The sequence below is a fragment of the Corvus kubaryi genome, unplaced genomic scaffold, assembly GCF_017639235.1.
Source record: "Corvus kubaryi isolate FWS band 111438036 unplaced genomic scaffold, C.kubaryi_AGA036_p1.0 split1-131, whole genome shotgun sequence".
Taxonomy (NCBI): domain Eukaryota; kingdom Metazoa; phylum Chordata; class Aves; order Passeriformes; family Corvidae; genus Corvus; species Corvus kubaryi.
The window spans coordinates 19853020-19913967 of record NW_024582073.1 but is presented as its reverse complement, the minus strand read 5'-3'; the positions used below and the strand labels follow the sequence as shown (position 1 = coordinate 19913967).

The 60948-nt window shown below is 44.4% G+C and overlaps 2 protein-coding genes across 6 annotated transcripts in view; one reads left to right on the top strand and one right to left on the bottom strand.

Annotated features, from left to right (window-relative positions):
• Positions 1–977: 977 nt before the first annotated feature.
• On the top strand, positions 978–51608 carry CRMP1 (collapsin response mediator protein 1). 2 transcript variants are annotated; one of them, XM_042053476.1, is made up of 14 exons: positions 978–1792; positions 18239–18327; positions 23347–23531; positions 25074–25238; positions 30211–30272; positions 31911–31991; positions 35199–35267; positions 37276–37396; positions 38475–38631; positions 42872–43013; positions 44621–44791; positions 46031–46210; positions 48732–48897; positions 50570–51608. In XM_042053476.1, exons 1-14 carry the CDS (start codon positions 1421–1423, stop codon positions 50659–50661), a joined length of 2052 nt encoding a protein of 683 aa, XP_041909410.1. In that variant the 5' UTR covers positions 978–1420; the 3' UTR covers positions 50662–51608. The 2 variants fall into 2 exon arrangements, with proteins under 2 accessions (XP_041909410.1, XP_041909411.1); XM_042053477.1 differs by lacking the exon at positions 978–1792 and adding an exon at positions 4265–4523.
• Positions 51609–57366: 5758 nt separating this feature from the next.
• The window catches only part of EVC (EvC ciliary complex subunit 1), a 50481-nt gene continuing 46899 nt past the window's right edge, over positions 57367–60948 (bottom strand). For 3 of the 4 annotated variants that reach the window (XM_042053471.1, XM_042053472.1, XM_042053474.1), the window contains 3 exons: positions 60614–60707; positions 59319–59427; positions 57367–58304 (listed from right to left, as the gene is read on the bottom strand). In XM_042053471.1, coding sequence (XP_041909405.1) covers positions 58223–58304; positions 59319–59427; positions 60614–60707 — 285 coding nt within the window. In that variant the 3' untranslated portion in view covers positions 57367–58222. The remainder of the gene's footprint in view (positions 58305–59318; positions 59428–60613; positions 60708–60948) is intronic. The other variant, XM_042053473.1, reaches the window with a different exon arrangement.

Below are 60948 nucleotides of genomic sequence, written 5' to 3'. Positions count from 1 at the left end.
TTCCTGATCCTAGTTTTGGGAACTTGGATCCCTCACAGTGAAACGAAGCCCTGCATGGTTTGCCTCTTTTTGCCGAGGCCAAGCCAGGCAAACACGGGCCCGAGCGGCCGGCCCGGGAGCCTCCCGGGGTGCTGAAGGGACAGCTCCGGGGGGCGAGCCGCGCTCCAGCCGCTCCGAGGGAGCTCCGCGGGGACACGCCCGGCTCCCCGCCTTCCGCGGGGCTCGGTGGGCCGGCTCGGCGGACACTCAGGGCGTGGGCCGCACACCCAGGCCCGCGGAGCCGGCTCCCCTTCCCCGCTGGCGGCGGCGCGATCACTTCCGTGTCAGGGCCGGCGCCCGCTGCCTGTATCCCGCTGCCTGTAGCCCCCCTGCCTGCACCCCGCTGCCCCCGCGGCGTGCGAAGGGGTCGGGCGCCCTGTCCGCGCCGCCGCAGCGGGGGAGCGGCAGCCGGGGGCGGCGGGGCGGAGCAGAGCCGCCACCACCCCCGCAGGCACCAGCTGCTGCGGCAGGGGCAGCGCCAGCCCCCTGCCCGGGGGCTGGGGATGGCTCTGCTGCCTCCCACATTCTGGCCACCCCTCGCTCTTCTCCCCGCCGCTCCCCCTGCGGCCGCAGACCGGCCCCGAGCGACGCTGGCCCGTCCCCCGCCCGTACCGGGGGCTGCCGCGACCGCGCCCCCCGCCCCGCCCGGGCACCGCCGCAGCCTCTCCCGCGGAGGGGGCGGGGGCAATATGAGTGAGCAAAGTGGGAGAAACTCCCTCCGGCTCGCCCGGGGGGGCTGGGGAGGTTCGGAGCTTTTCTTTTTTTTTTTCTCTCTTTTTCTTTTCGTTTCCCTTTTTTTTCCCCATCCCGAAGCCACGCAGCAGCAGGTGACCGGCGCCCGCCCGCCCGCAGAGCAGGACTCTGTTGGCACCGGCCGTGTGTGCATGCGGCGGGCTCCCTCCCTGCCTCCTCCCCCTGCCTCCCGCCCCCCGGATCATTCTATACCGGGGGAGCTGTTCACTGCGGTCCCCGCTCGGGGAATCGCTGCTGCTCTTCTCATTCGTCAGGGGCTTTCCAATCACCTGCCTCTGCCACCCTCTCCGCTCCGCTCTTTGTACTTTATTTTCACGTGCTCTTTACTAACACGGCTATTTTTAAATCCCGCTCGGATTTATTTCTCTCTCTTTCTTTCTTTCTCTCTTATTTTCCTTTTTTTTCTTTTTTTTTTTTTTTCTTCGGGGGGGTGGGTGGGGGGAGGGAGGTTAACGTTTGCAGTTCCCTAAGGGAAAGATCCCACCAGCCAACCCAGCTCCGCCACTGCTGCATCCATCCATTCAATTTTATGGTCACTAACAGCCTATCCCGATAGTGGAAGGTGCAGAGAAGTGGGAGGCAGGGAGACAGTGAGAGAGAGAGAGAGAGAGAGATCCGGACAGCGAGAATGGCCGAGAGAAAGAGGAACTGGAATAAAGAAGATGACCTGCCTGTGTATCTAGCTAGGCCGGGCACGACAGCCCAGACACCGCGACAGAAATACGGGGGAATGTTCGCCTCCGTGGAGGGGGCCTATGAGAACAAAACCATCGACTTCGACGCCTACAGCGTGGGGAAGAAGGGGTCCCGGACGCCGCGGAGCGGCAGCCGGCACGACATGCTGGACGGAGGGGACAACTACAGCGAGACCGCCAGCGACATCAGCGAGATCTCTGGCTCCGTCATCAGCTCCCCGGGAGACCGGGAAGACAAGACCCCGGGCGTGGAGATCAAATACCCCGTGGGGAAGGAGCTGCTGCAGGGCCAGGACAATGGACAGGTGAGCGGGGCCCGGGCAGGGGGGAAGGAGCCGCCGCCCCCGCTCGCTGGGCGAGCCCAGCCGAGATTGCTGAGCCGAGCCGAGATTGCTGAGCCGAGCCGAGCCGAGCCGAGCCGAGCTTGCTGCGCCGTGCTGTGCTGTGCCACGCCGAGCCGTGCAGTGCCGCAGAGCCCCGCTCGCCCGCGCAGGGGGCTGGGGGCCGCCTTCGCGGGGGAGGTTCAGCACGGCAGGTCGGGGAGGCGCGGCCCCCTCCTCCCGGGCACGCTGATGCTCTGGGAAGAGCCCGGCTGGCCCCTAAACTACCTCACTTGGCAGAGCTTAGCGGGGGCGGGAGGGGGCGATCCCAGAAATCGTTTTCCTTCGTAAGTGATGGCGATGAGTTTTCTCCGTTTCCTTTCCTGCCCGTGCCGGTGGGCCGGAGGGCAGCTCGGGTCCCACAGCGCCTCTCCGCCGCCCCGCGGAACAAAGCCGGGCCCGCGGCACTCCCGGGCTCGCCGGGGAAACTCCGCGGAGCTTGTCCCGGGCACAGCCCCAGGATCTGCCCCGGCCCGCTGCCCTGACTCTACCCCTGCTCCCAGCGGCTCCCTGTGCGCCTGCATTGTCTCCCCGGCAGGGAGCGCGGAAGGCGGGAGGATCAGCCGAAACCTCTGCCCCGGGTTCCCCTTCCCTGGGGTTGCAGCCTGGACACATATTGTAGGCTCAAGGAAGAAGTGAGCCGGTGGGGCTGGCCAGCCCCTGACGGCTGTGCATCTCCATCTTAGCCCTGTCGGTGGCATGCAGGCTGGAGGCAGACCCGGGGAGCTGGCTCTCCTGGGAACCCGGGCTGTCATTGATTTCCCCTTAGAAAGAAATGCGGCCCTGCAGTGATGCCTCTGCATGGATACACCCTGTCCCTTAGTACCCAGCCTGGAGCCTCTGTGGCTTGTCTGAACTCTGCTCTTTCCACAGGCTGAACTGAGAGTTTCCACTCTCTTCTCCCCCCTCTTCAATTTGAGCATGAATGGGGTGCTGGTTTGCTCTGGTGTGGGGATTGGGTGCAGGTGCTGCACGGCCTCCCGTGCAGCCCAGTGGGTGTCTGCTGTGGTGGGACATTGGAGTGAGCAGGCAGGGCTTGGTGGGACACTGTGCCTGGGATGCTGCTGCTTTCTCTGCAATGACCTCAGGGTTGCCTTCAGAGGCTGCCAGCTGCAGTGCAGTCTTCTCTTTTCTAGCTCACCTGAACTGAGTTTTTTGGTCAGGACCCTGGGGCAGTGGGAGGGCACAGCACACCCCATCTTCTAGCACGACCATGGTGCTGCCTCCCCATCTTCCCTGCTTCCTAGTTCAGCCTGGGACTCAGGGTAGTGAGCACACTGCACACTATCTCTCTGAACACCACTGTGCTTACTAAGTTGACCAAAGCAAGGTGGGGAGGAGGTTAGGGATAAAGATTTTGCCACTGGCTTAGGAAGGTGCACTGTAAGCAGCAGACGTGTGACCCCTGTGCAGTTGCATCTAGAGTTTTTTACAAGCTTCAAACAATGATTTTGGGGAAGATGTGTCAGGGATGTGGCCTGGGTGCTTCATGTTTTGTATCTATGTGTATTTCACAGGGGTGGGTGTGCTAAGAGCCCCAGAGTGTGTGTCCTTGGGGGGATTAACTTGGGCACAGCTTTGCAGTGCCTTTTACCCTTCCTGCAGTTCACAGAGTGTTAATCAAGTACCTTGGGTGGAGGGAGGCACACTGTCAGAGATTACACGGAAGGGTTTCAGCTAGCCACTTTACCTCTCCAGCAGCTGCTGGTACAGCATCTGCCTGGCCTGGCCTGGTTGTGTTATCCCCTGTGACCTCCCTGGGCACAGGACAGAGCAGGTGTGAGACAATGGGGCCATGACAGGGAGGGCAGAACAGGACAGTGCTGTTCGGGTCACAGCTGTTGGTGAGGACGGAGCAGGCAGTGCCATCAGGGACAGAGCCATGGGGACAGAGCCATGGGGAAAGAGCAGGAAGTGCCATGGAGACAAAGCAAGGCAATGCCATCAGGATCAGTGCTATGGGGACAGCGCAGGGCAGTGCCATGGGGACAGCACAGAGCATTGCCATCAGGCTCCATGCCGTGGGGACAGCGCAGGCAGTGCCACTGCCATGTGTAGCACAGCAGGACCCACCGCCGGGGATTATATCCCCCGTCCCCACCCTGCGGCAAGCGATGCGTGGGATCCTGCCGGTGACCTCAGCGTGCGAGCGGGGCGGCGGCGGAGCTGGCGGGGCGGCGTTTCTCAGCGCCGGTACGGGAGGGAGGGAGGCTCCGGCTGGATTGATGGGCTGTGAAGGGGGGCCAGGCAGAGGGGTGGGGGACAGGAGGGAAGGAAACGCTTCCTGGGTTGCGCTGAGCGAATCCTGCTCCGACCTGCAGCCGGGAGGGCGCTGCTGCCGCCGCCGGCAGAGGCAGCGCTCGCCGACCCCCCCGGGAGCCGCGTCCCTGTTTGATTGCAGCCGGAAAAAAAAAGGTGCCGGGTTTGCCGGGCTCGCCTTCCTCTGGGCGACGGAACTTCGCCCCCATTCCACCGCTCTGCCGGGTCGCCCCCGCCCCGCCCCATCACCCGACCGGGCTTCGCATTATTATTCCTCTCAGCACCGCCGGTGTTGTTCCGCTGGGCTCGGCTCGCTCCTCGGGTTCGTTGCGTGCTCCCGGCGCTAGGGAGAGCCGACATGTCTTACCAGGGCAAGAAGAGCATCCCCCACATAACGGTAAGCGGGCCCGGGCGCAGCGAGCGCTGCCCGCGCTCCTTTGTTCGCGGGGCGGGGAAGGGCGTGCGGCGGCAGCGCCGCGGCCGCGCAGTGCCCGGGGCCGGCGGGCAGCCCCCAGGCTGCGGGGCCGGGGCTCCCTGGGGCGGCCGGGTGCGGGCGCCGCCGCCCGTCCTCCTCCCGCTGGAGCTCTGGGCGCGGATTGATTTAATGTAATTTTATTTTAAAATTTCATTATTATATTTTTATTTTATTTTTTATTGTGTTCTGCCTCCCCTTCCTCGCGCGCCGCCCAGCCGGGGCTCAGCGCTGTGTGCTCGCTTCAGGCCGGGGCGGGGAGGGGAGGGAGGGCCGGCGGGGGCTCGTCCCGGCGCTGCCGGGGCCGGGGCTGGGGGTACCGCCCTCCCGAGGAGCCGGGCCCGGGGAGGCTCGGCCGCCGGGCGAGACAGAACAAAAGAGGGAGGGGACCACCGCAGCACAACGTGCCCCTGCCGCCGCCCCCCGCAGCGGGCTGGGGCAGCGCAGCCCCTGCGGGGCAGGGGCGGTGGGCCCGGGGGAGGCACAGGGTGCGGAGAAACGGGCGGTGGGCGAGCGTGGGCGTGGGGAGAAACGTGGAAAATCAAAGAGCGCCATGATGCCAGCACCAACACCTCTGCGCGCTATTAATACATCAGGCGTGGTGGGGATCAGAAGTCAAAGAGTTAATTATAACCATCTTCTTCCTATCGGTGCCTGTCTCCCGCTAGATGCTTTTGTACCCGAGCAGAGCTACAATAGAGTATGCTTTCCAAGCCAGAAAGAAAGGACCTGGGTCTTTTGATACAGTATATGTTTTCCCTTAATACACAGGATCTGGGGATACAGGGGCTGGGATAAAGAACAGGCAGAGCTGGCGGGTAGGGGTGTGGTGGGAGAAATCGCACCCGGACCTTGCTCACACGGCAGAGGTTTTTCCCAGGACCGGTGCTGGTCTCCAGGTTGCTGCCTGCTTTTCTCTTGGGGGGCTGGATCAGTGCGTGATGGGTCACTGCTCCTGTGGCACCTGGGGCAGAGATGACTGGGGAAGCGGGGTGAGTTCCAAGATTGCTTGGGTTCGTGGAGCTTTCCCTGGAAAGATGGCACAGTGTGTCTCGGGGCAAGTTTCGGTAGCTGAAGAAGCGGGCTGCCTGGTGGGTGTGGCACCTTCCTCAGCAAACCTGGTGCTTAACGGCGTTAGTGGAGCCGGCGTTACAAAGCTTGTAAGCTCCTCGAGGTTTTCTCCATATTCAAGAAAACATCCTTCAGTCGAAGTATTTGATCAGGAGGGAAACAACCTCCTTCTAAAAGCTGGGTTTTATGATACCAGAGTGCTGCATTTATGCAGGTTTCCGCTATCAACAGGCAGCAGTGCCTGGTGGCCAAGGCTGAACCTGCGTGCTGCAGTGGCTTTTTGGGTGATGGCTCTTCTTGCCTTGTTCCTCAGTGCGTTGTGTGAGTTGCAGTTACTCAGGGCATATCTGGACTGGCAGAGTCCCTGGTTACCCTCTGAGTGAGTGTCAGGTGCTTTGTGCATGGCTCAATCTTCATTTGAAGCTGCAGTGTAACAGGTTCCCACCCATAGCTAGTTCTTTGCTCTCCAGTTTGGAGTAGAATGAGAAACTGGAAGAATTATGAGTCTTTGCCTTAGAATCAACAGTTTCTTTTAATTACATCACTTCTCACAAATTTTCTTCTCTGTTCTGGGGAGAGGATTGCTGGGAAAAAGAAAGCCCAAACCTCAGCCTTTTCTCTTTGAAATGGGATGTGCTGAAGCTTCTACAAATGAATATTCATTAACATTACTGTTGAGTTTTGTGACCAAATCAAAGGCATAAATTAACTTTAGTGAAGTTGGCAGGGATCAGGGCTGGACTGTTGTTTTTTTTTTTAACACTTCTGGCCGTTCTTCTCCAGCAAAAGCAAATCAGGCACTTTGTGTAAGACCTGGTATGCACTGCTTGTGCTACAAGAACTCACAGGATCTATCTGTGTGTGGTAAATTAGATGTTTCATCCTGCCACTAAGGCAATACATTGTAGCTTCAAGTCTTCCGGGCTCTATGGAAATGTGATAGCTCTGTAGAAGTATGCAACAACAGTGATGATGAAATCATATAAAAATGTCATTTGTTATTGTTCTTAACATTTCCCCCCACTCACACGCCTGCTTTTTGGAGCTACACCAGCTCCTGGATTCATTGGAGAAGTGAGAAACTGATTTCTGACAGTGTCCTGGGTGCTGATACTTAGCTGTGGATTTTCCAGTACCAAGCCTGTGTTCCTTGCATGTGGCCAGGAGCTGTCCTGAGTGCACAAAAATAACACCCAGCCACAGCATCCAGCCACAGGTGCTGCCAGCAGTCAGTACCTGGCCAAAACTTTCCTCTGGGATGAGGTCTGCAGCATCAGGAACGGTGAAGGAAGAGGTGGTAGCTGGTTTCTGATCAGTGTGGAAGCAGATACCACTCTTGGGAAGACAACCCTGTGCTATCCTTTCTGGGTTACTGCTCTTGGTGCACATGGGCATAACTTCCTCCCTGTGCTTAGTCTGACTGTGCCTGCCCTCCTGACTCCTTCAGACAGCAGGGCCTGACTGATACCCCCTGCACCTCTTTCCCCCGAAGCAGCTTTATTCCTGCTTTCCTTTCTCCCACTGTTTGTGGCAAAGGCACTGTTGCAGACGGCCCCCTTTGGCACTGAGCATCTCCCTACTCTCATTTACCAATCTGCGCATGTTTTTTTTATTTCATCTGCCTTTTTTTTTTTCTTTCCATTTCAGCTTGTGAAAATTCATGCTTCTTGCATTTTATCTCATTTGTGACTCTCCTGCTGCCCATTATGCATCTCATGCAGCATCCAGGCTTGCTGTTGTTAGTGGAGTACCAGCACTGCACCAGTGTAAGGTGCCATTCAGTTGTGAGTCAGATTGGAGAAAGTGGGCCCCTTTTGTAACTACTGTGGGAGGGGAAGGACCTCTGTATTTGAAGCACCTGACCAGTCTGGTGGTGTAAAATAGAAATGCATTGAACAAGTGAGTGTAAGCACTTCAGTCATGTCCTCTGCACTGTGTTGAAGTCCTTGGTGGGTAGGTCTCAATCCACTGGTTCAGGAGTGTTAGCTGGGGATGGAACAGCGTGTACATAATGTAAGGATGGCCAAGAGAGCAAGAGCACATTTCTCAGCCTGTGTAGTATGGACAGCCACCACATCCATTGCCGAGGTGTTTTTCTGCATGAGGTGGCAATCTTTTGTGCTTCGGTTGTGCAGGATGTTCTCATGCAGACCAGATTTTCCAGGATACACCCCCCAGCCCATTGCTTTTAACGTAACTCTTACACTCCTCTTGTGCAGCATATTACAGGGAATCAGTGGAGAAAGAAATATGTGTTACAAAATTATTTTGGCTTCTGTGTTTTGGTAGTGGTCAGCAGTTTTCAAGCAAGGCCTGAGCTTAGATGAACTCAAAATTGCAGTTTAAAAAAGGCATGTGGCATGTAAAGTGCCTGTGACAGGACGTGTTTGTTCCAGCAGCAACTGCACCCATTAAAACATAATCTGTGTGAGCTCAGTGAAGAGGAGGTGTGAACACAATTCTACTGAGCAAAAGCAGAATAGCTAGTCACCAAAGCAAATGCAAGGAGGCATTTGGGAGAGGAAAATGGTGCCCGAATTCCTTGGAAAAAAAAGGGAATCATCTTTGTGGGAATGGTCCAAAGGTTGGCATATGAATGGGGGAAAGGCACTGCTGGTCCTGAGTAGACAGACTGTAAGGCACAGGGAGACAGAGCTCAAAAATGTGGTGTTACAGAGGAAGGATCTCACTACTGAGCATAACAAGAAAAGAGAAGATCTGGCACAACATGAGAAAAAAAAGCAGATGCAGAAAAATGGAGAGACTGAAGAAATGCAGAGGAGTGGGCACAGAGAATAATTTTAGTTGTTACCTTTAGAATTAATATGAAGAGAGATGAGAAGTATGTAGGCTTCAATTGAAGATAACAGGATACTTTGAGGGAGAAAAAATACATTCATGTTTATCTCCACTGGTGTGACACACTGGTTCAAGATGGAAACTTTCTGTTTGTCTGAACAAAGTGCTGGCATAATGTGTGGTGTTCTGGTGTGAAAGCTGCCAGCCAATTCGTTTTGGGCACCAGGGGGGACACGTCCTAAAGGTGCAAGACATGATGAGTCCCTGGAATGGTGGGCCAAAGTCCTTGTCTAGGTTTGGATCTATTCCATATCTCCCCTGACCGTGCTTTTTTACCACCCACCTTTGTTTAACAATGTGAAGCTACACCTGGATTGCTCTGTCACTTGCCAAAAGTGTTTGAAAAGCCTGCTGGGTGCTAGGCATGGGAACGCTGCCTCATGTTATTACTCTGTTCTGGTGCAAGATTTTGGCCGATTTAGACAGCGCTTTTTGTCCTGCTTTAAAACACCAAAGCCTCGGACTTCTGTATGCCTATGTACTCTTGAACATTTGCTTAAGCCTCAAAATTACATGCTCCCATGTGTGTCTTTTTAACAGACTTGCTCCCTCTCAGTTTACTCATCTGTCAATGAACATATGTGTAGTGAATTCACATTGTGTAGTGGACTGAACTTCAGCCTGGCAGCTCTGGAGATGCTTGAGCTGCTTCAGTATAAGTTTTTGGATTTCCAACCACCATCTCCATGATTCTGTGACACATCTTTTCCTTTCTTTTTTCTATAGGAAAAGAAGTGGCCACAGTGTTCAAGCCAGTTCCATATGGTGACTTAAATTACATTCAGAGTAGGTCCCTCTGGGGACATTTCTATGGAGACTGAAACCTTTGGCAGAGGGACAGAAAGAAGGTTTTGGGGCAGTGATTCCTTTAACTGCCACAGCAAGTTCATCAGTCAGTGCCCACAGCAGGGCATCAGCGTTTTCATCACCATAGCTGGTGCCACCCCAGGGAACTGAGCTGTGCTTTGCTGGAAGCTGGGCAGGTTTGGAAAGGGGACAGTGGCTGTCTGGGAAGACATCTGGTGCAGTGAGGTGGTTATCTGAATCTTCCTACAAGTGCTGAGAGCAACCACTGCCAATGAACCACTTTTCTGATGAGAGATCAGGATCTGTTGTCTGCTTTGCTGCCATTTCTTTTAGAATCAAGAATTATTTAAGTGGTAAAAGCATGAAACTTCTATTTTCCTTTGCAGGACGCAGGAGAACCCACTGGCTTGTGAAGCACTTGGGAGGTAGTTCAGATAAACTTGAGTTTTGTACATATGAGAGAGATAAATGCTTTTGTATGTGTGAGAAAGAAGGAATAGAGATGAGCAGCAGAATAATTTGCAGTGTTCTAATCTTGCTACATGTAAAGATGACAGCCTTGTCCCCTGAAGCAGAGATGCTTTGGGATTTTGTTTGCTTGTCACAAGACAAAAGTTTTCATCTGTAGTACATGTCCTAATGAGTCTTAAGGTGTCAGCTATTGTTTATGAATAATTGTCCCTGCTGACTTCAGTGAAGTCTACTCAGTGTAAAATCTCCTGTGTGTAATAGTGAGGACCCAAGTAGGTGCAGGTGGCTGGCTAAAGGAGTAGGCAGTGCTCAGAGCTGTGGAAATGGAGCCAGGGCTGATACCGTGGGAGGTGAGGCAGCAAGCATCACCACTTGCTCTCACTGGCAGAAAAAAGCAGGTATGTGAGGCAACATGACAGCACAAAGTGTCTGAGTGCAAACAATGTGCATTGTATCCACTGCATTTAGTTGGTCATGAATTATCATTGCTAACATAATATTAAAGGCATTTTCTACTATTCTGTTTCCCTTACATCCACCTCCTCTGTCAGAGAAGGGATTCCATATGGTCTTAGTTGGATTTTGACTGTGATTGGTGCCAAGACAAATATGTCCCAGTAACCTGATGCAGGTTTCTGACTAGAACTTAGATAAAACACATCTTCAGTTCAGTGGCACAGAGAAGCCAGCCGTGCTGTAAATGACTATTATTTTCTTCCCAAGTTTAAGCTTTCCTGTGAATGGCTTCCTGGGATTTTGAGATCTTCTCTAATTGATGTAACCTGTGTGTAACCTGAGGGATGGGTATAGCAACATACGATGCAATGGTTTCAACCCTCTAGCCCCTACTTAGGTGAAACCCCTGCTGATGTCAATGAATATTGTCATCAATAAGATGTTTGTTGTGCTTCCCTTCTAAAAGCAAAGCAAAGATGACATTTACAGTGAAGAAATCCCCATGGAGTAGGTAGCTGTAGGAGCAGCCCTTTTAGAGTGGGTGATTAAGCAATGAAACTGCCAGCTGAATGGGAAGCCAGGTCTCAAAAGGGGAAACAAAAGAACATCAGATCTTTTAAATGAATAAAGATGAATGAATACATTGGCTATGGACCAAGATACAGCATTACTACAATCAACATAATCCTTCCTAAATTAATTGCCATATACTTGAGTGCATCTGTTAAGACAAGAACCTTAAAAGCTGGATTCTCCATTAGTGGCCATCGGAAATGATACCTCAAGGATGGAGTATTTTACAAGGAATTCCCAGAGTTGATTCAGGGTTCACCCTAACTAAAAGCCACTTCCTATGGAGGGTAATCTAGACCTGAAATTCAAAAGGAGGGATACTGCTGATTAAAAGCAGATCTTCTGTAAGCAGACAGTACTTCATGAAATCCCATTTACAGCTCTTTGATCCTTATGAAAGGATTTTAAGCAAACATTCCTCTTGGGAAGGATATCTTTCTTCTTTTGCCATTAAGTTTAAAATTGTTCCTTATTTGTAAGTACTTTGCTAAAAGCGAGGTAATTTAACTGTGTTGTATCACAGCTGGGTCTGAATCTGACCAGCTCTGACAAAAGACAGCCAAATATATCCACATACACAAAAAAAGTAAATCTCTTGTATATTGCGGGAAATTAAGTCTGCAAGAAGGAATTATTGGAAGCACAGAGGAGCTCTGAATGTCTCCTTCCGCTGTTTGCCAGTGAGTCTTCAGCCTTTGAGAAACAGCTTCCTTGCAAATAGCCTTCTTTTGGAGACTTAGATAATCAAGGAGAACAGAAATATCAGCCTGTATTTCTTGTACCTTCCCTCTAAACTGAATTCTGTGTCTTTTGTGAGTCTCAGTGGACTTTTTAAAGCCTTAGTAATAAAGAATTCTGCCTCTCAAATGCTAAAACAGTAATGTCTTGGCTGCAAGTATGATAACATATCTTAATGCCTTTTTGTGTGTCTTGCATTTGATCTGATGTCTTTTAAACCACATGCCTTTATAGAGAGCTTAAATGCAGGTGGATTTGGAATGTAAACTCTTTTCAAATGGCTATTTAGCATAAAATCCTTAGTCATCTTCAGGGCTCTCGACTAATCTGGGTTTTAGAGAAAACAGCCATTGTTGCTTTGGAGATGTAAGGACAATGTTATATTCTAGTAAGTCCTTACAATTACACTGAGGGTGAAATCACTGCTGAGTGTTTTCTCATCCTCTAGGCCTGGAAAATCTGGGTTTGAGTGCTGCAAAGACTTTTTTGGTTGGCAAAAGCTGCAATGCAGCAATTGTAAGGTCCAAACCAAGAATGAAGCAGCACTTAGATCTGTATGCTGGGTATGTTATTGGAACTTAATTGTATATAAATTGTAAAGCAAACTGTAAGTAGTTAAAAATATATGGTTTACTTGGTTTAGAGATGAAGATGTAATAGGTAGACATTCCATTTGTGGAAGAAAAGCAAGAACGTAATAGCGTATATTGGAATTGCAGTCTTTACAGATGCTGCTACTTGATGAAAACACTACTATTGGAATCTCTTGGAATCTTTTAATATGGCTAGAATACATAATGGAAAATTCTTTTTTTTTTTTTTTTCAACTCCATCTTGTATCACAGAGGTGTGGTTTTCTCTGACAGGCTCCTGCAGGTGCAATGCATAGGTGTCGATACTGTAGAGAAGTGTGTGGTTTGTATAACTTGTGCTGCATTGTATTTTGACATGCTGCACCAATTTGGAGTAATGTTTAGTAAATCTTATGGCAGTTTTATTTTTTCTGTTACTGTGTTTTTTAGGAGTCCCAAGAAGCAGATTTGAGAACTCCATGTCTAAAAACTATTTGAATTTTGTTGTGTATTTTTAGATACCTCTAGCACTGAGGGGGAGTGGGTGAATGGAAAAAGGCTAATTTTAAATTTCTTTGCAACTGTTCCTGCTCTAACATTTGGTTTGTAGTTCTGAATAATCCAGAGCAAAGCGATTTTCCACCCAAGGGAATTTGGTTTCAGTTGCACTTGCGCGGAGCCCGGTGAAGCATTGGGGACCATGGCAGGACTCAGGCTCGTGGTCCTGAAGGTTGGTCAGATGCTGCTTCTCTCTGCTGGCCTTTTGCCATTGGTGTGCATGAAAATGTGGACATGCTTCACAAGAGCTGAGCCAAGCTGATTCAAACCCCAGCAAAACAGGCAGTTTGTACAAAGTGTGCCAGTCACCAGCTTACAGATGTTTCGTGTTGCACTTGCTGTAGTGAAACAATAGTTGTGAGGGAGCGACAGCCACCGCCTCCAGTCTGAGCAGCCAGCCCCTCCTCCTGCAGCAAACGAGCTGAGTTTGTGGCATCTCCTTCTGCTGCCGTGAAAATTGCTGTCATGTCACAGACTAAGCTCTGCAGCTTTGCTGCCAGGTTAAGCAGGAGAAGCTAGACTGTGATTAGGAAAAGATCCCCAGGGAAGCAGTGTGCAGGGTTTGAAGGTGGAGGGCTGGGAGCAGTAGGAATGGCTGTATCATACTCAGCAGTAGACTGAGCCAGGAGGTGCCAGAGTGCCTGTAAAATGGAGCTGCAGGGGAGACAGCAGATATGCATCGTGGCTGTGCCGATGCTGTGTCATGGCCAGGCACAGAACTCAGAGGCAAACAGCATTGCAGCAATGCAGTTGCATCATTGCAATAGTGATGGGTGGAGAAGAAACACCTTGGCTCCCACACCCTGCAGTGACCATGGATTTACAGTGTGCTTTCTGCATCTTCCATGTCAATGAGAGCAGGGTTTTTTACCCCTTGCATCTTGGCACCTCATGAACTGTTCAATATAATACTCCCTCTCTGTTTTGCCATGTTCCTGCTGTCTGTCCTTGGCAGCTTGGAGGGAGGAGGGGGTCCCAGCAGCTTCTTTTGGCTTGCATTGGGAAGAGTTGGGCTGGCAGCTTCTTGTGCCAGGCAATGCACTGAAGGCTTGGTATGGAGCCCTTGGAGCTCAGCAGGCAGGGCACCAGTGCCTGAGACACCTGTCAGCTGAATAGAAAAGTGGCAGCCACCCTAGAAAGACTGACAGTATTGTCACCTCCTGAGCTGAGTGATGAGCTCCTTGCTGTTTGCATTGTGAGAGCGCCCGAGGGTCAGTGACTGGGTGAGGGTGCCTCTGGGAGCTGGGCAGAGACAGTGTTCTTCCTAGTGGGGATTACAGCTGAGAAGGAGAAATACAGGCCAGCACTGCCGGGATTAGTTCAGGAGCTTCAGGTCACTCCTCCCTTCCCTCACTGCTTTCCCCACGGCACTGCAGAGTGTGTCTCTCCTCCAGCCTGGAACAGGGACAAGAGGACTCTCTGGTCCTGGACCTTTGTCACTTGGTAAGAAAACTGCAAGCAGTCTGCCTGACATCATGCCCCTGGTGAATAATAAATGTCCCCTGGTCACGCACAGCCTTCTGCATGGCTGAGGAAGCTAACCTACTTCACAGAGCCTGTGTGTGCCCAGATTTCTGTCCAAGATTTCACTGCAGCAAATACCAGTGATCTAAACCAGTGCAGGATCCCCCAGGCGCCAGTAGCAGGGTGGCAGTGGTGCAGAGTGGCAGCGTCCCTCTGCCTTCAGGCTGGGGCTGTCCCTGTCCCTGAAGCCTGTGCTTAGGCTGTATCAGGGAATGAATACTCCATGTGGACCAACCATTTGTATGAAAGTTTATTTCATGAAGAATACATCAAATTACTTGTCAATATTAACCTATGCCTCCTTTCTAGTAATTTATTTTTGTGTAATTTTTCCAGCCTGTTCATGGAAGTGCATCTCTGTGGTCAATGCACACAGGCATTGGGTACTGCTGCTTTGGCTAAGGGCAAGCCAGCCCTAGTCTGGAGCAGGGTGTTTGAGGCAGTGCTGGTTTCCTTGGGCACAGTATGCTGCTGAGGTGTCCACAGGGCACCCAAACCTCACCTGGGCTGCTTGTGCCCACTGGTACCATCTGTGTCAAGGTGCTCTGCTTTGCAGCAATCTGTAATGTGTCCTACACTTAACAGATCAAGCTGGTTGGGAGATGTTCCAACAAAACTCTTTTTCTTCTGAATTTGCTGATTTGCTGGAATGAAAATGTGTTAGAGATGTTTCCACATCTCTCAGATCCTGATGAAAGCTGGGCAAGGCTCCACAGCACTGTACTCAATGGCTTGGCAGTCTGCCTGGGGATGTGTGGTTTTTTGGCAGCCTAATCTTCTGTGACTTCTTACATCCAGCTGGGGGGGAACGTTAGCCTCAGGTGCAGAACTGCTCTTGCAACAATTCTGAATTGTTTGTATTTTCTTCTGAGGTGTAAAGAATTAAAATTTTGGAAGTCTCCATGAAGTGCAGGTTTTATTCACCACCAGAATTTCTTACACCCTCCAAAATTCTGAACAAGGCAAGACTTTGTAGCTAAATGTTCAGTAATCCTTTACAGACTGAGGCTTAATTTAATGGCTGACTCCACATTGAGTGTTTTCTTAAGACTGCATTTGTATCTTTTTTAGATTAGCTTATTCTAATACCTAATTTTTTTACTTAAATGTGTATATCTATATGTAAAAATGTATAAAATCCTTACGTCTACAGTTATTTTTCTGGACCTGTGCTTCAGCTTTATTTTAGTCTGTCTTATTTTCCTTGCCTGTTACATTAGTTTCTACTTACTATGCATCTTCTCCTGTTTTAATAGAAGTAAATAGTAGAACTTCTTGATGAGGGTGCAGATTTTTTGACGTGTTTGCAGTGACAGATGCAGTGCTCTGGGAACACTGCCTGCCTGTATCAGTAAGCTCATGCCTCTTGTAATTGGACAGTATTAATGTTTAGGAAGGCAATTGAATGAGCTTAAAAAGAGCTCACAAGATGGTGGTCCCCGCAGGTCAGCAGGCAGCTTAGTAAATCATCATAGTGAGGAGGTGCAACTGCCAGCACATGGCAAAATAACTTATTACTATTCTGGCTGCTCATTCACAAGTCGTGCTGCTGTTACAAGTGACAGTAGAGAGGCTGGGAAGAAAAGAGGGAGCCTGCTCTGGCAAATTCCAGATGGAGGACTTGCATTGATCTCCATTCTCTAATGAGAGGGTAACAATGTCTGAGGCAGGTCCTGGGGACATATGTCATCATAGTTCTGTGCCTTGGTTCCCCCCCCCGGTCGTGTTGTTGCTGTAGCACGTGGAGAAAAGCCTCAGACCTGCTGTGTGCATACTCTTTTGTTGTGCACTGTTTTTAAAATGTGTTTTTCCCCTCTCTTTCTCCCTTAAAAATGTCTGTTTCTCCCTTTTTCCTTTTTCTAGAGTGATAAAAAAAGCTATAAAGGCTTTGAACCTGCAAAATTGTTCAAGTACAAGCTAAAAAGTAAATATGCAGTGTGTAACAGAGGTTACATTGTAACAATCCTATCTCTGCCTTAGCGCTTTTTAATGAATACATTTTTAGAACTTTATTGTTTTTGTTGTCCTGGGTTTATAGATTAAGAAATGTACCAACTTGTTTGTTTTCTAAACTGGGAACTCAGGACATTCATAGTCTATATGCCTGAGTCATCCTGTAATTAAACCAGGAACTGAATCTGGACTGAGGAGTATAAAACATGGACAAACTGGAGATTCTGAGTTATTGTCTGGTGAGCCAAGGAAATAATTTATAATAAATGGCTTTTTTATGTAGGAATGGGAAAAAATGGTTTTGACTGCTTTAAGAGTTTTCCAGCATTCACAGTCACTTGGAAAAATTATTTTCCAAAGTATTATGTACTTGTCATGGTTTAACCCCAGCTGGCAACTCAGCCTCACACAACTGCTTGCTCAATTCTCCCCCACCCCACCCCACTGTGGGATGGGGGAGAGAATTGGAAGGGTGAAAGTGGAAAACCTCGTGGGTTGAGATGAAAACAATTTGGTAATGGAAATAGAGTAATCATAATAATAGTAATGATAATAATGCAATTATTGTTATTAAGGAAAATATTAAGGAAAATTAAAAAGAGAGATTAATAAAATCCAAGAAGGACCAGTGATGCACAGTACAGTTGCTCACCACCAACCTACTGATGCCCAGCCAGTCCCCAGGCAGTGCTGCCCCCATCAACCTCCCCCTGAGTTTTATTGCTGAGCATGATGCCATATGGTGTGGGATATCCCTTGGGTCAGTTGGGGTCAGCTGTCCCAGCTACCCCCCTCCCAATTCCTTGTGCTCACCCAGCCTCTTTACTAGTGGTGAGCAGAAAAGACATTCACTCTCTAAGCCCTGCTCAGCAATAGCTAAAACATCCTTGTGTTATCAGCACTGATTCCAGCACAAATCCAAAACAGCCCCATACAAGTTGCTGTGAGGAAGATTAACTACCCCAGCTAAAGCCAGAAGAGCACTGAAGTTATAAACTTGCCCTGTCTTTGGGCAGGTGGTAGAGTGCTGGCATTTCCAGTATGACTTCTTCAATGAGAGAGTTTAAATACTGGTTCTCAGGAATATGCCCTGGTAAAATTTGCTTTCTATAAAATGTAGTTTTTGAGAAAAGAATGTAACCACTTGAATAGAGAAAAATATAAACAGACAATTGTTGTGAACAGTTGCAGACTTGGTATTTTGAACAATCCTTGGGAAAAAAAAATGTTTGCTTCCTGGCACTTTAGGAAATACAAGGAGGTGGTGGCTCTCTGTGCTGTTTGTGTGATATTTCAGGTGAACCAAACTTTGGAGGCTGCCTGCTGTTCTCATTCATGGAGTGACTGAGATATGGCACAGGGTGTCTCAGCACAGAGTGCCCCGAATTTGTGAACAGCCTTTGACCTGCAGAAATCACAAATTGATTATAATTAATTCTTCATGCCCACTAGAAACTCTACATTCAGCTGTGGGTCTGTAAGGCAGCACAGCAGACACGAGCTGTGGGCCACGTCCCTTGGCTGCTGCGTGGGAGCAGCCTAGTTGTCCCTGCTGAGCCAATGTTTTTCAAGGAGCTTCCCTGGTCAGGAATTTCTACATGGCAGGGCTAAGCAGCCTCTTACAACCTTGTCTCTTCTAATTCCAAGCTTTGTTACTTTTCCAGAGGTGCCAGGAGTGCCAGTTGAGCTCAGCTTGGCCATTGCAGTGTTGGGCAATTTCTTCTGGGGGTTCTTTTTCCCTTTTGGCCTTTGTGCAATGAGGTGGTAAAAGGGGGATGTATTGACATTTTAAGTGCTTCTATGTGCAGTGACTTCTGCTTTGAGCAAAACGAACTGTGATGACCATGAGGTCTCATGTTCCAAAAGTCAGAAATAAAGTCAGTGAAACTATGGTTTTCCTCTCCACTGTCCCTGTACCCACATGAACCCATCTTTATATAGGATGGAGTTTGATATTAATGGCTTTCTTTATAATATGAGCATATTTAGTATCAGAAATACATTATGATGTTTATTTATTTCAACAAACCCACATTTGTTCCCTTTTTTTCCCTCCAGAGTGACCGTCTGCTCATTAAAGGTGGAAGAATTATCAATGATGACCACTCCTTCTATGCAGACCTATACCTTGAAGATGGACTTATAAAGTTGGTTTTATAAAATACTGCTTTTTTTGCATGCCTGTTAACTTAGACTACTGTGATTTCTTGATAGTGCTGACCTGAAATCTTTTGTGAACAGAATCTGTTACCTCTAAATGTCAGGCTGTAGTAGAGGAGTGTTTAATTATTAAATTCTGCCATTTTATCTTCACTAAGATTAGATAAGTAGAAAATTTCTTTGCTCTGAATTGAAGATATTTGCTTTTCAAACAGTTCAATCATAGTTTCTTCTGAAATATTTAAGGTAAGTAGGGTCTCTCAAGAAAAGAAGTAATGATAAGGACAGTGGAAATCTTTTGAGACCATGAATGGTGGAAGGTTCTCTGCGCCTTTTTTCCCCATACCTAGTCAGTGCAATGACAGCCACGCTTTTAAGGATTGCAGGGCACAGAAACCTGAAATATGCCTGATGTTGCATGGTGCAAATGAGGACCTGCTGCTTCTCAGTTGCCTGTTGGTTAATGCTGAAGCACAGCACGTTCTGTTCCTGTGGTTGTTACGCGTTGTTCATGTGTCCCTTTTCTCTATTACAAAAGGTAAATGATCTTAAATTGTTGCATAATTAGGAAGTCCTGATTTACCAGGCTATAAAATGCAGGAACTGAGAGAGTATTTGTTAGGTGAAGAACTTGAAATAATGTGTTACTGATGGCCTGGGAAGCTGTAACAGAGATGTCCATGTGCTCTGCTGGTCCTACCTTGGCTTAGTGGAGATGAGGGTCTCTAAGGTTTGCAAAGTTACGTAGCGTGTCTGAGCACTCTGATGTACACAAGGATCAAAGCCTTTTTCATGATTGCTAAACATTTTCACTAGTGACCTAAGAAGCTTGGTCTCCAGAGGCTACAATTTGATGCACAGAAATATAATTATGGTTATCTGGTAAATAATTAATTGCCTACTTGTTTTCAGAGCTCCTTAAGAATATGCCATCAGATTAAAAGTCTAATTCTTTATATATCTGTGACTACTTATGTTATTATGATTCAGGTTATTATAATAGAAACAAATATGAACACTTTCATCCATGGACTATGCAGTTTTCTTTTTAATCCTTCACGCTGCCTTTCCATTTCTAGTGTCACTTGCATTGCAGAAGTGGCAAAAGTGGAGAGGACACAAAATTTTGAATATGTATCTATTTTTAAAGCAACAGTTAACCAAGTTGTGATCTCTTTGGTGGGTATTTTTGTTGAGTTTTTCTGTGTTTTTGTTAGTTCAGATGCAAATCTCCTTGTAACACTTGTAAGCATCAAAACTATTTAAACAACTAAAAGCATGAGAGGATGAGAGCCTGAAACTGCTGTGAATTTTTGGCTTCTATTCCAGAAATGCAATGGTAGTTAATACGCAGGTTAGCAATGCCAAGCTTTCACCTGCCCTTGTTAAGTACATAGAGTCTCTCTGAAATCCATGTGTAGATCCATACCTCCAGGAAGTATCTCAGCTGCCCAGTAATTTGTGAGGGCAGCCTGCTGTGAGATGGGGTTGGGTCCTCACTGTGTTCAGTTGATAAATTTTGCAACCTAAGTAAGCTCTGGGTTTGTTTGGTCTCTCTTAGTTTCTTCAGCTGGAACTGCCCATTGTGTCTGAATATTTAACATAACTGTTAAATGTGGCTCAAGATTCTTTGGAGTTGGACCTTGAAACTCAGTCAGCCACATTTCAGTTGATGATCTAACTTTCCAGCTGCAGATATGGCTGATAATACAGAATTCTTGCCATGGAATGGAGCAGACACCAAACCACTCAGCCCAGAATAGGCAATGGTGTCCTGGTTTTGCTGGGATATAAAAGATCTGGATTATTTTTCTCACTCTGAAATGAGAACTGATTGGAAAAGAGAGGGTTGGGTTTCTCTTTCAGCCTAATGAAATTATTTGGGTCTTTTAATGCTTTTAACGCAGATCGTTCTGTGGAGAGGGATGCAGATGTAACCTTGAGTGTGTTTGAAGATCAGCTGTAGTTTGGAGGATGGTAGATGCTTCTTCCTGCCAGTCAATGCTCAAAGTGGCTCCCTAGGTACAAGGAGCAGCATTGCATGTGGATTTTTCCTACCTCAAACTTAAGCCCTGCACACTCAGATTGCAGCTGAGAGGCAGTTCTCCAGCATCTAAATGGTATTTTAAATATTTGGTAATTTAAATGGCCATTGGTATATAAATAATATATTTTGCCTACATCTCTCCTGCCTCTGTTATCGCATGAGGAAGTGAGCCCTGTGCCAAGTGACAGGTCATGGTCTGGTGCTTGCTGTACTCTGCTCCATCCCTGCCAAGGGGAAGGGTTGGGTTCCTCTGGGCTGGAGGAACGAACAAGTGACAGGGCGAAGGACTGGAGACATGGTCTCTAGGGTGAGGAAGTGGTGAGTCAAATTAGGGGGAGCCTCAGATGCCTGAAAGAGGTCTGGGCTTGATAACCACAGAAGCACCACCATGGAGTTCTGGGAGAGGTTTTCAGCTTCCTTGGATGAAGCTCAGGAAGAGCTGAAGCCTGCTGTTTCCATTGTGCTTTAATCAGCTCAGGTACAACAGAATTTGCTAAATGGTTCAACTGAAAATGGTAGACAGCATCAGCTTTCTGGGGGGTCTGAGTTTTCTGGTTGCTGATGTATGAGGAAACCAGCTCAGTCATTTGCACAGTATCTAGAATGCACTTATCTGCACTGTTGTGTTTTTTTCACCCACAAGTAACTGAACCCCATTCTTACTCACATACACTCTGCATTAATGAGTGAGCAATTCAGGAATCCTGTCACATTATCTCCTACTCTCTGTTCTACTCAGAATAAAAATAACCTTGAGCGCCAGTGAAGATCAGACTTCTCCCATCCTTAATCTTGATGCCAGGGCAAGAGATGAGACAGATTTCTGACAAGTAGTAGTGCAGCATCATCCACAAAGGCTGTTTGGTCCCATGTCACTTCAACATGGATTATTTCAGCTGAATAAGATGTTACTCAACCATACACTGAAAATAGTGAGCATTGAGTCATCAAAAAACTTCAATATATAGTTCACACACTTTCACTTCGTTAGGACATGTCTTCTTGAAGAGGAAACTGGTAGATACTGATTGTGGAAGAAAATAAAAATTAATTGCTTTCATATTTTTGTGTAGGTTTTCATTAATACTATTCTCAGAAGGCATGTTAGTCCTTGGAGTGCAGTTACTCCTTGGACATACTCAAAGGACATGAGTCATAGTGAATTTTTTTCCCAATTCAATTTCTTAGCCACATAAATGCTCTACAAAGGTGGAGGGTTGTTCTGATTAAAATCTTGGGAGTGGACTTGACTAATGAAGATTAGTGCAACACCATTACTACACATGGGGCTACCTAACTGTATGCACTCATTGAATCTGCTCATAGGTGCAATGCCTTATGATATGCCTTTGTGAGGCACATTTTACACAGAGGAGCTGCTTGCAACTTTTGTTTGTGCAGTTGGATGTACTGGGCAGCTGCCAGCTTTTGCATCCAGCTCGGTTCCCTGTTTGTCAGGGTGGTGTTAACACTGCGCAGCTGCACACAGGTTATGACAGGCTGCCAGTGCTGCACGTGTTGATGACTGTTAGGTGCCAGACATGGAGGTGCCAGCTGTCATGGGTAAGCCCTCCTGGATTTGGTCAGTGCTGGGCAGCTGTGACCCCATCCCAGGATGCTGGTGGGGAGTTTGCTGATGGAATGGCTATGCTTCCCTCCAGCCAGAGCCCAGAGCACCAGGGGAGACAAGCTGCTGGAGGTGACATTTTTGCATAGCATTTGAAACAAATTCTTGACCTCTTGGGGCTATTTATTAACCCTGTCAGTTTGGCCAAATTCCAATGTGAATAATTATCCCTGTTTTTCTTATTTTTCCTACTGGTTTTAATGAACAGTTAATATTCACTTCTGGTTCTGCATTATCGCAGTTGGCTGTTAATCAGTTGCTGTTTTGAACTGTAGGTGGAAGTTGCATTTTAATATGGGGAAACAGATTCAGCAGCTCAGATATCTGAGGTATTTACTTAGCTGTGGAAAAATGTTATTTTATCCAGACAAAAAAAAAATTAAGACAAGGACTCAGTGTCTGTAATATGAAATAAACTAAGTGAACTTTAATTACCTTACGGTTACCTCTAAGCCCAAATATGTTGTGGTGTGACTGTGCAGAGACACAGCTTCCACACAGATCCATGCCTCTCCCTGTTTGGCACCATGCAAAGTAGGCATTAAAAATGTAGTGTGGCTTTAAAAGTTAAAGGTTAACTTATTTGTAGATGAGTCCATGAATAATAAAAGTATTTTGATCATAAGTATCTGGAGTTTGATATTGGCATGGGGGACAGATTAATATTTTTAATAATGAAAAAAAAAAAAATCCTGCTTTGAAGACCTGAAGGGAGAAAGATGGCAACAGCTAATTATAATTTTTCCACAGCATGTTTCATTAACTTTTAACTTCAAGAGGAGGATGAAGAATATGAGACATGGTAGATTAAACATGTTTAGGTCTCTTAGATATGTATTTCTGTATCTTAGGTTATTTAGATTTCTTTTTAAGGATAAATTTGCATTGCTTGATGCCTTTTGCTTCTACCATATATTTACAATTCCAGCTTGCTCCCGTATTTGATCTATGTTTTCCTATTTTCATTTAAGAACTTAATATACAAAACTGGAGCCCCCAAGAGAGCATTAAGTGTACACAATTTGAATTGTTTAAAGATAGGAGTCATATAAAAAAATAATCAATTTTTAATGCTGGTGCATTACAGCTCCTTTATTGGCCACTAGAGCCATGCAAAGCAAGTGGAGCTCACGGCTCCGCGAGGCAGCTCTTCTCTGCTTTGTTCTGCTGTGCTGGGCAGGACAGAGGGAGCAGGTGCTTGAGCTTCACCTTTCCTTTGGGGACCCACCTCCTTCTGTATGGCCCCTGGATCTCTCTTCCCTACATGCCTCAAATAGCTTTGTCCTCTGTGCTTGTTCAAATAAAGTAACACTGGCTTTCCTTGCTGTCCAGGCAAATAGGAGAGAATCTGATTGTCCCTGGAGGAGTCAAGACCATAGAGGCTAATGGGCGCATGGTTATTCCTGGGGGAATAGATGTCAACACTTATCTACAGAAGCCCTACCAAGGGATGACTGCTGTTGATGACTTCTATCAAGGCACAAAAGCAGCGCTAGCAGGGGGCACCACCATGATCAGTGAGTACTAGCAGTGCTATCTCTTCCCACACCAGGCTGAAGCCTGTGTAGCATGTGTGGGGAGAGCTACCAGAGGCTTCATCCAGATTTTCTGAGATATTCTGCAATGAATCTTCAAATTTCTGGGCACTATGTTTGAGATCCATTCATCGTTGTTACCCAGAGCTGGCCTGAAAATGAACCTACCCTCAGAAAGAAATACTAGCCTGGGGAATTGTCTCTTGGATTTTCCTCTGAAATACAGACAAATCACTGAGGGATAATGTATATACTCTTGGGATTTTTGGAAAACAATGTAGGTCGCACTGTAAGTGCATGGCACAGAAAATCAGACAAAGATCTGCTGCTCCCACCTAGTGCTGTTTCAAGGGCTTTGGAAATAACAGGATGCTTATTTATGAACTTAGGTTTGGCAGCAGGAACTGAGGAAGTCCCTACCAGAGATGTCCTTGAGGAACATCTTGGTGAAAGGAAGAAGTGCTTCTACTTGTTCTACTTGTTAAAAACCCTTCTTCTTTCTACAGATGGTGGGACAAGATTTATCTCTTTCCTTCTGGCCGTGACTTGACTTTGGTTAGATGTTGTGAGGCAGTTGTGCAGGTGCCATAAATTGTCATGGCTTCCTTGTGAAGAGAAGGTTCCCAGTGGAGTTTTACCCCCGCTGAATTGGGATTTGGCTTTTTTTTTTTTTTGGTGTTATCTGTTACCCATCTTTAGCAGCAGGTATCAGCTGAAAGACTCTCTGGCCATAGGCACAAAATTCACTGCTGTTCATTCCTTTTGTTAATAGCTTTTTTCAGTTTGTGTTCTTCAGCTGAGTATTCCTGTGCAGAGTTAGGCTTGCAAATGCCACTTGTAAGCCCGTCTTGCTTTGTTTCCATATGAACTTTTGACCTAGCCCTGCAGAGTGAGGTACAAATGCATAAGTAGTCGTGTCTTTATGTCAATTGATGGTGTGGCATCATTAGAGACAGATCTTGAGACAGGGGAGAGGCAGGACACTCAGTGTACTGTAGAGTGTGACTGAGTGTTTGTGCTCAGCATCAGCCCCATTCAAACCTTTGGCTGTATTCCCAGTTTTGGCTGCTGAGAAAACATTGAACATCTGCACTGATGTATTGGTAGGGCAGAGTGGGCCAGTTCAGTGACTATAAGGCACTGGTTTTGTTGTTCTTACTGTGAAATACATAGAGATGGACATACCAGGCAAGAAATACAGCTAAGTCCAGAACCTGTGGTCTCTTAAAATAGAGGAAAGGGAAAGACAGATGTTTCCTAAACTGTGAGGTGTTTGGCTCCCCCTTTGTGTGTCTATTGATGCTGCACCAAGCAGGTTACCAGACTCATCTTTTGTATAGACTGTTCACAAAGTCTGCTGCACCTGAGGCAGCAAGACCTGGCTGACACCCCACAGTTACAGTCAGCACACAGACCGCCTCCAGGGCTGCTGTTTTGGCTGAGGTGCTGGAAGAGTGTTCGCTTCGGGGAGGTCTGAACGGTGTGCATACTGTCCAGCTAACAGACACCCAATCTTTTTTTCAGTTGACCATGTGCTTCCAGAACCTGGATCAAGTTTACTGACCACCTTTGAGAAGTGGCATGAGGCAGCTGATACCAAATCCTGTTGTGATTACTCCCTCCATGTGGACATCACCAGCTGGTATGATGGCGTTCGAGAAGAGCTGGAAGTACTGGTGCAAGACAAAGGTTAGTGAGTGAAATGTTAGCAGTATTTTTTGGTTTTATTGAAATATCATATGGAGGTGAAATGTTGATGTATTTTAATGAATGCATAGGCACTGGCTATGCTGGCCAACGTTCTTCACTATCTTGAACTTGTATTTTCTCTTGCTGCTGTGTAAAATGGACCTGAAACTTTGTGCATATGTATGACTTTGTCCAGTATAGGCATGGAAGATTAAGATGCGTATGTTGTCATATACAAATGTATCACTTTACCCTTGCTTGTATATGTGGAAATGGGCTCAGACATTGCATAGGTAGGTTTTTTCCAAAGGTTAAACTCAGAGATCAGCATTTAGGATAATCAGCCCAGTCACCTTAGATCCTCTGTTTAATGAATGAAGAAAATGAAACAGTTCAAGGTAGAGTTCAGGTTTTAAGTAGACTGGAATGTTTGATTCAGATGCCTCGAATTAAATCCAAATATGAAGAGCACATGGGTCTGTGAAAATGTCACTACAGGATAGATCTCATTTCTCACCAATGACTTGGGATAATTTACTTGCTGGGAGTTGATTTTTAAATAAAATATTTTTAAAACAGATTCCAGTTATTAAAAAAAAGAGATGCTAAAGTTAGGTACGTAATATTGAAAAAATGCCCTGATTTTCTCAAGTGCTTCTCTCCAGTGGCTTTCCCTGAAGTTACTAGAAGATGCTTTGTTTCAACACTTGCAAAAAAAAGGTCACTTATTTAGGAATCTAAGACACTTTTATGGGTATGACTGTGTTCAATTAACAGGCCTATTTTCACATGAGATGCTGTAGGTTACCCTACCTGGACTCCAGCTACCACTTCAGAATAGCACAGATGAAACCTCTCCTAAATGCATTTCCACACATGCAGGCTCAACATGGCAGTCTCATATATGGAGGGCACCAGATATCTCTGTGTGGGCAATGGGATCTAGCCTTCAGAACGTCCTAGCTTAGATCTTGTTCCTTAAAATTTTGCCTAACAGCATGTGTTTTCTTTCCAGAATCATATATTTTCACATATTTTTAACTTTATACTTTCCTTGAAAATGTATGGATATTAATTAGGGAATATTTTCTGAAATGATGTACAGTTTCCATGGGCAAATCAGAATGACTCTTCTGTTGGGAAATGATACGTATATGCAGCATCCTTTGTAATGTGTAGTGCTAGTGATAACTTAGATGTGAAAGGTTCCCTTTTTGGAAAAAGGTACTCTCAAAGTAGAAAAAAAAAGCAAAATGCTATTTTTGAGTGAACAGTTGTTTGCTGAGATGCCATGGAGGTGCAGTCACCTGGGGGAGTTTATTCCATGTCACAGGATGCTAACAGTACACGTGCTGTATAACCAGATTTTAGGCAACAAAACACTTCCAGCAGCAAGACTGCACATAATTACAGAAACTGCAGCTGGTCTTCCATAGGTCTCTAGTATAGGTGATTTTTACAAGGTGATGACATCTGTCAACACAGATTGTGTCAAATCTGTGCTGTTTCCCTGCTATCAGCATTAACATGAATCTGCTGCTGTGCATTAGCTGACTGTACTTTCAGACAAGTATACTGTGCCTTGTTTCAAAGGTCGAGTTTATTTTCCAGAGCTCCCTGACCACAGATGGCTCAACACTCCCAAATTTGCCTGAGGGTTTACGTTAAAAGCCTGATGCAGACAGGTTAATAGTTTTCTCCAACTATTGAAATGTGAGTTTTCTGTATAAATCTGACCTGCCTCTGAGTCATCAGGGGAAGCAGAAATCTGTTCACTGGTTCATGAACTGAGATGTGTGATGGAGCCTTGGTGGCCTCTTCAGTGGCGAGAGCATTAGGAGGTCGCCTTTGTTCTCATGTCTGTCTCAGGCGGGCAGTGTGAGTTACTCTCACATGTTAGGAGACACAAGGTAAGGGTGGGTATGAAAGCACAAGCACAATAGGAAATAATTCAGCATGGCAAGGGCTTTCAAATTAACGGGTAATATTTCCTGATAATTGGAAACATTTGAGCCAGCTGGTGCAAATAGACTTGATGTCAGTGGAGTGACCCTGGTTTTCATCAGCTGGGAATCTGGATTGAATTGGTTCTCGGCTGATTAGGGGTGAGTTAGCTGAGTGACAGGGCTCAGCTCATTGTGTTTCAGTGCTACATGTGCCTAATGCAATCAGCATGAGTAACAGGGGAGCTCACAGAGTGGCTGTTGAGGTGCCTTGTCATGAGGTATAATTGAACAATTAATCAGTTTTAAATCAATACAAAGCTAATTTAAGGAGACACAGGCTTTGGAAGGGCCCGGAGATTTTGTAGAGTCAAATATTAATTATAAACACTCAGGCTTGTAGCATTTCAGCTGTTATTTTGGTATTGGGCTTTTTCAGTATATGCAAAGGAGCACGAGCCTGAAATTGGCTGACAGGGGCCTCACTGGTTCCTTTGACTTTGTCACTGTTCAAAAAAACCTGTAGTCCTGCCTAAAATTTGGAGAGGATTCTGTTGAGTGCCCGTGGTGTGAGAGCAAGTAGGACATTAACAAGAATGTAGTGTGTAACAGATGTTAAGCATTAAGGTCAATAGGCCATGCACCAGGGCTTGTGAAAAGCTGCATAATTCCAATGAGTAGGTCAAGGAACCAGGCCAGGGCAAGGAGTCTAATCTTGGATACCTGTATATGTAAATTTGTGTTATTTATCTTGGTGTCTGGTACGGGTGCTCTCTTTGCAAGGCAGGATTGTTCCCACCATCTCTCCTGTTAGCTGTACAGGCAGCCCCTGAAATGCTCTTCTACTGTGTGTATATTTGGTGGTAGCTGAGGGTGTGAATGTGTGTTTACATGGGAGAACTCTACTTCTGCACTGTGAGCAGGCTCAAGATCCTATGGCAGGATCCCTACTGGGATCTCTTCTAATCCCATTAATTTCAGGGAGAACATTAAAGAGAGTGAGAGTAAAACTCGGTCATTTTATCAAGGTCAGAAGAGGGCCTAAGAAGATACAAAGGCAATAAAAGAGAAAGGATGAAAATACATATTATTTGGGTCAGTGTATGTTTTCCAACCACAGTACTCAGAGAAAGCTGCCTTATCTCCTGCAGGACTGTGGTGGAATGAATTACCTTTGGCTAGACCCTAGTGGATAAGGGAGAGCGATCGGTAACCCAGCTCTTGGCTTACAGCGAAATGTGTACGAGAGGTCAGTCCTGTGCCATCACTGAGGCCAGCTGGCATGGCTCAGACCAGGCCTAACTCATCCTCATTGCTTGGTGTGTGCATGAGCAGCCCCGTAGAAAGGTGGCTTCTGGGTGCAGCTGACATCTGGCCCCACATGGGATGGGTTCATGGAGAGAAAATTGAGCTTTCCCCTAAGGCAGGTAGGATGGATGTGCTGGGTGCTGCTGTGAGCAGTCTGAGGAAGATGGGGCTGAGGGTGGGGGGCTGCAAGCACCGGCCTCAGGGAAGGCCTAGTCAAGCTTAGGTTGTAGAGTAAGAAGGGACTGAGTACTTTGAGACTGTAATGAGGAATAGATGGAGGGATTACAGCTAGTAAAGGCCATATGCATTTTCTGAGAACTTGATAAATAGGAAAAGAGGAAGAAAGGATGGGCTTACAGGCTGGATTTGCTTGGTGTGGAAGTCAGCTGGGAGGGGCCAGCTCCTGCTTTGTGTATCTCTCTGAGCTGCCTGGACTTAGCAGGAAGACATAATACCAGGGATCATTTCAGCGTTTTGTCCTGCATGTATCCTGGGGTATTTTCGTCCTGTAATTGTGAATAAATGAATTCTATGTGTGTGTGAGCAGTCATACCCTCTGCCTGAGGATGTATTTGCTCATTCTAGACTCCTGAAGGAGTTATATCTTCATCAGAGAGCCTTATTCATTTTGTGTAGACAACATGAATAACATGAACAGATCTCTTTCTTTTTCTTCTTGCCCCAGGAAACACAGTTTTTATCATAGCCATTTTGAAATGCAGCATATACAGCTTAAATAGTTTAAAATTTACTTTTCTTTTAAGCTAGAAAACAACAATATTGGTCCCTGGACCAAACTGGGGATCTTGTCAGTAGACTAAAGAGCAAGGCAAATAAATAAACTAATATGAATTAATATGTACATAGATGAACAGAAGACATTTGTAATTCTCATTCTGTAAGAATACAAAGCTGTGTAAATAACCAAATCTTTGCAATAAATAGCAAAACTTGTAGGGATTTGAATACAGGGGATTCTTGACAACTGGCACTCTTATGGATAGCATTTCTAAAGGATTTCTGAAATTTGGAACTGTCATCTTCCTTGTTTTTTTATGGCTGCCAGCATAAATTCTTCCATCTTTGGAAGGCAGAAAGAGAGGTGTGGTGAGCTGCCTATAAAACTGGTTTCAGGCTTTGTTTCTACTGCTTCCCAGTTTCTACCATCAGCTAAGCTGGGCGCTTTGGAGTGTAAGGTCAAGAAAAAGGAAGTCTGTATGCACATTCAGATACACAGTTCCTACATCTTCTCAGCACTTTGGGGGAACCTAACTAGAAGTTTTATCTACCAAAAAGCACAGTTTATATCAAGCTGAAATGTTTTCCTGATTAGCTAAGGAAACCTAAAAAGAAAAACAGTGATTCACAGAACCTTACACAAGGTTTTTTAAATGTCACAAACTTTACATGCTTGCTTTAGCCACTGTTGCTTGTCTGAGTTGGCTACAAGCAATCCTGTTTGCAGTGGTGGCTGGGTTACTCCAGGGATGAACACAGGCTACCCACAGCATCCCAACAAATTCCCCCAGAGAAGAGGGCATCCAGGCTTCTAGTCCTAGCTGCTGCAATGCAGCTGTGAAGCCATGCTTGATTTTTGGCAGTTGCTGGTGAAAAGTCTAGTCCAGACATACCCTATTACTTACTTTTCCTGAAGTTTTTGTTTAAATACAATTTAAGAATACACTTACATGGCAACACCTTTGAATTTTGTCTTGGAACAGGTGTGAACTCTTTTCAAGTCTACATGGCGTACAAAGATCTCTACCAAATGTCCGACAGCCAGGTATTGCTCTGAATGCTTTTCATTGCTGTGATCTGTCCTCTCTTTTCTCATCTCCCAACACTTGAGGAGTTGCTGAGGTTGAATCCCAGAGGAACATTCTCATTGGCCTGATTGGCAGTGGGAGAAATGTGCTGTGGTGACCTGCTCTCTGGAGGGTCAGTGCTGAGCTGTGTAGAACACCTGCATGTGTTTCTTCAAGTGTATGAAATTCCCCTTCCATAGAGATCTTCTGGTGTCTCCCAACATTGCAGCCACTCAGCTCTGCTCAGGATTTCTCTTGTTTTATTTTGCAGTACCTTTTGAGAACTCTAGGTCAGAGAGGGAGAAAAAGATGAAGCACTCGAGGCAGTGGCAATTCTGAAATTTCAAGAGTTTCTTGGTTGCTATAAGCAGCTAAATGGAGTTGCTCCTTGGGGGAGGTGGCCTTTTCTCATTAGGGCTGGAGATAATAATGAGCTTGTTTGTCCAGAGCTCATTACAGATTCCAGACTCTTCAGCTTTCCAATTCATACCCATCAGGCCACTGTAAATGGACAATGGCACCTGTTAGTAATAATAATGTTTGCTTATTCAGTTGAGAAAATGTTTCTTTCTTACTTATTCCCAGAGCTACAGCTCTTAGTCTCTTAAATAACTGTTGTTACACTTCTAATACATGTGGTTTTAATTGGAATTTTAAACATAATAATTTATAACTATTCTCTGAGAGGCAGTGCCTGTTAAATTCAACTCCCTGTTGGAATTGCCAAGAGGAATACATCAAAATGTGTAATGTGTGGCTGGACTAATGGCTGTTACCTTGTTTAAATGTCAAGACCTTGTTTAAGTGTCTTGCAGCCCTTTCAACTAGGCCCATTCAGGCCCATTCACAAGGGCCTGAAGTGCCCTAGTGCAAAAGTAGACACTGAAGAACCTATGTCTTCAATATTTAATCTGTGTTTGAAAACTGGGCTCCCATGTTACTGAAGTCTGGTTTAAAAAAGGAACACATAAGCTGAATACCTTTTGGAAAGGAAACTGTATTTCAGTAGATGTGTGCTCAGAAATTACCAGTAAAAGCAACAGGATCAACTACTGCCTTTCTTTGTGGATGGGTGTTGAATCTTAGAAAGCAATTAAAAAACCAAGGATGCTCTAGAGAAAATATTGCAACTTCTAACTGCAGAATTAAAGATGTTGGTGAAAGCTCAACAATGACTGATCTAAGAAGATGGTGCAAAATGTCTGCACTTCAGAAAAGAGATGTTCTAGCCATACTAGAAGTGTCTGTAGTATATGGCAATAATTCAATTTTACATTTGCTAAAACTACAGAGAAGAGGGTCACTAAATGTAGGCCTGTGTGGGAGGCATGGTGAGGTGGCCCTGCAGTGCAGGGGCTGGGGCAGACTCTGTCCCAGGGAAATCCAGCCCTGCTTGGGGCTGTCGACCCTGTCTTGGTGCAGCTGGTGTGTACAGGGGTGGGTAAGTCAACACCTGTCAGTGAAGCTCAGGTTCTGTGTAGAAAAGAGATCATTTGCTATTCACCAATATAATTACCAGCATAGAAGGTACAAAACCAAGGTGAATAGGGAGGTCTGAGTGCTAAGTAATGTGTTTTCCTTATTCAGCAGTGTTTCTTTCTTTTATCTACCTGCAGCTTTATGAAGCCTTTACCTTTCTAAAGAGTCTTGGGGCTGTTATCCTGGTCCATGCTGAAAATGGAGACTTGATAGCTCAGGTGAGTGAACCATCATTTTTACTTCACTTTGTGAGATGATAGATACAGGAGAAGTAAAATAGGCCAGTCAGAGAATGGATAGGAAGAAAGGAACACCCTAGAAAGAGCCTTAATTGAGCCTGATGCCCTGTACACTGCTGGTATAAAGCCTGGGATGAGAGAATGGAGGCCCTTTTGCATTAACTGGCAGAGCATCCTTGAGATAGGGCCATGATCCCAGGCAGCTCCTTGCCTTGGCAGTAGATGAGGACTAGATAAGGGGGGCAGAAGGCGGCAAGGTTTCTTCTGAATCCAGCAGATGCAAGCAAAGTGGAACAATGTAAAGCCTTGTTCACAGATTTTGGGTACAAAAAGTGGATCTGAAAGCTTTATATGAACATCTTTTGCTGCAGTTATCAGCATAAGCAACACAGTGTGTTTGGAACGGGTATTAAAGCTCATAAATCTATTTATTTTTGAGAATATTCTTGTAAATCTCTGAAGTTTGAGAATAAGAACTACTCTGATCTTGTAGACATTTCAAAAATATGTGTTTAAGTGTAATCCATGCTCTTAGAAGAGGCATGTCAGAAACAGGAAGCTGGGCTCAAGGTCAGAATGTTCCATTAAAGCGTCCTGCATCTCCAGGGCAGTCCTTGCAGGTCAGGTGCCCTGGGAGCCGCTGTCCTCCCTCTGGACTGTGCCATGCTCTGATCGGTGCCACAACACGTGGAAACATGGAAAGAGGCAAGCCAAGGACAGCAGTTGATAGTAAACCTCCCTCTGGTCTTTCAGAGGCCAGGATTTCCCTCTAAAACAGAAGGGGCAGGTTTGGGTGGGTGTTGTTATGATGCTACATTTGTGACAGATGAATCTTTGAAGACTGTTGCAGAGATGTCTCACTCCTCTGATCCCTTGTACGTGCATCGAGCCCCTCTTAGGTCGGTGAGGCTCTGAGTGAGCCATCTGATTTATCTGCTGAGCTGCTTATCTGCTGGCTTATCTGCTAAGGACTGGGCTGCAGAGCTGACAAGGAAATTACAGCAGCTAAAGCTGTCTTTGGGATCTGGACAAGGCAACCCACCTTGTCTCATGGCTAAGAGAGAACCTCAAGGGAATGTTTAAGTCATTTGGCAATGTGTAGGAACTCTTGTCTTGGGTGTATTTTGTTTTTCCCCTCTGTGGGAAAGACACACCTCCATCTGCCCGGTTAGAATTTACTCTCTTTGAGATCTGCCTTTTGCTTTTAACTTTGAGTTCGGCCAAAATAACCGCTGGGATCAAAAGTTACTAGTAAGGAGTCAGCAGGCACATACAGTGCAGTCATGTCCTTCCCCCACTGAAACTAGGTGACAACCCTCATTTGAATTCAAGAGAGGAAAAAAGCTGATTTCTTGTGAAGTTTAGCATGAATAAAAAGTATTAAATACATAATTTATAGTTTTAATACAACATAAAATATCCAGTAGAATTAAAATGACTAATAATAAGCATGGTTAAGTCAATATTACTGTCGGAATGGCAAATAAAACAAATCAAATGGCATGTGTGGTGTTTTGATACATTGCCTATTAAAATCAAGGCACACTCATGGAATTGCATTTTTGATAGAAATCTATTTCATTTACATTTTTCTCTGATCAGCCTTAATATACAGCCATCGAATATGAACAAACAGGACAGAAACATTATTAGGAAAAGAGGAAGTGGTAAATAAATGTAAATTATGTTATACATCACCCTATTTGTTCACCATTGCCATGTTTCATAAAATCTGTCTTTCTCTATGCTTTTATTTAGAAGAATTATTTGGATAGTGAAAAGAAAGCTGCCTGCACATAGGTTTTTTAGGACTGTTCTGTGTGAAAATACAAATTTGATCTTGTCAAACAAATATTCTAGTTTATTAGCACTATCAAGTCCTTTTACAGTGGCCTTTTATCATATGATCTGATTTTATTACTTCCTTCAAGATGCAAGTCTGTCCTACTTTGTGTATCTATTCTGTGTCAACTTGCTATTTTTTATATGGTTGTAACTTCATTTTATTGCTGTATTTTAATTATCTGACGTCTTTAACTGGCACTGTTCGGAGCTGGTGCATTAATGATCCAGAACAGCTGTTTTTAAGAATACCTGTGAAACCTTATGTTTTTCTAACCAAAATGTTCTTACACAGTCAGATTAATATGTTCCTGTTACTGCCTCTTCAGCCTTGATTGATTGCAGTGAAGGCTAAAGTATATATGAATTTTACCTTGTTCAGTTTTACTGGAGTATGTTGGTAATGTGTGAGCTTTTCACCCTCAGGGAGCTGGGATCAGATATTTATTAGTTGACACATTCAAATATGTTCAGTAACTTCATCCTGGTCTCTAGGGGACATTTGTCTGTGTCACAGAGCCATTACATCGTTGAGCTGGGCTCATTAGAGCCCTGTGGGCAGGGCAGGCCAGGGCCAGAGGTACAGCAGCAGCTCTGGTTCCACTCCTGCTCTGCTGTCAGGCCTGGACCCACCTCAGATGAAAAGGGGTTGACCACCAGTTTCTGCAAAAAGGGAAATTTATTCCAACACCACTGTTCAGATTTAAATTAAGTGAAGCTTTCTGTCTATTTAAAAATAAATTATCTCACTGCTATGAATCTGGATAGCACAGAATTTTTTTTCTGACAAACCCCTATTGGTCCTGAGATGGGCTTTTTGATGGGGACACGGTGCCCTTGCAACTGGAGGGCACTGTTTTGCTTTATAAAATCATAATTTTAGTGATTCACTGTGTAGGAATAAAGTCTTAAGAAAACTCAAAGTGTCAGCAATGGTGAAAGTTTGAGAAAGTGCTTTGTGGATTGCAACCAGGGAGGAACTTGAGCAAGTAAATAAGGAATGGCAGGCTGGAAGTACCCATAATTACTATTTAGTGTATTGGTTGAAGCCCATTCCTTGGGCTGGTGTTGTGGTGTCAAGTAGGACTGTCTGGAGGGCAGAGGAAATTTCTGATGGTGCAGCTCAATGTCTTGGGGCACAAATATGCTCAGTCACATGGCAGGGACCAGTGCTGGCTGTGCTGGTGTGGCGTGGGTCCAGTTTAGAGCCAGTGTTTTCAGTGTTCCGTGGCTTTTGCAGTTGCGTTTACAGTGACACTAGAAGGGGCAGTCAGACCTTATGGCTGTTGATCTCCCTGAGGACACCGCGTGGAGGTGGGTCAGCATTTATCCCTTATGTTGCAGGAACAAAAGCGTATTCTGGAGATGGGAATCACTGGACCTGAGGGACATGCCCTGAGCAGACCAGAAGAGGTAAGAGACTTCGCTCATTTTGTCATTTGTGGAAGTATTTTGTCAAACACGTGGTGTCGGTGCTTGGCTTCTCTATGTGCAGACAATGGATGGGTGCATCAGGGAAGGCAGCAGTCTGCTTCTCCCACTGCCTCTTCCAGTACTACTCAAAGTCTGAAAAGTCCATGTCCTTTCAGCTTGTTTGTTTGCCTGAAAAGCCCTTTGGATGCTGCAGCAGGTATACATTCCCTTAGTCCAGGGATAAACATGTCCTTGTACATTCAGGAGTCTCAGCTCCTGCTGCCCTGCGCACAGGTGTCCATGTAGTTTTTAAGTGTGACCTTTTTGTTTTGATTTGAGGTGACAAAAAAATTGGGCTTATCAGGCTAAAAATCAGCAGTGGAGCTTGAGGGTTAGGTCTCAGAGTAACTGCATTTATTAAAATGCTTTGGGTGAAAACCTCCTATGAGATGCATGTGCACATCTATACCGTGCATATGCATACACCCACGTATAGATCTGCTTTCATGCTGGCAGATATATTGGTGTCAGAAATGCAGGCTGTGGAGATGCAAATACATGAGAATGGAAAGATGCTGTGAGGCAGCTCATTTTATGCAACTCCCTTATAATAAAATCTGGGCCCTGGTTTGGATCATCTCAGGCATCTGGGAAGGGTTTATTTCATGACAAGGAAAATGGGGAGACGTGAGAATGTCCCTTAATGTACACAGCTCAGACCGTTAATGGGATGTGGAGGGCGGTAGTGGGAAGTGACTGCTTTCCTAGAAGACTAAAGAGACACGGTCCTGGGGGTTTGAGGCTGAACTTCAAGAGATTGTTGTGGTTTGCAGATCTTTATTTAACTTCTCCCCAAGGCAAAAGGAATCAGCTTAATTGGTCACATTCTTCTATTGAACTGTTTATGTACTTCTTCATTTTGCTGTTCAACTTCTACTAAAAATACTCTAAAAGGATTGAGTTGTTTCTTTTTAATGAGAATAAGGGCCTAAGGAAAATCTGCATTTGCAGTTTCCAGAAATGAATTTTTCTCAGCTCTAGTGCTGAGGTACAGAGGCTCTGCTCTTCTAAAGGTGCATTTGGGGTTTCTAGAGCAAATGTTTTGATACAAGTCCTAGGACAACCTGAAGCAGTCTGATGTAAGGAAAAATATTTTACAAAACTGTAAAAGATTAAGCCATGTGGTTTTGGAATGCCGAAGTTGCTCAACTTTTCTAGAAAAACTTGCACAGAAATTTCTCTACCACCGAGTCACTATTTTCAGTTATAACAGGGTTTTTGGTATTAAAATGCCAATACTGTGAGTCCATCTGGGAAGGATCTGGTATAAAACTGATGGCTGGGGAAAGGAGTCTCCAGAACTGCTGGGAAACACTGCTCCTCCATCTGAAGATGCTTGCTTTGTGTGCCTACGTCCCAGATGGCTCCCTTGGAGGAGATTGCCTCTATGCTTGCTGACAGTGGGGACTTACTGGGCGCTGCTTCAAAGGCTTCTATGGATTATGGGCTAAATTCAGTCCATAGTGCTGAAGCTGCTGTTTGAGAATTCTATACATTCACTGTCACCGTTATGTAAAGATTAGGGTAAGCTGCCGGAGAGAGTTCAGAGTTTGTCTCCGAGCAGGGGCAAAGTTTTCTTGCTTTGTTCTCCTTCCAACTGCAAGGGTAGGAGTCTGAAGAAGGAAGGTGGGAGGGAGGTAAGGAGGAGCTGCATAAGCTGCTTGGACATGACCTTTCCTGGGGTGCAGGGAGCCAGGGAGGTGTGTTTGTGCTGGGGCAGCTGTACCCTGCTAGTGAGTACAGCCTGGCTGTCGTTACTGCTAGTGCCAAGTGTTTGAGGTTGGGTTAGCTCCCTGTTTCCCAGCGCTGTGTCTCTCTCTCTATGGAAAAAGTAAAATCAACCCCTGGAGAGTTGTTGTTGAACAGTTAGAAATATGGCTTAGTCCTCCAGTTCATTTTTTCTTCAGACCGCTTTCGCAGTTAAGTTTTCCCTCCTTGTTTTGCTCAGCTTGAAGCAGAAGCAGTTTTCCGTGCCATCACGATTGCCAGTCGAATAAACTGCCCAGTGTACATCACCAAGGTGATGAGCAAGAGTGCAGCTGATATCATTGCACTGGCCAGGAAGAGAGGTAAGTGACTTCCTTTGCTCCCCCAAACTCTTCTTTTTGTTGAATAGAAGCTGAGTGAAAAAACCTGTACATCTTGACCCAAATGACAGGCTATAGGGAGATGTTACCAAAGAATGGTAGCACCACCACAGACTAAATATTTATCGCTGGGAAGGATGAGGGGAAATCCTTTAATATTTTTAAGTTGAGGAGCTGTTCCCTCACACTGTCCTCTTGAAGACTGAATTGTAACTCTTCTCTATATTGTTTTCCCTTTTGCTCTTTTCCTTTAGTCTGCTTTATCTCTGTTCATGGGAGGGTGATACTTAATTCCTAATGGGATCTAGCACATCCTCCATACCAGTATTTCAGGTTGTCGCACTCTGAGATGTGGCTTGGGCAGTGACCCTGCTGTTAGAGATGCTTGGAGCTCTCTCCTGGCCTTGCTGCTGGAAGCTGATGCCCTCTGATGTACACTGCAGTTTGGCCCCGCTTGCTGGGGCTGTGGTGGGATCCAGGTTACAGAGCACCCAAAAGGGCCTTGTGAGCCTAAAGGCAGCTGCTTCCAAAGCTGCGTTTGCAAGTCAGGGCTGTTCTACTTGCTGGGACTACAAAGCTTGTGAGCAATATGGGAAAGCCAAAGAGCAAATTATTGTCTTGATATTTGTATTCTTGGAGGCTTGGAGTGTGCTGCTGGGGACCATATGCTGCTATCTGCTGGTGCTGTGCCCATCCTGGGAGTAGTAAAAAGGCATCTGTCTGCTGAAGTGATCCACCATCCAGTGCACTCTGAATTGGAGCAACAGAGAGAACATGGCTGTGATTAAAACAGTACAAATTAAAAGCAGGTCTGAACTGTCTCCTTCTGGATTAGAACGAAAGATTTGTAAATAGGCTGATCAAAAGCATGTAGAGCTCAGAGAGACTCCTGATTAATTTTTTATCATACAGACAAAGCCAGGGCTGTTTAATTTTCTAGGAGCTGTGCTAGCCATGTAGCAATGCGTGAATTATACATGGCTGCATGCAGCAAGCAGTGTCATATGCTGAGGAGAGAGTGGGTTGTAATTAGTTCCTGTATATCCTTGCTTTCTCCAAGGTCCCCTTGTTTTTGGAGAGCCGATCACTGCCAGCTTGGGGACAGATGGGACACATTACTGGAGCAAAAACTGGGCCAAGGCTGCAGCTTTTGTGACCTCACCACCTCTGAGCCCTGACCCTACCACTCCAGACCACTTAAATTCGCTCTTAGCATGGTAAGACTTCCTTTTTTTTTTTACAGGCTGATGGTGAGGCAAGTGCAAAAGCCACATGGGATGAAGCATCTAGGGATCAGCCTGGTTTCCTTTAGACCAGTCTCATACATGAAACAGCAGAGAAGAGACATAGAAAACCAGGGATAGTTGTATCCTCATGTTTAGGACGTCAATCAAGTGAGCAGTCATGGACGCTCCAGTTGCTGGTTGGCTTGACAGAGAGGCTGTTGAGGAATTAACTATTTTTCTTTCTGCTTTTCAAGTGATGCCTAGTTATACAACTAGATTGTCAGGACTTCAAACTGGCTTTCTTCCTAGTTCTCAATTTTCTTTAGCTGAATTGTTGATATATGATGGGATGGCATCCTCACTGTCCAGCATAAGCAGCAGCCTGGTGGATAGACCCCATCTTTGAGAACAGACTCAGTTTTAAGCCCCAGTCATATTTGACAAGCACAGCTCCTGAAATGAGGGCTGTTCCTGAATACAGAGATACCTAGAAACAAGAGCAATTTCTTGGGGCAATTTATGTCAAAACTGGTGTAGGGCTCTCTACTGTGAGTTCTTCTGAAAATTGGCTTGTCCTAAACTAACTTGTGGTTGTAGCAGAGTTCCATCAGTTTATCTCCTGCATATTGAAAACTTCTGACTTGGTAGTTTGCCTTCCATCTGGGAGGGACCAAAATTGTACATGTTTACTTGTGTCCAGTTCTTGCAGCCTTGTTATTTTTAGCTTGCCTTGTGTCTTTATGGGCTCCAGGGTCCTCCAGCTGGAAGACGGCAAAGATAAGTGGTACATGCAGAGCAGGTATGTCAGGAGAAAGAGGTCAGAGTGGATCACAAAGGACACTGTCAGGGACTTGGGTGGAGACAGCTGGAGACTGAAGGCCATCACTTGACAGGCCAGGGATGTGAGCTGACTGCCTTCAGGTTGGCAGGGAGACTTTAATCACTAGATAGGTGAAAGGAATGTGAACAGCAGAGGAAGAAGTGTCTTTCTCCTATAGAAAAGAAGATATCAGCAATGCCTTGCCAGAAACCCAGACTGTAAACCCATGTCTGAAAGTATTTCCTGCTTGTAGCCAACTTCAGCTTAAGCAAAAGACCATCTGCTCTGAAATGATACAAAAAATTCACAGCTGAAGCCCTACCAGGATAGATTGCTAGGGCTGGAGTGAGGAACTCAACTTACCATTCAAATCCTTATTTACCTTCCTGCGGTGGCACCCACCTCACCTGCTGCCTCCCCTTTCTGGGGTTTCCAGTGCTCTAGACAGAGCAGTGGAATTTGAACCTTGAAAGTGACCATCTTTAGAGCAGCTGCCTGGGAGGTGGGTGGGCACACACATGTGACAGGAAGATGCCATCAGTCAGTGCCACATCTCCCCTTGCACACGGTGGGTCAGGCTGTGCAGCCCACCAGAGCCCACCCATGCTTTAACTCAACTGCTCTAAAGATGCTGCAGTTGAGCTCTGAGTTACGTGTGGCTCTGGTAAGAATACACAGCAGCTTGTTCTCTTCTGGCAGTCTGATGGCAAAAATGTTTTCCCATAAATGAGCTTTTTGTTCCAAACAAGGACCCAGAAAAAATTACTTTCTTGGTCTGATTCATCACTATCAGCACTGTAAAGGGTGAAGCTCACTGTGTGAGGGTAAGGCTGTTAGCCAGCACATGTAAATGTGTATCAAAATGTTTGACTCTTTACTCTGTTAGAGTGGCCATATATGCTTTCTAGAAGAGAGTCCCAAAATAATAGCATGTGGGTCAAAGCAGATTAGCTAAAATAGCAAGAACATTTTTAGAATTGAAATCCAAATAATGACTTTTTAAAACTAACATCTGAAAGACAAACTGAGGACTTTCAGAAGTTTTCATTATTCTCCAAGCATGCAAAAATGGCTTTTTTTTTCCAAATGGCTTAAAGATCTTAAATGACAGCAGCTTAGCCTGCTTTCAGTTTTAATACTTTAAATCTATAGTGTGAAACTAAAAAAAGAACCGTATATTTTATCAGTCTGCCCTGCATTTGTGGGGAATTTTATGCAAGTTTGATGGTGAAGACAGTATTTCACATTTCTATTGCACAGCTGATTTGGATACCAATATTTTACATTCATTAAAAAATCCTTACAACATCCTTCCTCTGCAAGCACGCAGCATACTGCTTGTGCCCTTTTCCACAGAAAATGTTGATTTTCCACTGGAAAGCTGAATGTGTAAAACCCTATCATGTCTCACGGGATTTGCAGATTGAATTTGCCTCATGAGATTTGGTCCTCATGTCATCTGTGGGCCATGAACCTGAGTTAGCTTTGGTCTTCCATGGTGTGCTGCTGCATTACTGCAGCTGTGATGTGCCATCTCTTGTGAATCAGAAATGTGAGATCTTGGTGCTACACAGAAGATGCAACTTGCCATGAAAGCCTTGTTTAAGGGGAAGAATAAGATGACAAGGTATTGATCTGGCATTTAGTTCATGATGATCTCTTCCTGTCTCTCATTTTTTAGTTGATGTGATGCTTATCCACCATTTGACAGTAGAGCGTGTCCAGACAGTAGGAGTGCCCATGGGGTTACCCAGGAGGTGATGGGCAGCTCTCAAGTGACACACTCCAGTTTCAGAAGTCTTCTGTTGATTTGACTGGGGAGTGCAGTTCATGTCAATAATGTCATTAATGTCAGAGGAGAGGGAATATGGAGTTAAGAAAACAAGTCTTTCTTATCTTTCGGGTGCAGAAATTAGTAGTGTGGTGTTAGAAGCACAGCATAACCTCTGGGAAGTGGGCAGTGATACAGGGCCTGGCTGTGACAGTCAGGTTTTCATGGTTATATCAATCAGAGAGCAGAAAGAGAGAGGCCACAGGAAGCTTTGCTGATGAGAAGAGCATCAAAAAGGAAGAAATGGCATTGCTACCTTCTGACTTTATTGTTATATTAAAATAAATGAATGTTTAACTGATGAAATTGGCTTAATCCTTTGGAGTAACACCAGGCAGTCATTAATAATCAGGAGTAGCTAAAGCATAGCGGCCTTTTCTGTACTGAGTTCATGGGTTTGACTTCTGCTAAAAACTGGATGGATGGCTTGTGAGCATGGTGAAGAACCAGAAGAGAGGCCAAGAACTCTTCTCTGTCAGCAGTCATTAGGGGTGGCAGCCCAAAAAATGGCATTAGAATTATTCATGTATGACACTTTTTTCTTCTGTACTTGGCTATTTGTTAGCTTTCTGGATCTAGATTTGTGGACCAGAATCATTCAGTTGTTTCAGAGCTGGAATTTACATTATTGGTTAAAGGAAAGGATGACAGGCTCTTGGGGACATCACCCTTGTGGAGTGATGGAAGAGAAATTATAGTGAGTTCTAATGTGCTTGCCTCCTGTAAGCTTAATCAAGAGCTAAAAATATCACATTTCCTGTGGATATTGGAGAACCTTCTTTTTTGTCTTTCTATTTTTGCAAGATTCTGCATATTGATTATGTTCTTCCTCCTTATTCCTGGGAGCAGCTGTGATCCAGTTCTGCTCTCTGCAAAAAAAAAAAAATTTCTCTAGGCTGAAAACCCCAACTTCTTAAATAAAAGCATTATTAAATGGTAGCTCTTTTTGCATTTTTCTCTGTGCCTTTTTCTGTGCAAAACCCTTAAGTCAGATAAATCCAAAGCATGTGTTTGACTTGCACTATGCCTTTGTTGTTTAATTAGAAAGCTACCGGATAAAAAAGTTTCTTTTTTTTCTTGGTTCTGTTTTGGAAGGTCAGATGAGAAGTATTTATATAAGTTTTGTAAGAAAGATACATGTGCAGGAGAGAAATGAACACAGGGGAACATGTCTGAAGGTCATGACTTGGCGTTGTGAAATTTGCCATTATTTTTTAAAGTGGTTGTGAATTAATTTATCTTTAGAGTGGCAGATATTTCATACAAGCTTCTGATCATTTCCTTAATCCTGGAGTAATCCTTTGTCCTGGTTAGTGGGTTTTTGCCTGATCTCTGTTGATAAGCAGCCTGGAACCGGAGGGGGCTGTAATCCAGGAGTGCAGGGTGCTCCTGGGAGAAAGTGGAGATGTCCAGTGCCATTGTTACTCTCGGTGATCTGTAGCCAACGTGGAAAGGCTGTTGGCATGATCTACAGCCTGTGTCTCTGGTGTGTAGGCTTGAAAGGTCCATTCACAGCCTGTCTGAGACCAAGGTCACCTTGGTGATGTCTGGTCTAAACCTTCTGTGTGTTAACTCCACAGTGGGGACCTGCAGGTGACGGGAAGTGGACATTGCCCCTATAGCACTGCCCAGAAAGCCATTGGAAAGGACAACTTCACTATGATTCCTGAAGGTGTCAATGGAATTGAGGAAAGGATGACTGTTGTCTGGGACAAGGCTGTAGTAAGTAATTACATACTTTTATAGACTAAAAGAAAATGGAGTGTTGGCTGAATAACGAAAGCCAAGAGACTCTTGGCCATTGCTTAAGTGACTTTCTGATATATTTCTGAGAATTCCCTGAGAGAATGCTACTGTGAGGTGAATTGCTTATTTCAAAAACCTCTTCCAGTTTTTTAAACTCAGGGCTGTGTTTCACTTCTGACACTGCAACAGTATTGTGTTTTATTAGACCTGAGGCTTCCCAGACTCCACTGCTCTATTTTCCCATTTGTGTCAGAGAGGATGCTTCTGAGAGATGTGGTATCTGGAGCAATTTAATGGTTTTGAAGTGGACCTCATATAAACGTGATGAATGGATTGTTTGAATTTGGGAAGTGTCTCATCGTTTTTGAAAAATTACAAATGGATGGCAGCCGAGCCTGAGGCTAAATGATGAAATGCTTTGAAGGAGAGCGTTGCACGTAATTCATACTGGCATACTTTGCAGTGGAGTGCTGGTATAAGTCAGGAATTTTTTGATGGTTCCATGGATTCTAATGGATAATGATATTCTCCCTCTATTGTCTGTCTCCACATGCAAACCCTGCACACTCACACACACTCACTGCATTGTGCTCCTATGCACATTGCAGACTGGGAAGTGGCAGTATTTACAGTGCTCTGATGAGCACTTCTCCCAGACTGTATTTCATAACACTTTATTCAGGGACAGCTATTGAGATGCCAAGCACAGAAGCAGCTTCAGATACCTGCCATGTAGGAGCAAAGCAGGAAACCAAGCAAAGCACAGCCAGCTGCTGATATTTTTCTTTTGTTACTCCCTCGGTGGAAGGAACTGCAGGAAGGGCTGCAACATCAGATTTACAGGTGGTAACTTTCAGTCCTGCACCACTGAGTAGCTTGTGCTTTGAAAACTTTATATTTTACCGGACAGGAAATAAGTGTGTATTTAATATTAAAAGGCTTGGCACTGTTGTTCTTTAGAACATTGTTCTTGCTCATTGCCAGGGAAGACCCCAAAATACTGAGAAATTAAAAAGCTGTTCTTACAGTTGCAATTACCATCACTGACTGTATACCAAGTTCTCTTGGTGATGACATTTCTCCAGGCAAGGACTTTATCATTGGTTATATTACTTAGATGTATAGGTCTGACAATAATAATAATAGAATGGACTTAATTTGCAAGAACTGTTCACAAAAGTGTTGGAATCTTGATCTTTTGTTTCATCTCATAACACTCCTATAACTTTCTCCATTTTAAAATTGTTTAAATATTTAAATGGAAATTACTAGGACTAGTAACAAAACACACTTAGGCCTCAGTGTGTAGAGAAAGGGACCTCAGATAGCTGAGCACCTTGGTGGTATCATGTGCACTAAGGTTTCCTTGGCTGTCCTTTGCAATGCCTGGAGAAACACACTCATTTATTTGAAACTTCCAAGTAAAGAGCTGTATATAAAGTCCTGTGTGATACAATCTCTGTTTCATGCAACATCACCATTTCTGTAAAGTCCATGCCTTCCAATATCTCCCTGACCTTTCAGTACTCTGAATAGTAAATCCTCATTTCATAAGCATGTTTTGCTCAAATCACGTTTTTTAGGCCACAGGCAAGATGGATGAGAGCCAGTTTGTAGCTGTCACCAGCACCAATGCTGCCAAAATCTTTAATCTGTACCCAAGAAAAGGCCGGATTGCTGTAGGATCGGATGCTGATGTTGTTATTTGGGACCCTGATAAGGTGAAGACTATAACAGCCAAAAGCCATAAATCGGTAAGGAGAAAATGATAACCAGCAAGAAAAAAGGAATGTCACTGTTGCTTTTCAGCTGTTGACCTAAATCTTGTGAACACCAATAGCACAGGATACAGAAGAGTGGGGTAACTGCCTACTCCTGTTCTGAAATAGGTAAATGTTTCAGGACATGAGAGTATTGAAGTCCTGTGTTGGAAGCATTGGGATCAGGAAGGATTTCTTTTCTCTCTGCATATACCCTTGCATGATTTAATTTTTGCATGCTTGTGGCAGATCTATAAACAGGTGTGAATCAGCAGCTCTGCAGCTGAGGTTAATAAAGCTGTGAGGATAACTTTAAAACCAGCTCATTTTTTGCTTACCGAAAAAGCACCTGATGTTATAAATTGCATGATTAAATTAACAATATTCTAAACTATGATTAAATTATTTGATAATACAGCTCTAATCAGCTTAATGGATGGGATTTTCTCTTTAATTCCAGAGCTTTGCCACATATTTCTCTGCCCTCAGTGCAGAGTACCAGTGACTGACAGTTGCTTTCATTTTGACTCTGACAGGTTTTATCTTATGTGTTGTCTGTCTCAAAGTTTTTACCTTACAGTAAAGTAAGTGTGCAGTGCTTTGTTCCTTCGTATTGGGGAATTCTTCCAAAAGTTGTTTTGAAAATCCAGTATAGCATTTTTATATTAAAAAGGAAAAAAACATTTAGAAACCTTCAAAAAGTAAATTTAGGCAATTCAGTTTCTATTTCTTTGTCTTGGGACCTTTCTGTGTTTTCAAGAAAGTAATAACCACCTGCCCTGTCATTCCCATTTAGATTCAGGCTTCCCTGGGCTTTTCTGGGCCTTTTCAGACAGAAACACGTGTGCTGGCCTCTTTGAAATTCATTTACACAGTCACAGCAGATGCACAGTGGGACCACATCCTCTGGGTATCCAGCAGCTGAGTCACAATTTTCCTTCATATTAGGGCTGTCATACTTCTAAATGCTCTGGGTAGATACAGCAAATTTTCAAAACCAAGTGATATCCTTGATGGAAGATAAAAAACGGAAATGAAATGTCTCATCCAGGAAAATGTGATCAGAAAGATCCTTTAAAATAATTTCATATCAAAATGCATTGCTTTTCCTTCATACAAAACAATTTTATTCACATCTTAATGGCAGTTGTCTAAAACTATGACTGCCAGTGTACCTATTGTAAGTTACTAATTGAAAGAGGTCTTGCAGTGAATATGTTGGTTGATCCTCAGGCTATTGAGTACAACATCTTTGAAGGAATGGAGTGCCATGGTGCCCCACTCGTGGTCATAAGCCAAGGGAAGATTGTGTTTGAAGATGGAAATCTGCACGTAAATAAGGGAATGGGCCGCTTCATCCCTCGCAAACCTTTCCCTGAATATCTTTACCAGCGCATCAAAATCAGGAATAAGGTAATGTCAGATCCTATTTAATCTTCTTTGTAGCCAAACACTTTTGGAAGCACAGCAGCACATGTTTTTAATGTTATTGTGCTATTATGAATCCATATCAGATGGACTGTATGTGACTTGTTCAAAAAATGACGACCGAACTCGTTGCAGTTGTGAACTTGTCTAAATTAGTATTAACACCGTGAGCATCAGCAGGTAGAAGATACAATTGCCAGTTGGCATAATTGCCTCATGTCCAGCAATGCCTTATTTGTCAAGGCTTTTGAAGAGAGGTGGAATAGTGATAGAATTTACTTTTAGTTAAAATTCAGGAAAAGAGCAAGCTTCTTGTGAGGGAGGGTTAGGCAGAATAAAAACAGAATTTTAAGTTGCCTACTGAACTGCTACACTGCAGAGAAAAAGCATGTCAGCCAGAGATTTTCATTATATTGGGCATTTCTGAACTGTTGTTAGTGCATTTGCTGAGCTGTGTATTAGCAGCATTAATGGCTCAGAAAACTTTTCTCTTTTGTCTAATAAAAAGTTTGGGAAATGATGAAGATTAAGACTGGATCACCTATGGTTTTGAATTATATCAGTGCTTATCTGTTGAAAACCAATTGGCTGTGTACCAGTCTGGAGTTATTTGGAAATTGCTTCTTGTCACTGAGCAACAAAGTCACTGTGCAAGCACAGGTAATGAGAAAAATTGACTGAACCTTATCTTTTCTTCAGCCAAGCAAATAGCATAGGCTGTGAGACTGGCAGCTGAAATTAAGCCTATGAGCAGGTCGATAGTTTTTACTTTTCATCATTTATTATACCAATTCTGTCAAGCTGCAGAAGAAGGGCCTGCACTTCTTAGAAGAAAAGGCACAGTAAAAAGCAAATGCACCTGCAAAACTTTTGCAAAATACCAATTAGTGTTGCATTTTTTTTACATTATCCGTGTAGATGATACAGGCCCTCTCTTCACACTTGCTGTTAAGGGCTTCAGTGCCTGGGAGTGCCACGTCAAGTAGTGACAAAGTCATCAAAATAGTGAAAGCAGCACTTTAGAAACAAGTGTCACAGAGGAGTGTCTTGTAGGAGGAGTTTGAACAAAATTACCTGGGCTAAGTAACCTGTGTCTTGTAAGTGGGCCATCTTGTAAGTGGATTTTGGGAGACCTTTGATACTTGGGCAAGGTCTGCAAACAGACAAAGGGACTGATCTTTTTGCTCCTGCAGCTCCCTCTGCTGCCTGCCGAGAGGGACAGCAGATCCATGCCCACATTTGTTTTCCCACTATGAAATTTTATCCACTGGAATTGTTTAGAAAAACCCATTGATGGTTGTATCAGCTGCCATATGAACGTGTCAGTGCACAACAGAGGAATATGGAAAAACTCGTCAAGCAAGGGACTACAAAACTGAACTGGCACAGGTTGGCAGTATAAACTTATCCCTGGAGCAGGAACAGCAGTATGAATTCGTGCCTTTTGTGAGTCCCTGGAAGATGGATTCATTGCTGTGATTGGCAGCTGCTCTCTTCTGGGCATTAGTTTTGGCTCAGCCTGCAAGACAGGGCTCTTCTGAGCCTGATGTCCCTGTCATCAAAAGCAAGGAAAATGCATTGATTGCTTTGAGAGCTGGATCAAACCCCTGTGCATAATGTCTTTCTACACAGTATTTTAATTGCACGTTTAGCCTGTTGGGGAAATTCCTCTGAAACCATAATCTTGTAAGACACAGATTTCTGATCTTTTTGATGGGCTTTGCATTTTGCAATTCAGTGGCTTCAGGTTCTTTCTGAAAACTGGAACTGTTCTAATTAAAATATTATTTCCTAGATTCCTATGATTTTAAGCCCAGTAGAGTTTTTTTTATTGCCTTTTCTAATATTCCTTGTAAGAACCATACAGGGAAAAAAATCTAGATACCTGAAACTGAAATCAGAGCCCACATGACAGATGCTTTATTGACAAATACTGTAATTTGGGTCCCCTGTCACAGTCCAGGGTATAACTGATTTCCTAGTTGATGACAAGAAGTAGAAACTTTTGAAATGTAATTTAAAAATTGCCACTCCTTTTCAATGAGTTCTAATAAAGAGAATGAGATCTACGAAGGGGAGGAGCAGAGGAAATACAGGTAGGAGAGAAACTGCTGCAGTTGGTATAGTGGGTAGCAGTTGTGCTACAACCCAAGTGTGACTCGGCAGCTGAATGGAGGGAGAAGAGCTGATTGTGACTGATCTGATGTAAAATAAACAGGTCAGACCTGTTCTTTTGAATCCCACATCTCCCCTCTGATTGTGAAGGAAGCCTGATAAGGAAATCTCTTGTAATTTTTATATATGTAAAAATGGAGGGAGCAAGCTTTATAATTTCCTTTATATATAAAACAAACTGCACTTGGCTTTTTTACTTGAAGTATAGATGTGTTGCTAATTCAGCCAGTGCAGACTATAGCTCTGTGCTCACTGCTCTCTGCCTACATTATCATTAGGCAGCATTATCTGAGCATTCAGTGTCTGGATTTTTACTCTCCTCTTGTTTTAGGTGGGAGGACTGCAAGGAGTCTCCAGAGGAATGTATGATGGGCCTGTGTATGAAATCCCAGCTACGCCAAAATACGCAACTCCTGCACCCTCAACTAAATCCTCCCCTGCCAAAAACCAGCCCCCACCAATCAGAAACCTCCATCAATCCAATTTCAGCTTATCAGGTAAGTCAGCCTGACTAATGAAAAGCCATGAGTATGGATTACTGGTGATGAATTTAAATTATAATTACTTCTTTAGTCAAATATAAAAGGATTGTATATAGTCATATACATGCATATACTTACTTACGTATAAGTAATACATGTTTTTATGCATTCATTCCCTAGGGATATTTTACATAGTGCCAAATATTCAAAATGTTTGCAATCTGAAATTTTTCTCTGTGTCAATCTTTCAGTATTATTTACCTGGCCCATTCCAATTGGCTGAGGTCTCTGGTTGATGTGACCACCACCACCCTTGGTGGTGTGCACAGCTGATGGAACTTGGGTCTCTTGCAACCCATGAGTCTCAGACATCTCACAGGCTGCATCACCAGCAACTGCTAGACATGGAAACTTCAACTGTCCTTGTCCATGGTCATGAACCACGTGCAGAAGTTGTTCATAAGCAGATTGGAGTATTTCTTATCCTCTGCTCTTGGTGCCCAAAACATTTTCCATGGTACATAGGAAACAGACTGGAAAATCATCCTTTGGGGTTGCTGGAAATAATTCTTGTCATCTGAAGGCAATTACAAGTGTGTCAAATCCTTATTCTTCAAAAGTCTACAGCCGCAGTGGTGAATAATGTATCCATATGATGTTATGAAAGTCATTGGATTTTCTCCCTTGTGGGAGCTGATGGTGGAGTTTTCCTCCCTTACAGATCCTCTCTTTAGAAACTAAATGAAACTTGTGTAAGAAAGTCAAGGAGAGCAAATATTTTAAAAACCCTTCTAATGAGGCGAAGTATATTTTTGCCCATACAAAAATGGCCGTGGTGAGCATATACAAATATATATGAAGCTATACAAAGCAAAAAAGTGCTTAGAAATGTCACATCTTAGTAAAAAAACAGTAATTGGGGTTTTTCATAAGCATCTGAAGCTGTAATTTCACAGTGCCCTGCTGGATCTGGGTACTACCAAGGCATCTAGTGCTACAAATTTTATCTGAATGATGCAAACACAAAATTAAGCAGAACCAGAGTCTAAGGTAACATTTTAAATGACCCTACACATTTATGGTAGTCTTACATTGGCTTTAGGAAATTGAGTGTGATCAGACAATATTTAGCCTGTCGGAAAGCTTTCTGTCCCCTTAAGCTTAACCTTTCAGCATTTAAAATGCAGTTTGAAATGGGTGTGTTTACATCAGCTCAGTGCTCATTTTCTCATGGATTTATGATTGCTAACATCAGATTTACTGAACTGTTGTCCCATGGACTTAGTAGGGACACATATTCTAAGTCAGTGAGGTGGGTTTGAAAAATCCACTCCACACATATGTGTTTTGGGGTATTTTTTGTAGTTGGTAATACTTTCTGTCAGGTCTGATCTCACAAAGGGAACCCAGTCTGTAGGTTGTCATTGGCTCTTCTTCAAGCCAGTGGAAAACAATTCTCCATGTAGGGTGAGCATCAGTCTGATCCTAAACATTTAATCCCACATTTCTCATTGAAGACAGCTGGAGCTAGGCACAGAAATGTGCCTTGAAGGTCTGTTCAGCACTTCAGTCAGGCTCAAGAGAAACCAGCTGATGGTGGTGTGAAGGAAGCATAGCCAGGTAAAACCTCAGTACTGATGGTTTATTCCTTTTCACAGCTTTGTTTTCTCATTTGCTGTTGTTGCAGGAGCTCAGATTGATGACAACAACCCACGTCGTACTGGCCACCGCATCGTGGCACCTCCCGGCGGGCGCTCCAATATTACCAGTCTTGGCTGAAAAATGATGATGGACAGAAACACAAGGATGAAGGATCATGGGAATAATGTCCATTCCCTTCAATATCTGTGTTATTGAGCCCACAGTTTTATTTGGTACTAATGGAAATAAAAACTGAATTGTCTTTTTTTTTTTTTGGTTTTTTTTTTTTTTTTTTTTTTTTGTATAGGAAGAGGTGATAATAGTGTGGTGTGTTTGCTTGGAACTACTTGCCTCACAATTGTGCTTTCATGCCATAGTCACCTTAAAGCATGGTGCTTCCATTGCCCCTTTAGTGACTACAGGTTTTAGCTTTGTCTCGTAACTGAATGATGGTTCCTTTGCACCCTTTCGCTGTATTAGAGTAGTTAATGCATGTTACTGAGTTATTTATGCAAGTTGCATTCTGTGAGTGAGTCCCTTTAGAACACATTGCCAACAATTGACTAGACACAATGCCAAGATTAATGTCTGTATTTGAGAAACACCACCAAAAGCACTAATGAAGGAAGAAAATGGCCATCTGGAAAGTAAGCAGTAGAGTAGTATAGGCAGCTTCTGTTTAATCTTTAATTTATTATAAACCCAAGAAGCACTTCTCTCGAGACACAGAAACTCATCGGGACACGTAATGACAAATGGTCTCCGTAGCACCTGTCTGTTCCCACTCGGTACATTCCAAGTCTGTGTCCTTCTTGTTTCCATTTTAGACAGAGCCATAATTTTTACATACCAATGCCATTGCCACCCCTGCAGGGATTTCTCCACCTGGGCAGTAGTGCTCTCCTTCTGCATGAGATTTTTGGTACTTACAGATAATCCAAGTTGCTGTCGGATTTTTAAAGTTTTTTGTACAAATTTTTTCCTTTGTAATCACATGCATTTTTACTTACTCTACCGTATCAAGATCTACTAGTCGTGGTTCAATTTCTGAATTCAAAGCTTGTGAAATAAAGGAAATTAATTGATGGGTAAGCGTCTTCCTCTGCTTTCCAGTGCTGTGACTCAATGATTCAAAATTTGGAATGGAGGAACTCAAGAGAAATTATCTCTCAGGCTGACATCATGCAATAGAAGGAACCTCCTCAGATCACAAGTGTTAAGTGTATAGGTATGCATATGCATACTATAGCATGATACAGTATGTCTTATTAAACAGAGTAAATAAATGTATTTACTAAAAATTGTACTTACTATTGACTAACATGTACTTAGTAATGGTTGGATTCGGTCTTAGAGGTCTTTTCCAACCTTAACAAATCTGTGATTCTGTGACATCGCAGCTGCCTTAGTTTTGCCCAAATGAGACACAAATTAACTTCCTCCCAAAGACCTTTAGGTCTACATCTTACTTGCCTGAAGTGGTAATTCGTTGCCATCATCTTCATCTTTAGTACAGAACCAGTACCCACTACTCCAGTTTGAACTGAGCTGTATTTGACTTCATTCTGGTTTTCTCTGCTGACTGATCTGAGACAGTGTCCAGGCATGGCAGGAACAGAACATGTTGCAGGTAAGGTGAGGGAAGTGGACTTGAATTCTCTGAGACTGAAGGAAGTATTTCTCCTTGTCTTCTGACCCTCTCACAAACTATGTAAAGAAACCTTATTTCCTGACGCTTTTTGCTTGTCTGATGGTGTTGCAGATGCTGTGGGAGGAGGTGTGGGATGCTATGAGATTAAGCAGGCCAGCAAACACTTTCCCTTGTGCTTCTTGCCTTTATCCACACTACAAAGCTGCAGCAGGAAAGGCCTTGCAGCAGAGGGGTGCCACTGGAGTGGTTTTACCAGCTGCACTGCTTGACCACTGAGCACCTGTTGCAGTGGTTGAGTCCACCGCAGGAATGACCACGGAGCCACAGAGCCCCAAAGCAGTGGAGGTCCGTTGGTGGGCAGCCTCAGAGGTCTAAGACCACCCCCTTTTACCCTTTAAGTCCATGTTCTAGATAGTTCTCCTTTCCTTGATACGCCACTGGTTCCCGGTTCCCTTATTCCACCCCTCGCCTTCCCCAGTGGTCACTGCCCTGTCACCCCACGTCCTCTCCACCCCTTGTCTCCAGAAGATTGCTCCCTGATGTTCTGCCCGCCCCCGGTGCTGCTCCGGATAAAACCCCGGACCCCTCAGTGTTCTGCGTTCTTTGTCCCTGGATCCTTTCGAGCGGGGACCGCAATAAACCCCTCGGAACTCCATACAAAAGGCCCCTCCCGCCTCTCTGTCCCCGGCGACGCTGCAGGAGCTGTCCGGCTCTGTGTGTGTGGGTGGCTGCGAGTACCCACCAGCTGCGGGGTGCCAGGGTGTGTCCGAGCGCGTTCCCGCAGCACCCCCGGAGCCGCTCCGACAGGGACGCGATCGGACAGACGCGACGCTCTTTCCACCCCCCCGACTCGCTCTGTGTCAAGCACCCTTCCATCCCACCCATGCAGGAGTAAGTTGTGTTGGCACAGCCCATGTGGTGCACGCCGGGTGCGTGTGGGGCGTCACATTTTGGGAAGCAGCCCACCTGAAGCCTGTCATTCTGAAGGCAGTATGTTGTCACCTTCAGCTTGCCTGGGAAAGGAACTGCTACCCTGGAAAAATCCATTTAGGTGAGCTTGGTCTGAAACTTGGCAGCAGAGCTGGTTCGAAGAGACAGTTTTTCCTTTGGCTTTGAGCTGAACCAGTGCAGAAACATCGCAATGCAGTCTGCAGTGAACTGAATTGGTTGCTCCCAGAAAAAGAGGAAAAGAAAGCTTTTAATGAATAATCCCTTCTGCTAAGAATTCAAATTCATGTTTCCTATTGCCTGGAGAGTGCCCTCATCCTCAGGCTTCCTTGCTCATTTGGTGGTTCAGATATTTTATATGATAGAAATTAAAATAAATTGCTCACTTGGTAGTTCAGGTTTTTTATAGGAAGTAAAATAACACTAGCAGAGAAGCCTGAGGACAATGTGCCCTGGAATAACCTACAGCCTAGCAGGTAAGGCAATCCTGAAATGCCAAGTCTCCATCTGCCTTGTCCTATTCCAACCCATTTGCTGTAAGTGTTGACAGCCAGCAACAGTTGTGGTGATGTAACCCTGACAGTAGAAATACAGCTGGTTTGTGAAGCTATGTGGCAAATTTGATAGTGTGAAAATACAGAACTGCTGGTTACAATTTCCTTAGTGCTTTTCTTGCATGCCTTTGTGCAAGTAGCAATGGTTGCTCACCTCCAAACAAAACTTCCACTCAATGTATGAGGCTTATCACACTTGAGGTAGCAGAAATGATAGTTGCATAACTCATGTTGAGATTCCATTTTTCCTACACACTTAACAGCATCATAAACCAGAGAACCTTTTGCCTACAAGCTGGTCAAAGATCCACTGTTAACATGCATTTATTTTTTCACAGTGAAGTGTCTGTGAATAAATATGTGTGGGTGTTTTGAGAGGCATTTCATGGTTCAGTGATCCTGTGTGAACAAGACTGTGCCTGTCAGGTCAATGTGATTCTCCAATGATGTCTCCAAGAAGAAATAGCCTAAGCCCCTGCAGCCTGGCTGCTGCTACCACGGCACTGCTGAGGGGCAGCCTGCAGGACGCCCCTGGATCCTGGGCTGTGCCTCCCCAGGCGAGGTGAAGGATGCCTCACTCGGGTGGTTCCTGTGCTTCCATCAGAGAGATGGCACGTGCCATCGCTCATGGAGGGCTAAACAAAGCAAGTAAGGGCTGCTTCTCTTACCACCTGGAGGCTATTTCATAACAATGTCCCTGCCCCTACATCACTAACCTGTCCTTAAAAAAAATAAAATGCTACCAGTAAAGAAAATGTGGGTTAGCCAGTGATCCTGAGTGCATGCTGCAGAATAGGAAACTGCATTGCGTTTGCTCCCTTGCAGGAACACCAAGCTGGGAGATGTTGTGAACTTGGTGGGGAGCTGCTGTTATGTCAGCTACAGCTGGAAGCAGTGCAGAGCTTTCAGGCTTTCTGAATAGCCAAACTTCTAAATATCTGGAGCCAGCTACGACCTTTCAACACCTGATGTAGCTCTAATGATGTAAAACTGGCTCTTCCCTACTGCTATTTGCAGTCTGCTTAAAAGTATTCCCTATGACCAGCCTGGGAAATACTTTTGTCAATCAAGTGATGTGGAAGTGAAAGCTGGATCCATGGATTGTTTTCTGAGTGTATTTTGGGCCAGTTTGTCTTGTGTTACATTTTGTCTGCTACCAAAGCAATGCAGTTACATGTTTAAATTCTAGTGTTTGTAGCAAAGCCTGCTAATTATGGTGCTAAGACTGTACTAAAACTGACAGCTATCCCAGCCTTTAAGTGTTTCTCTTGGCAATATATTGGTCTTTGTCCTCAAGAACTAAAATCTCGGACTAGACCAGATCAGATGACCATCTGCTCTGGGTTCCAGTAGCCAACACCACAAGCTTGAAGGAGGTCAGAAGAGCAAGCAAGCATACAATGCTAATCCTCCTCAGAGTGTTTACATGATTCCCAGTGCTTTGTAATTTCTTGAGAAGCAGCAGCATCTCTCTAGCTCTCAGTGAATTTTTCTGCCATGCATTTGCCAAGGTGCTTTTAAACCCAAGTAAAATCCTGCCACTAATGGCTTCCTGGAGCAAGGAATTGCACAGCTTAATGCACAATGGCAAAGTTGATCTAGTTCTCTTGGCATCAGCTTTTCTTGCCATTTAGACCTGGCATGGTTCTCGAAGACCTCACATAGCAACAGCCTTACAGACCCAAGGGAGTGGCAAGCAGAATTCACTGTAGTTTGCCATGATTTCATCTTCTTGACATAAACATTTGTCCAAGGAAAACTCTTTAGGGTACAAAATATCTACACAGATATTAATCTATCAGTGCATCTAAATATACAGTGGCATTAATAAAACTAACCTACTAATGTAGGTGTTACATTAAAAAAAAAAATTAGAAATATCACAAATCTGCATGATAGAGACAACTGCATAATTAGAACATCAGTCTGGAATAACAGTGATTTAATTCAAGTTGTATTTTAATCCTGTGTAGTTGTCAAGGAGCTCTAGGTACAAAAAAGATGTGTATTTTCATTCCAGGCTCAACAGAACATTGGATTCTGCATTTTTGATGTTTTGCGTCAGGAAGTGCCCACAAATTCAGTGCTTGCAGCTGAATTTTCACCTCCCTTAAAAATTCAGGGATGTCTGAATGTACCATGCTCTGTTCCTTATTTCCTTCCCTCTGCACTTACTACTAAGCTACCAGTCCTTGTTCATCTACTCTTGGTAAAAAAATAAATCTCATTCATCTAAACAAACTGACTTTAGGATAGTTTTTCATCATGGTTGTGATGAACTTCACACAAACTTTCCAGATAAGTTTCAGTGGTGGCAGTGAGGGCTGTTGGGAGGGGATGTATGGGAAATAGAATAATGTTACCCTCAATGCTTAAAAATAGAAGGAAAAAGGCATGACATTTTTCCCTAAATTTCCGCAGGATTTTTGATGTAGAGCATGATCAAAGTTCCATGTTATCCTTTCCAGAATAAAGAGAGGGTGCTCTGTAGTTTTACACTACAAACTGAGTATTTTGAGCTGCGACTGGTGCCTAGGTATCCCATTTTCCCCCTGTTCTGAGTCTGTGATTCTATAACATAACATAAAAGTTCAACAGCGTTAACTGCAAAGCAACTGCTCTGAGCTTTGTTTTGCATTTTCTGCACTTGTTTCTTGGTCCAGTTAAACTGTCTTGTTCAGTATCTGCCTCACTGACAGGCAGTGATGGCAAGTGTCACACGATGCACATCTGCACATGACATTTAACAGGAACTTGGTGCATCCATGGAGAAACTCAAGGGGACTGAAATCACTAATGGGGACAAGAGTAGCGGGTGTTTTGACAGGAGATTGCTACTGTGTTTGTGGGAGAAAAGACAGGTGGGTAGAACCTCCATGCCAGGAAAGTCAGGCAGATGGAAGGCTGGGAGGTGCTCGCACCCGGACCTGGGGGGACTCGGGGGATCGCACCGAGCACAGGGACCCTCCCTGGCTCCCTCCCGGAGCTCCCTGCCCGCCACCTCCACCAGCGAGGGGATGGCAACACCGCGGGCTGCCCGGGAGAGGGCACTGCTGCCCTGCTTTTGGGACAACCCGAACTTGGTTCTTTCCTAACAGAGGGAGAAAGCCCTTTAGGCCCTTTAGCCAAAGCAGAGCAGCGCGGAGACCCCACGCGGGTAACCAGAAACCCACTCGGGTGGTCAGAGGCCCGCTCGGGTGATTCTGCTGCACCCTGGGTGTGACAGGAGCCACTGCTGCGCTGAGGGGTTCAGAGCATCGTTGGCTCTGATGGCAACAGCTCCCTGAGCCATGAGTACAGAGAGCTCTGCAGAGTGAAACACGTTCCATCCAACGGGAATACGGCGCTTCTGTTACACAAAAAAAAAAAAAAAAAAAAAAAAAAAAAAGAACAAGCAGCGAACCAAAATGTCCAGACTGGGAAGGCAGAGAGACCATAGAGCCAAAGTGCTGAAATACCAGAATCAAAAGCTTGAAAGTGTACAATTTAGAAATTCTTGTTTACAACTGAGATGAAAATAAACCATTTAACATTGGTGTGTAACAGGCCTGGTGAACTCATTTGTACAGCAGCAGTTTTGTCTGAGGCAAACTGCATAACTGATGTAGTACTCTCCATCCTGCACCAAAAGACAACCTTTTCATTAGCAAAATATATGTTTATTTTCAAAAAGCCACTTCATGAAAGCTGTAGGATTGCTTAAGTGGGGCAATTTATTACCCAATACAGGTGCTCTGTACAGCCAGTAAGAATTAACTGCTTTGCATAACAAGAATTCCCATAGGAAACATAATGAGCATAACAAAGTATATTGGAAACAAAAGGGTGCACTTAAGGAAGAAGACTAGAAACTGAAGTATAAAAAGTGAAAGAGTAAAAACCAGTTTTGTCTCACTTTTCTCTGTAAGTAATAATTTGAATTCTGAGACAAAGGCAGAGAAATACATACACAAAAATCTTTGTACAAATTTTAAAAAGCATACATAGGACTGGAAGCACAAAAGTATAACAAAAGAGAGACCAAATATCATCTTCTGATGTACTAATACCATCTGAAGCCTGTTTACATATTCTTTACATTTTTGTCTCTTTTTGTTAGGCCAAAGTAGCAATCACAAAATGTCAAAGACCCAATGTACCACAGCTCAGGCTCAAAAGTCAACAGTACATCAGTATTGTGATGAAACCTTACTGAGACACACCGACCTGGGCCAAGTGTGCATCTGCTCTTCTAAAAGCTCACTTCCCTCAGGTTTATTCCAAATCTAAAACTGTCCTCCCTGCATATTACCCAAGCAATCTAAAAGAGCTTGTAGTAAAGACTTCCTTGTTCCCCCTTAACCAAAACCAAGAGGGAATGTTTTATTAACAGCTAAAGGAAGTTGAGACTGATTCTTGGTCTGCAGCTAAAAAAGATTTATGGGTTATTATTGATTTTCTTTGCTGTTCCTCAGCAAAGCAGCTCAGTAAGTACCTATAGCTGCTGAGATTCCCCAGAAGAATGCTTTGGTACACTGTGTTCAGACAGCTCATACAAAGGCTTTTACTACCTACTGCCTTTCTTTTTTAACATCTTTGAGCTTTTCCTTGGTTCAGTCTCCCCTTCATGTGAACTCTGTGACATCTCTCTGAAAGAATAAATAAGAAAAAGAAAATTGCAGACAGTTTTTAAGATGCTGTACTTCCCTCTTAAACTAAATTAATTTTGGTACAAGAAAGGCACATGCTGTATAACTTCTGCACTCACTGGTTTCAACTGCCTCTGTTGAGGCTGCCAAAATGAAGTTGCAAAAAGATAAACGTTCCTTTGTTGGGTCCCTGTTCCCTACACATGTATCCCTTGTTGGCTGTGGGAAAGGAGTGTGTGAAAAGGGCTGATGCCGTCAGGGAAAGGAGCCATCTCCTCAAGTCAGTCCCAGGCTGAGGTCACTCAGGGGATAAATACTTTTCCCCAAAGGCCTACGGCTCCTGAGAACCAACTGTTTGCTTTGCCTGTCAGCAGGATTTTCTCTGCTCAATATATCAAGCCCCAGCGACCAGCTGGCTGGTTTGATCTGCCTGTAGTAATCAGCTGGCATCTTTCAGGTTTGTAGCCATTTCTTCTCCTCTAGTTAGCACCCAGCATAAGCCAACTGAAACATCTATCACGAAAATCATTGTGAGAGCTGCTACCCTCATCAGCCAAAGACTGGCGCTTGCCTTTGTTCCTGAAATAAAGGTGGAAATTGAAAGCCTAAATACCACAGACCATATTTTGCTACATTTCAGCCTAATGCCATTGAATTCCCTTGTCTCTGCTGATTTATGCTATCTTTGACTCAGGTTTAAAAAAAACTAAATAAAGGAAATTTGGAAACAGTACTTCTCATTTCCCTACCTTTAATCAAAGTTATTTATAAAATACAGAGCAGCACAGACAAGCAAACACAGATGAATTTGCTAACTTTAAAAAAGATTATGGGAGAAAAAAGGTTAAGTACATGTGAGAAGTAAATATTACAGAAGCTCAGCTAGTGCAGACATTATGTTTTGAATTTGATTGACATACCTCCTTATGAAGTAGATTTTGCAGTTTTTGTATTAAAAAAAGGATTTTTTTATAAATAGCTTTTCACATACCACATTTTTTGTCTCTAATGTACCTGCATAAGGCAGAAGTCATTCCATAGGGCTCTTGAATATTTTCATGAGAATCTTTTTCTGCTGATTTGGGTGACTGGAAGGTCTGTCTTTTGGAATTTGTTTTTTCACCTGAATTGCCAAATGCATGTGGAGTAAAAAAAAAAAAGATCACATGGAGTAAAGCTTGTTTGGTTTGATTAACCTAAAGCAAAAAAATACCCTCTAATGCTTCATACATACCTATCTATTATTCCAAGGAAATCACTCCACTTTACATTAGACTAGCATACTGCTTTTTTTACCATTGGTTAGTTCTCACACAGCAGACCCTGAACTTCCAAACTAGCTGAACACTGAAGTAAGATTCCATGTGGTACAACAGTTGAAAGCCCTATCATATATTTTCTTAGCAAGTAACTGGTAATGGCTTTTTATTACCACCAAACAGAAGAAAAGCCAGTTCATATTTTCAAGTGATTTGAATCAGAACAACATGATGTTAGAAATTCACTGCTTTTAGGGCCCTAACTAAGCTTCCACATGTGTCCGTGTGGTCATGGTGCCTACCAGGGGAAACATTTCTGCACACTTGAGAAACAACAACTGGGGAGAGAGACTTCAAAATTGTGCAGGTGAGTGAGTTGCTTTCCCCTTTCAGGCACCCATCTTGCCTTTCAGCATCTTTCAAATGCAACGCCATATTTTTCATTCTGATAATGAATGACAGAAAGATTGCATGGTTCAAAGGATGACACTGCATCCTTTGCAGACTAGGAAACAACTGCCATTCTAAAAATTTGTCCCTAAGTATCTCTTGAAGAATGAATTAGTATAATTTGTTAAAACTACAGTAAATTCATAAAAATAGATCGAGCTTCCTGATTCAGTAAGATTGTACTTTTGAGTATGTGTGCGGGAAGGCAATTCTTCCATTCTACCAGGAGAATGAAAGATGGGTGATTCAACGCTGCTGTTCTCCCAAGGGTTTAGTAATTGAGGTGAGCACAGTAGTTTCTAAAGGACATGACAAAGACATGAAAAATGTTTTGGTTTCAGCAGGGCAAAGCCTTACTGATCAACAATGTGATCAATTAGTTAAAGGCTGCTCTGGAGTGAGGAAAGGTGACACTTGTTTGTGGCTGTGCTGCTGGAGAACTGGGTGACCTTGAGAGGTTCCATTACTTTTCTACATCCCAATTAGGGAAATGGCACTGATGAAAAATCTCTCCTGAAGCTCCAATGTGTTATACCGCAAAATCTGCACCGATATGTGGAATTATGCGGGTTTTTTTAAACAATTCAGGATAGTACTAACCTGCTGGCTTGCTCCTTTTGGAAGGCTTCTTCTTCACAGTCAGTGGAATTCGGGTCAGCACAGCCAACTCACTCACAAAGTCCTGCTCTGCTTCCTGCATGCAAGGACAAAGCAGCAATCACTCAACACAACACAGCTCAGCTCTGGGTTATGTTATTCTACATGTGGCATGACAAAACAGGCACATCACTGCAGAAACACAGGAAACAATATGGCCAGCATCAGGGAAGTGTTCCTGCAAGACAGTGGTTGTCTTGGGGTGACTTTATGATGTGTATCCCATATTGCTGCACCATGCCCAGAAATTAATTCTTGTGCCTTTTTATGCCTCTAAA

What these genes read in the sequence shown, in the direction of transcription:
- CRMP1 (XM_042053476.1), top strand. Translation starts at nt 1,421, where the DNA reads ATGGCCGAGAGAAAGAGGAACTGGAATAAAGAAGATGACCTGCCTGTG. An exon ending in AGGGCCAGGACAATGGACAG is followed by an intron (nt 1,793 to 18,238) that starts GTGAGCGGGGCC and finishes TTTTCCCTCCAG; the next exon opens with AGTGACCGTCTGCTCATTAA. An exon ending in CTTGAAGATGGACTTATAAA is followed by an intron (nt 18,328 to 23,346) that starts GTTGGTTTTATA and finishes CTTGCTGTCCAG; the next exon opens with GCAAATAGGAGAGAATCTGA.